Source organism: Amblyomma mixtum, chromosome 3 (assembly GCF_055824585.1).
Source record: "Amblyomma mixtum isolate Tamu chromosome 3, ASM5582458v1, whole genome shotgun sequence".
NCBI lineage: Eukaryota > Metazoa > Arthropoda > Arachnida > Ixodida > Ixodidae > Amblyomma > Amblyomma mixtum.
The window spans coordinates 331969681-332041769 of NC_143014.1; the positions used below are offsets into that span (position 1 = coordinate 331969681).

The 72089-nt window shown below is 46.8% G+C and overlaps 1 long non-coding RNA gene and 1 pseudogene across 1 annotated transcript; one reads left to right on the top strand and one right to left on the bottom strand.

Moving 5' to 3' along the window:
- Positions 1 to 8890: 8890 nt before the first annotated feature.
- LOC149355963 (uncharacterized) lies at positions 8891 to 18025 on the top strand (annotated as a pseudogene).
- LOC149355964 (uncharacterized) lies at positions 13012 to 26600 on the bottom strand. Its single transcript, XR_016291592.1, has 3 exons — positions 26488 to 26600; positions 26360 to 26404; positions 13012 to 14219 (listed from the first exon to the last, which is right to left on the bottom strand). It is a non-coding gene; the product is annotated as an uncharacterized LOC149355964 (long non-coding RNA).
- Between the last annotated feature and the right edge of the window lie 45489 nt (positions 26601 to 72089).

Below are 72089 nucleotides of genomic sequence, written 5' to 3' on the forward strand. Positions count from 1 at the left end.
TCTAAAAAATTTCTAAAAATAAAAGTAGTCAAAATGTTTGCTTGCACATGAATTAGCATATCAGCGTTCACGCTGCAAATAAATTGTTTTGGTAATGCGCGTGCGCTGTAATCGGCATTAAAATAATTATACCGACCACTTATCTCAGTGGTGGTGGTTCACCAAAATTAGAGCATTTTTTTTCTTTTAGCCATAAGCGAATAGCTGGAGGGGCATTTCATGCGTTTTCGTTTTTCTCTTCAGCCTCACGTATCGCCTTACGGACACTTTATTTTATGTTAAATTAAACATTACTTTAATTATCATTCAGTGAAGAACGTTACTAAATCACAACTATTTGGCCAACAAAGTTACGTGCACCGAACTGCTCAGCCGTCCAACAAAATTAAGCATTTTGCGAAAATGACCATACCAAAAAGAAAGTATTTACCTCGAATTCGACGTCTTAAATCATCTTGTCATTTACCTGCGACACATATTTCACCGTTACGGCAACGGCGTTTTCTTCAACAATTTGTTCCACCGAGTGGACCTGATCGACTAGCAGTTCCCCTTTTTTCAAGTTTGCGCTGCGAAAAAAAATTTCATTGTCCACTATTTCTTTGAACCTACATCTTAGAGTGCACTGTCGCGACAGGAAGATATGCGAACAGCGCGGTTCCTACGTGCTCCGCTGATAGAATTTATTTTCGTCATGCATACGCTTGGCTCGCACCACAAGTACGCTAGACATTCGTGATACAATATTATATTAATATAACGTTTTTTTGTTTTTTTTGCCACCCAGACACAAGGGCATTTAAGATAAATTCCAACTGCATAGCGCGTGGGCGCCGCGCTGCTCGCATTTATTTCTATCGTCCCTGTACGTTTTGCTCAAGGCAGGAATACATGAAGCGTTTTTGCGGCGGCAAGTATCTGGCACTGGCACGATTACGGAACCAATTTCCAGTTACATTGACACATTAATCAGACATATTACAACAAAACACCCATCCTACATACGCGACACAAACCATTTTCTTCGTGAAATAGCAGGTCTTAAACTTCCGGAAGGAGTCTTTCTGGTAACATTTAATGTAGTCTCTCTCTACACTAACATCCCTCATTCCGATGGCATCACATCTCTCACCGAAGCGTACAAGCAAGACAGAAGGGAAGGGGGGGGGGACCCTGCTCCACGTGTTCTGGAAATACTTGCGAAAATCCTACTCGAATACAGCAACTTTGAATTCAACAATCAACAATATTTACAAATTAACGGCACAGCCATGGGAACAAAGATGGCCCCCATCTACGCCAACATCTTCATGCATAGTATTGAATCTAAATTATTTTAAGACTCTCTTATTAGACAGTTTTAGCTGTGCGTCCGCAAAAGCTGTGCGTACGCTACGGGCGCACCTTACGCGCAGTGCCACCCGTCCTGGCAACGACAGTTTTAGTTGGGAGTGGCTAGCGTAGCGCCCGGGAAGCGTTGGGTACAGTGGCGTCATCTAGTGACAGCAAGTCAAAGCTTCTGAACTACGTGCTGAGGAAACTTTTTCCTCTTTTATTAATGGCAGTGGTGCTTGTATTCGAAGGCTTTGTTTCTTTTTTAATGTAAATCAATTGAATAAATTGAAAATATAAAATCTAGCGCAAAGTTGGAGAAGTACTTAATCGGAGGTCGTTGCTATGACCACAGTGTACGCCGTAGATAGTTAGGCTTAACACCAAGAAATTCTTGGATTTATCTAAAAAGCGATGATTATTTGTCACATATATCGTTACGGAGGGGTGAGAATGCACAAAATAAAAGTGAATACAACCGTTTAGAGCGAGCTATCGCGTCCAAAAATGCAGCGGCGATGCAGTATTCGGTCCGAAGCGGGCGTGCAGGGCGCCGCCATGTTGCCAACGTTAACCACGCAAGCCACGCAAAGTCCGTTGGCTTGAGTACGTACGCAAGACGCACGGATCGCGCTTGCGTTCTACGCATGCGCACTACGGTCCCCGCAAGCTCCTTGCTTACGCTAAGCCCTTGCGGACGCACAGCTAAAACTGTCTATTAAGCCCATCCTACGCAAACGCCATTTGGATGACACTTTTTTAAAATTTGGACTGACACAGATCAAGAACTCCTACATTTTATTGAACAATTCAACCTTGTCCATCCCAATATATCGTTCACTCACACGTACTCCCAAAGCAGAATTAATTTCCTAGATGTCGAGATTTCGATAAAGGAAGGCTCACTTACCACTAGCGTATATAGAAAACCGACGGGCCGTCAACAATACTTACACTTTCAAAGTTGTCGTCCTCGTCACTCTAAAACAAGTATCCCATACTCTCAGGCACATACGATTTAAAAGAATCTGTTCACAAGGTCAAGAGTTCATGAGGCATTCCAACCGCATGCGAGAATTCCTCACCAAGCAACGATATCCCCCCGCCATTGTCGACGATGCAATTCAAAGGGCATCTAAACTCAAACGAGAGGAAATACTAGAGGAGCGTCGACGCAGCGAAGAAACAGACCGCGGGGCAAACTTGGTACTTACCTTCACAAGTAACCCCCCCCCCCCCCCCCCGGAACGCAAAAAAAAATCCTTAAAAAACATTTCAACGTTCTCGAACAAAGCGAGCGCCTCGCCAAAATTTTCAACTCCACCACCCCTCACGTAGTCTAGAGACGACCGAAAAACATTCGAAACATTCTCGTACACTCAAAAACATCTAACCACCTGGGGTTGGGGGGCCGACCCTGCGCAAAAAGTGGATGTCAGGTCTGCAAACATATTGCCACGTATCATTGTAGTGTTTGTTCGTTCACGCTCAAGGCTGCAGGAAAGGGTTGTTATCACTTTTGTTCGTGACGCGAGAAGCGACCGGACTAATCTCGATTGTTCACAGCCATGAACAGCTGCATCTACTTGTTTCTAGATTACTCTAGATGATCCCGACCTGTTATCTCGAAGTTTCCTTGCCGGCTTTAAATTGAACGATGCCGCGAGCGGCGGGCATTCGTAGTTCGACGATTGACAAGCACGCTTGTTGCTTACGCCGCCACCGAGTGATTCAGTTATTTTGCGGGCGCAAGTCAGCCCAAATAAAGAGCTTCGTTTGCAAGTCTTTCTGGTGTCTTCCTGACCGCTGGACTGCCGTCACTACAACGTGACATCTGGTGGAGGTGCTGGGTAGCCTTCCAGGTACCGGACAACCCCTGCAAGTCGTGACGCCAGCCCTTTGAGTTATTCGCCGGAAGACCTGACTCCAGTCTACCACGCAGCCTCTTGGAGCCTCCAGCCATGACTTACGCCACAGCAGTGCGCCGTCCTGCACCTCGACGACGGCACCTAAGCCCCTATCGCCATTAGCCAGCTGCGCTGAAGCGCCGCCCTCTCGCCCCAACTCGCCCGTCCTACGAGCGTCGCACACGGCCTAGGAAATGCGACGAGTGGAGAACACCCGACCAGCGCCGCCAACTATGCTTCCACTGCGGAGAAGCCGGTGACATTCTCCGGTACTGCCCATACAGGAGAATGGGCATCCGAGGATTTTCTTACGACGCCCCACGACCCCGACCTGGCCTGCGACCAGCCGCAATCGAAGAGTTCTTGCGTCGGGAAGAATACTCATCGCCGAGCCGCCCATCTCGTTCTCCGTCGCCATCATCACCGCGCTATGTATCTCCTAGCCGAGGCTACGCAGTGCGCGGACGCTCCCCCGGCCCCTGAAGGTTAAACTGAATAAAGCAGCCTCCGGAGGTGAGGTTGCTTCTGAGCGCAAGAACCAAGACCGTCCATCGACGAAAACACAAGACTATGCCTCAACTACGACGACGACCCCTACGACGACGGCCCCTACGACGACTGCCCCTACGACGACGGCCCCTACGACGACGGCCCCTACGACGACGGCCCCTACGACGACGGCCCCTACGACGACGGCCCCTACGACGACGGCCCCTACGACGACGGCCCTTACGACGACGACCCCTACGACGACGACCCCTACGACGACGACCCCTACGACGACGACGACACAGCCAGACTTCAAAGCTTTTACCGCTGCCCTTAAACCTTATTACGAACGCTAAAGGACTCGAAGTTCGCATTCTCCGCGTTTATTTTCATTTTAAAGCATCGAGACGATGCTTCTTTGCGAGGGGGGTAATGCCACGTATCATTGTAGTGTTTGTTCGTTCACGCTCAAGGCTGCAGGAAAGGGTTGTTATCACTTTTGTTCGTGACGCGAGAAGCGACCGGACTAATCTCGATTGTTCACAGCCATGAACAGCTGCATCTACTTGTTTCTAGATTACTCTAGATGATCCCGACCTGTTATCTCGAAGTTTCCTTGCCGGCTTTAAATTGAACGATGCCGCGAGCGGCGGGCATTCGTAGTTCGACGATTGACAAGCACGCTTGTTGCTTACGCCGCCACCGAGTGATTCAGTTATTTTGCGGGCGCAAGTCAGCCCAAATAAAGAGCTTCGTTTGCAAGTCTTTCTGGTGTCTTCCTGACCGCTGGACTGCCGTCACTACAACGTGACAATATACAAACAACAACATGTGCAATAAGCACAGCCTCAGGCTTTAAATGGAAAATCAATGACAAATTTAATTGTGATTCGTCCAACGCTATCTATCTCCTAGAATGCAGTTTGTGCAGTACGCAATACATTGGGCAGACGGCTAACCCTCTACGAATCCACTTTAATAACCACCGCGCTCATCCCCTATCTCTACCAAACCTTCCCTTGTGAAAACACATTAATGAGAAAAAACACCCATTTGACTTGGTTCAACACCCGGGAACGAGAGCAACGCGATTCATACTTTATTTATGAGTTTGGAACAATTACCCATGTCATTAACGAGAGCCTGGGCGTTTTGTCTTCCATCCGCCCCTTGCAAAACTCGGCCATTCCTCCCCATTCGAACCCTTTTAAAGATCCCCCCCCCCCTACACTTACACAGATGTCTTCATTCCTCATCGCACCCTTCCCTTTCCCTGCTCGACCATCTTGACGAGCGCGGCGCGATCAAAGAACCCCCGCTTCCCGCCATTCATAGTGGCGCCACGCGACTTTTCTTCCCCAAAGGCGCGCGCGTTTCCGGCTTTTCTGTTCTTGTGGGTGTGTGCATGTGTGCGCGGTTATGGCCCACGTGTGTCTAGTTAAAGGGACTATGAAACAAACTAATTGATTATGTAAAGATAGGCAATCCATCACTCGTCACTCCAGCGCAAGAATTTTTGAGCTAGCATCAATAACAACGAAGTTATAGACCAGATTTTTTTACCCTCGCACGCAGGCTGCGGACGCGCGCCTACTCTCGACGCCAGTCGCCATCTGTCGGCGCGCGCGGCCCGAGGGACTGCGGGTCGCGCCGGCGCCGCGCATTGAACGCATGTTTACGTGTTCGCTTCTGCCGTTTTGTGCTCCATCAGCTAACGTATGAGGGTGTGTGCTGTGCGTCACTACTCACATTTGCCCTCTTCCAGACAGTGTTGCGGTTATCTTGTGCGCAGTTACTCGTTAACGTGACATCCGAGGGTAGTCGACCAGGTAGTGTACGGACTGGAAACCGGCACTTCGAAGCAGATTTCTGCGCTGTCGTGTCGTTTGTTGTCGCCTTTTACGTGCGATATCATCTATGATAATATTATGCATCAGAATGTAGATCTATTGACTTGACTCAGTGGAGTAGTAACTGGATAGGCGAGCTGCAGACTGAAGGTTGTCCCGACGGAGCGCGTGTTTTCGATCACCAGTACGTGTTCAGCATCCTTGCACTGAGCTTGCTCTTGTTCCCATTAAGAACATTTCATGCACAGGATTGTAAGCACGACCGCTACCGATTTCAGCTGCTTTTTCCGCACGCATGTCAGAGGTATCTGGGGGGTAAAGGTTTATCTATAGTATCTTTCTGCTGTTGGTATCTACCTTAGCTTGGTTTGGTTTATTAAGGTTTTACGTCCCAAAGCGACTCAGGCTATGAGGGACGCCGTAGTGAAGGGCTCCGGAAATTTCGACCACCTGGGGTTCTTTAACGTGCACTGACATCGCACAGTACACGGGCCTCTAGAATTTCGCCTCCTTCGAAATTCGGCCGCCGCGGCCGGGATCGAACCCGCGTCTTTTGGGCCAGAGCAGAGAGCCGTAACCACTGAGCCACCGCAGCGGTGCGGTATCTACATTATTCATAGGAAAATATGCGCGATTTCATTGCATTTTCCACACTTAGCCAAACGCCTACGCAACGCTCTCACACGCGGCGAGAGCTCCTGAATAAAATAACGCGACTTCGGACCTCAGAATTAGTGAAAGCTGGATTAGCTGCTCATATCTATTCAAGCTTTTATAAATTAAGCGAAAGTACGTTTTTATGCACCAGGTTGCATAAACCATGACAAAATTTGTTTTCTGTTGGCGCTGCGACTCAGTTGAGCTCACAGCGGTAATTTGTTGATAAACTGGCGCGGCGACAAGAAAGCCGTTTGTGGAAGGGGGGGGGGGCTTTATGGCCGGCAGGAAGGAATAAGAGTGCATGGGAATTGGAACTGCATACTAGCCGCACACCTAATTCTTGATATTGAATAAAAAGTTTCTTTGCGGTGGAGCACCAAGACGGAATTCGATTAAGCACGAGCGCGTTCTAAGCGCCGGCACAATTAATCTGAATGTCGAACTAAATGTCATTAAAACGCGTCAATATTATCGCTTTGATAACGTAAATACTTCCTGCAACACAGCCACGCAGCGGAAGTATGCTCGACAATGTTTTTTTAGCGCCCGAAGCGCGGCTATATGCAGGCGCGGCCGCGAAACTGCCGCAGCCCCGCAGTCGCGTCTTTCCGTTCGCCCGAAAGTGCAGCAGCGGAAGTTCCGGTAACGTCACTTCAAACATAAATAGTAAGAAAACAAAAGTTACATCCTATATGTTTGTTAAAACGTATTGGAATTATATGTAAACCAAAAAAGCTTCGTTCAAAAAATGTTTTTGCTGCAATAAAACTTGCTCCCAGCAATCGACTTTCTACATCGGCTGCGTTTGTCGCGCCGCCTTTACTGCGTTGAAAAATAAAAGAAAAGCAGCAAGGAACTCGCGTGCGTTGTGGTGTGATTCACAAGGTTGGACTTTCTGTTGACAAAAAAGGTACTTTTACTATTCCTAGGGCATTTTCAGAATAAAGGTGGAAACAGCAGGCAGTGTTTGCAAACATCATAGGGGGCGTTCTAGAGTTGCCTACGGAACAGCGTGGTCTACTCTGTTGTCTGCTGCGGTACGCGTTTCGCTTTCGACCGCGCCATTTGTGAACTTTTCGTGTAAAGCTGTGTAGGTTGTCTAATTTGAATGATCGCATTAGCGAGTAAATCTGGCATACGCGGCAGCACTGGCAGCACGTCGGACTTTGAGAAGTTTGTGCAACACCCTGCAGGCGGATGCCCCTGTTGGGAGCATGCCCGCATTCGCCACATTCATCGTGACGTTTTAAAAAAAAGATAGCTTCTAAATGACGTTAGATACTCTGTAAAACTTTCCTCCAAAGCACTCGCCAACTGCTAACGAACGAGCGCCGTGATAGGTAGGGTGTGAAATGATAAAAATATACCTGCAAGTTTTGTTTAAATGCGTCGCACTCCCGCCCGGTACCTCCTGCCTAAGCTGACTGCCGGGTACCGCTGTTTTAAAAATACATGCCAATGAAAATGAAGTTTCATATTTTCACGTTCATGTGCTCTCGGGAGCGCTGTAAACATTTCTGAAAGCAGTACGTACCTTGTAGCATGTCTTCGATGCACTCGTGCAGGCAGGGCTCATGCATCACCCATAACATTATTTTTCTGTGTCAATATAATCACATAATCGCTCAGGTATAGCCCACCTGACAAATAATTTCCAACCATACTAGAAATTTAGCACAAGTAACCGCTGTGTTTTGCGTTGCAACAAGTCAACCACTGTGTTCCTATACATATGCACAAAACGAAATTTTTTTTTAGGCAGAGGAGGAGGATTTATTGACGGGAAAGGCAGAGAGGTTGGCCGGAAAAATGAATATCTGGCCTGCTACTCAAAATGAATGAATGAATGAATGAATGAATGAATGAATGAATGAATGAATGAATGAATGAATGAATGCATGCTCCTCCCGATGAAGACCTTAGCTTCGGTTGGCAATGCCTCCGGGATGTTTCTGCTTCGACAACGGGCACTGTCGTTTTGCGAAGCGACATTCCCAGCGAAGAAAGGGCCTCGGAGTGGGTGAAATGTTACAGTGCTGCTGCGAACACATCATGCATCATCTGCAGCGCCCAAAAGGAGGGAAAATGTCAAAAGTAGGTCTGCATTGTTTACTCCGCGCTTTCTGCAGTTTGGCAACACATTAAAAAAAATCTCTTTAGTAGTTCATGAAAATCCTCTAAGATAACAAACTGCCAGGCAATTTAATTATTGCTCTCTGCAAATTATTTTAGTCAACGTTAACTGTCCAATCCAAACCTGAACAGTTAGCTAGAATCTAAATGTGCTACCTAGAAAATTGAAGAAAGTGGTGTGTTATAGAATGAGCATGTGTCCTTTGCAGAATGGTGTGTCACAAAGTTTGGAGGTGCCACCTCCATCACCTCAACAAGAACAAAAAATCCTCCAAGTGAACAACAAACTGCAAGGCAATGATCGACATAAAGATAAAAAAAGTCAACTATAACACGCAGGAGAATGACGCATATCTGCGAAGAGACCCCCCGCTGTGTGCAGTGATCAAGTTGCACACTCTGCACAATCATGCAACAGCAAGTGCAGCTGCTCTTCGCCTTCTGCGATGCAGTGAAGGCACAAAACAACTTTTCCATCAGTACTTTGCCGATGGACTTACCCCGGCTGACGCGATACGCCTTCACGAAGCATCTCTGTGTGTTGAAGGTGACACTGGAAGCCTGCTGAAACTTACCAGTGGTGCACTTAACCCAAACAAAAGGGCTGCTTACCATATGTACAAGAGCTGGCGACAGGAGCATTACGGCACAGTTTCCGAACCACTGGGGAGGCTGCAGGAGAAGATTCCTGAGTATGCTGAACAAGGTAAGCGAAAACAGGAGGAGGTCCTGATAATAGATATCTCAGTGTGAGTGATACAAACTTTTGTGCAACATGTTAAAGGAAACCCCCTTTTTTTTTCCTTGGATGCCACTTGCCAGTGGGAATAAAATGCTGCTGCTTCGGGAAGTTTACTTCTGACCCTCCACAACGGTTCCTTTCTGTATATCACCCTGTGGCTAACAAGCAGCCATGTCAGTATGAAGGCTAAACCAATTTTGTAAGAGTTTCCAGTCCAGTTGCTTTGCTCAGTGACCACACCACAGCACGGGAGCATCCATGCATATTGTTGCTAAACTAGCAATACAGCAGGACCTCTTGTCTCTCATCACTAAAAGCAGGCTGAGTTGTGATGTCCTCCAGCAGTCTCTTATTCTGTGCCACTTCAACACAAACTGGCGCACTCAGCACAAGTGCAGAGCTGAATTGAGAATCAATAATTATGGACACAACATTAGACCATATGAGACCAGGAGAGAATGTCGTCACTTTTGCCAGGTTGTGTTATTGCAAGCAGACACATACTTAAAGCTAAATGCATTATTACTGCCCTGGAAGAAGTGAAACAAGTTCAAATATGTGTCTCATTAGCCTACTGAATGTACTGATGAGGGTGGACAATAAACAGCAACAATGTAGTAAGCATGATCGCTTTCTCGATTGCGACACATAGATACTGCATAGCAATACCCCAGCTGGGAATTAAAAGCACCTATTAATAAATAGGAGAAAAATTTTCCAGCTCTCACCTTGTTTATACAAAGATGCCAAAAATGTTGCCTACCATAGTGCACCTTTAGCAATCTATTTAATGCCAAAAATTTATTCAGGCCTATAATGTCAGAAGATAGCTTTCTTTAACACAACAAGTTAGTGACAAATATTTGTTCTGTGCCCTACAAAAGCAATATGCCCTAAACTTTTTCAGCCAATTATTAGAAAACTACAATGTAGCACATCCACCTAGCAGGCAGTGAGCATAAATATGTGAACAAGCATATCTGGCTTGCATGGCTGAAGGCCCAACTGAAAACAAGTCCTTTCATAAAATGCTAGGATGACCTAATACAGCATGAAAATTTTGTCAGTGAAGTGGCCAGAAAGTTTTAATGCATGAGGAATGTTTTTGATGCCAAAAATGCAGTCTTGATTATAGGTGATACAGCCATCACCTGAACAGAGGCCACGGAAATGGTAACTTTAAAAAATATTTGCGCTGGAAAGGAATATTGCATGGCCACCAAACTTAGAGAACATACAATACAAGCATGTTTTTGGTAAAAAAAAAAATAGGAGTTAACAGTGCAGTATTTTTGGAGCACTTTGATAAAAACTTGCAATGGTGCTGATGACAATGTGTTGAGAGTTCTTTTAGTTTTATTTGCACATTTAGCTGTCTTATTTTCCTGGTAAGATGAAAGTGGACAGCTAGTAGCGGTACAAAAAGTTAGATTATTCAGGCACCTAACCCTCTGTTCTATAGAACAAAAAATCTCACCTGACAATACCCATCTCTCATTTTATTGTCCTTCCTACCACACAAAAATATTTTGTTTTCATTGAAAATATGCTCTTTGTCCACATGACAGTAATCCATTGATGCAGGAAAACTTCAATTTTCTCTCTGTCTCAAAAAGGTGATAATTTGTTTTGCAACACAAACTATGCTTTCATGTTATGCCATACTAAACCATCAAAACCCGCTTTTTATGCAGGAGTTGATGTGAAGGTGCACTCAGAGGGAGGGGCAGGAAGCTGGGCAGTTCTCCTGGTAACTCCAATCACGAGGCGTGCCCAGCTGCTTGAATAATCCTCTGAAGTCATCTTCGTTGATTCCACGGCGTCATGTGACTCAACAAGAAGCAGCGTGACAGTTATGCTGACAGAGACATCAGCTGGTGCTGTACCCATAGCAGTCATTGTGCACAGCAGCCAGACTACTGAGGGCTACTCAGCTGGCTTCGAGCTCCCGAAGCACAACTTCCCCTTTTGCTTTGGAGGCTGCGAGGTGGGCACAGGAAAATTGCAAATCATACTTACTGCATGTTGTTTGAAAGAATGCCAGGTAATTGCAGATTACATGAGTTAGGCAACATTGGTTCAGAATATGGGTCTGCTCCAGCCTGTACTTTCTGCAAGCTCCAAGAGGCACTTCTTAACAATATTAGCATTGGCTACAAGCCACGCCTACAACTTTTAAGCTTCAACTGTTTGCTGCAAGAGGAGGTGTGACACTCTGCAAACCTCAAAATCTTGGACTTTTCATCTTGTTTGATAAAAAAAAATCTGAGTTAATGCAAGCCCATACCAATGCTGCCTAAACTCCTGCTTGCCCAACCTGTCAGGTCAGTAGCAGTCCATTTCATTTAAAATTTGAGCCATAAATGAACAAGCTGTAGAGCTGAAGTGTCTGACATGTGAACTACACTGTGTAAATGTCACCTCTACATTTAAATATCAAGCTGGATATAGATTATGCATGCACAGAGTTAGGACCCTTTCAGTAATGCCATCAAAACCGAAGTGAAAAATATCATCATAGCAACACAGGGTAATGTAGCAAGGTTATCTGGTTATCAACTTATCCGGCACCCGCATATATCTGTCATGGGAATGACTTAGCTGTTGCACAGCTGTCAGTATGTGGCTATTTCTTGTCTGCAGGCACCAGAGACTTTCATGACTGACAACAGTGCTGCTGAGAAAGCAGCAATTCTTGACAACTGGCCAGAAGCCAGGCAGCTCCTATGCCACTTTCATGTGGCACAGGCTGAGTGGCGGTGGCTGACGCTTGCCAAGCATGGTGTCAGCCCAAGTGAAACGAAGTCATTGATGGCCATTTTTCAAATGGTATGGAATTTATTCATAATCAGTGATCTAAAATTTGAATGCATATTGAAACAGCAGTGAGTGAATGATTCAGAAGAAAAAGTTTTATGGTTTTATGGGGGTTTAATGTCCCAAAGTGACTCAGACTATAAGGGACGCCACAGTGAAAGGCTCTGAAAATTTCGGCCACCTGGGGTTCTTTAACATGCACTGACATTGCACAGTACACAGGCCTCTGGAATTTCGCCTCCATCTAAATTCGGCCACCGCGGCCGGGATCGAACCCACATCTGATGGTTGGGTCAGCAGCCAAGCACCGTAACCGGTGAGCCACTGCGGTGGCAAGGCCAGGTACTGTGCCACTGATACTACCTCACAGGACGATGTCTCACAAGTCGCATAGTGCATGCATGCTGTGCAGGCCTATGGTATTTGGTTGAAGAATGGGTGCTATAGCATGTCCAGTGCATGACGACACAGCCAATGCATTGACCACTTGTGTTTCAGTTTGTAGGCATCATACACACACTAAGTAATTGCAAAAAGTACAGCCAAACACAGCAGAGCTTTTGCCTCTCAATTCAGCATATGAAAGATGCAATAAAAAAATTGTGGGGCTACTTATGCAGCACAGTAGCGGCAGCATAAGTATCAGCGACAAGCAAGCATAATAAAGACCATTTGCAACTGTGGCGAGAGACAATAATACTGTTCAGGTAAGGAGCTGTACTACATAACCTCATGATCGTAGATAGCGGTATACAGTCGAGCCCACTTATAATGAACTTGACGGTCATGTGGATTGGGTTCGTTAAATCCAAAGTTTGTAGTCAGTGGACTTGCCCCATTACAGCTCAAAAATACAGCCAGAGAAAAGTGAAAGTTATTTCTTTAAAAGGTCTGCTGTGCATGCCTGTTTCTTCGAAGCAGACCCTATCAAACCGCTTTCTAAGCTCTCCAGAACGGTCATGTGCTCGTGGCCAAGCCCTAAGCAGCAGACGAGCTGTTTCAATGACGTGGTAATACCGTTAGTAAATGAGGCACTCACGGCAACTGGTGAAAGCCCTCGTCTCCAATCCTTCCTCAAAAACGTTGTCAGGGTGCAGCGACAAAGCTACTGCAGCGCATGAGCACTCATAATGTACAGTATACACGACCCTTCTGTAAAGCTCTCAAGTAACGCATAGAGCTCCAAATAAAGCTATAGCTTGCCGTGACTACTAGGGTCTTGAAGCAATCTTTCCACCAGAATACAGTCGAATAGGCCTATAAACTAGATGGAAAATAGCACCTTACCAAAAAACAATGGCTGCTACTTTCAATCATACGGTGCACACTGTTCGAGAGCTCTAAACAAGGGTGACACAAGCTATCTGCTGTCTACGAATTGCCTGGACGCGGCAGCCGCGCAGAGAGCAGAGACCCGATTGGACAAGTGATGAATCACGTGACTGGGTGGGCCGGCAAGGCATACCTCGTGACTGGTATTCAAGCTTCTCAAATCGCTGTCATTGACTAGGCACCGGCCATGTGCAGCAGTTTGCTTCCAACACTGCCCCTGTCTAGAGCTTACCATGCTTCTGTTTCCACTTTAAATGCTTTACCCAACAGGTGTGCACGCAAGCACTGACCCAACACCCTGTAGCCTGTTGGAGCACACCTGGCCGGTAGTTTAAGTTTCAAATCCACTTTTTTTTTATTTATTTATTTCGGGGGAGGAAGGGGGAGGGAGAGACAGCTACATTTTCTTTGGGAGATCACAGTAGCGGGGAGGCTGCGGGAGTGAGCTTACAGCGCCTCCTTGTTAGTTATAAAAGAGTTATATAGCCAAGGTCGTTCGTTTTATCGAAGATGCAATGTCATAGCCCTAATAGATTTTTTGACGGTAGCTCTACCTCATTTGTAATAACTGTTAGTTATAACTGCAGTCGTTATAAGTGGGCTAGATTGTATTCATGATTTGGGAATTAATGGAAAACTTGAACAGATGGCTGGCATCAAATTATCCATAAAAACCAGCAAATCTGGAAAAGGGAGCCTTGAAGTGATTCAGCAGGCCTGTTAGGGTTATGTCTCCGGGTGCTGCAAAATGGCACAGTAGCAGGTGGAACTGATTCTTCGTCCTTCTGGTGTCAGCTTTTTTATTTACACAATCCCACCGATGCCAAGGAAAGTCCTGAACATGCACTTGACTTTACACCTGTCTCACCATTCACGGCAAGTATGGACTCTGCCCAGAGAAGATGGCTGCTTTCTCTCAGGGTCATAAGTGTAACACCAGGTAGCCCCAGCAGTGACCTGGAACAAAAAGTTTGTACATTTATGACAATCCTGTGTAGCTCCATGCAGATGTCAATGCACTCCCTCCCAGTTCTGAAGAGTGGTCAGAATCTGGATCACAAATATGGCAATAAAATGACCCATAACAAAAGTTAAAACCTGCTGCCGTGCTTGTAACCAATTCAAGAAGTTGAATTTTGGTAACAGCGTTTCATAGAGGTCTTGCAATCCTGCATGAATGCTTGCTCAATCATTGCCAAGGCCTTCATGAAACTTTTCCTAATGTGTGCCCAAAATTAACGCACCTGCTCATTCTTCCTGGGATCTGTAGCCCAAATTGACAAACTCAACGTACGTTTGAATAATTGTAGCAATTTTGTTCTTGTTCATAATTGAGTGAAGTTTTTACTATTCCGTTGAAGCTATACTAGTGTTTCCTCCTGCTGCTGGACTGCAATACAGCAACCGCTCTTGAGATGGCAGCACCAGTGATGAAAATTTTGGACAGTGACTAATAATAAAGCTAAGCTCTTAGACTGCATGTAAATGTTTGGAATGCACTTCTTATAACTTGGCTCATAACTGAAATATGAAGTTTTTTATGTACTACGCTAGTGTTTAAGTGCTTTTGATCGGCGCTATTCCTTTTTTTTCTTCTTGCAACCCTGCAGATCATGCACGCTGATAGTAGAGGCATTGGAGGCCACCAAGCAAGGCCTTCGCTCTCAAAAGCACGAGGGCTTCATCACCCTCACTGAAGCGCTACTGGAGAAGGAAGAAGGAATGGGTGCTGCTCTTCCAACTGTCAGCAAAGACACGAGGCCACAACACCAACAACTATTCAGAGGCCTCGATTAGGGTCCTAAAAGACATCATCCGGCCTGCATAAAGCATCTAATGTTGTGGCCCTAGCCGAGTTCCTCTCTGTTGTGTGGGAGAAGTATTTCTTGCACAGAATACTTGACCATGCCCACTCACTGGGCACATGCTGCAATATGAGAGGCTTCTGAAGAAACTGCCAGAAGGTACCGAAAACAACATCAGGTGTGACGGAGATGGGCATTATGTCGTCCCAAGTGGCAGTCCAGAGAGCAAGTTTTACACGGTGTACTCTGACATCGGCCTGTGCACCTGCAGCTCTGGACAGCACGGTGCATTTTGTAAACACTCGTGCACAAAGTGTTTGGTGGGATCTTCCCAAATGTACCTCTGCTGACTAGAGAAGGTCGCTACAACCTTGGAAAGCTTGCGCTCGGAGACAACTGCCCCGGCATTGATTTCTTCGAAGGCCTCCATGAGAAGACACAAGCGCTCCAAAATTCTGAGTGCGGCGAGGCTCCCACCGATGTTCTTGGAACACTCCCTCTACCTCAATAGCTGCAACTACCCAGTGCAGCCCTCCAGAAAGTAGGGAAACCTCCAGTGCTCAACCACTGAACCAGGTTTGCTATGGCGCTATACATTTGCAAGACAAATTACGGCAACTCTATGTTAGCCGGAGTCATTATAAACCATAGTCATTGATGACAAGTGACTACCATATTTTCTGGTGTATAAGACGCACCCGCCATATACGCAAGCTGTCATTGAAAAAGTTCGTATATAAGATGCACCAGTGTATAAGGCGCACCCCAGTTTACCCAGTTAGGCTAGTGAGGCTTAATAAACCCGCTTGCGTGACCATCGCAATATGCACCGTACCTGTGAGAAATTCTTAAGCAACGCTAAGTGATTGAAAAAGGCAACACTCACGCCATACCCGCCCACGTTTTAGCAAAAAAGAAAGAAAAAACGAATGAGCTCCCCATGAGTACATCTTGTCTTGGCTTGTCTTGACAATGGCGAGAAGTGCGATTGTCGCCATCTTTTGGCATTTCTCATTACTTTTGCTTGGGGCCTCCGAAACAGCCGCACGTTTGTGCTCCCGAAGACGTCATCCCTGCTGTTTCATGATAAAGTTCACCTAAAAAAAGTTGCGCAAGGCAGTTCCGGTATTAAAGCATTAACCGTGTTACAACCGCGTTACTGGTAGTGATATTTTTTCGGTGAAAAAAGCTTGAGCATGAACCCGAGTAATCCCTGAACTCGGAAGAAAAAAACGAGAAATTCGCATATAAGACGCACCCTTGTATAGGACGCACCAGCAAGATTTTTGAAAAAAAAGCCGTATCTTATATACCGGAAAATACGGTACATTTTTTGTGGTGGAGAATTTAAAATTCTGTGAAATCATAAAGAAAAATGTGCAACATTTTGCAGGAAACATAACACACAAAATAAATACATGTTTATTTCTAAAAAAACCCTTGTACTTCAAATGTACCTTCAGTAAAATAGCATGTGCTGGTTGTAGTTCACCATCAGGTAATACTTGGTATTCCCTCCACTTGAAGAATGGTGCTTGTTTGACAAAATGTCTCCCAGTGACTACTGATTTATCTCTCTAAGTCTGCCATGGTGCACAATCTTACACATGCTGTTGTGGCCATGCATGCAAGCCAGGCACAGCCATGCATTAGTCTGGCCTCGGACTTCCCTCACTCATTAATGTAAAGCCTGGTACCATAGAAGATAAAAACCCAAGAATGGATGTTGAGCATTGTTCGAAACTAGAAACTTTTTGTCACTACCATTAATGCTTCTTTCGAAAGATGATAGTATCATGACTTTTCCTATACAGGACTGTGAACACGTTGCCACTACAGCCGCCAAGCTCGACACGTTCACTTGCTTATGTATATGCAGAGGTCTAGCATGTCACAGCATCACCAAAACTGTGTAACAATAGGCTGGCTTTCATGGGAATTAAAAAAAAAACAATCACATTTTTATCATTCTCTCGCTCCGATTGGTGTCTGCAATAACAAAAAACTAAATTGTGGTTACTAACAAGAATTCTGCGGAAATTCTTAATTACGAAATTTTCCCCCCCAAAGCAAGCGGACCTAACAACAGTTCATGCATATTTTAGCCCATGGAGGAAGTAAATTTAAATTTAGTGGAGAGGCCCAGATGCCACTGTTTGTGAAGCCACCCCATGATCAGACGATGTGCTTGCACCACCTGCATGGCTCATCATCCTCCTCTCACATGCCTCTCTGTTGCCCACAGCAGCAACAGCCTACACACGCCGAATGGCACGCTGCCTCTTAGCAACCATGATTCTGTTGCTACTGGCACCATAAAGAAGGTTTATGAATAATATGTTACTTCTACCACATATGCATCACAAAACTTCGCTCATTTTTCGATGGAAGAAAGCTTAACGAACCGTGTCATGCCAGTATCTTTGACAAGTATCAGAATCACACAGCTCAGCTTCCTCTTTGCATGCAACAGATTATAACAATCAGCCCATGGGTAGGCAAACAGCAGCCTTTAAGCAAAAAACTGTTAGTTTAGTTTGTGTGTGTTTCAGGAACTGGAGGAAGACCCTTTTGAAGCCCTCATAGACGCCTTTCGGCACCTAAAGGCTGAAGTTAACAACAACCAGACATGCATGAAGCACACAGCCAGACTTGCGAAAAAACTGAAAAGCCTTCCAAACAAGCAGAACTTTGTCACAGCACTAATAAACATGTCAGCTGCAGTCTGCAGGGTTTCAAGGTGCCGAGGCAAGATAAGTGTGCAGCCAACAAGCATCGCAAGGAGACGACCTGGCCTGCACAAAGGCTCGAAACGTGTCCCACCAGGCAGGCCATCAAAGAAGGCCAAGCGCAGTTATTCGCTGTGTCGCAGTGTGGCAGACAATGTCCCAGCTGCAAAGTGACTGTCGACTGCTACGTCTACGTCAGTCTGAGTGTGCCTGTGCGTGTGTCACATATATTAGGAAATTGGAAATAGAAGTATGAACTAAAATCTGGAGAAGAAGAAGGGGATGACGATAAGCATAAGCAAGAATAAAGAAGCTGAAGAAGAGGTACTCGGTGAGGTGGGAAGAGTTGATTGGTGGAGAAGATTTGATTTGATTTATTGGGGTTTAAGCGACTCAAGCTACGCCGTAGTGAAGGGCTGCGGAAATTTCGACCACCTGGGGTTCTTGAACGTGCACTGACATCGCACAGCACACGGGCCTCTATAATTTTGCCTCCATTGAGATTCGACCGCCGCAGCCGTGATCGAAACCGCATCTTTCAGGTCAGCAGCCGAGCGCCATAACCACTGAGACACCGCGGCGGGTATTGGTGGAGAAGAGAGCACGATGACGACAAAGGCAAGGATGACGTGTACCAACGACGAGGCTATAAAAGCGCGAGGGATACGTGGCACAGGAGGGAAGAACAGAGAAGTGGAGGCTCCGGCGGGTCAGGAACACCTTAGCTGGAAGAGAGCAACACCGTCTACTGCTCCGGTGATCTCGACTTCTATGGCATCGCACCGTAGACTACCTGCCATTCCTAAGCTCGTTCCGGGGGTCAACGGCTGATGGAACCACTTGCTACGGCCAGGGGTGCCTCCAGCACTGTTGCCACCCATCCGGGTGGTGCCCTCCATGCCAACATCTCCAGCAACGCCTCCACGAGCACTTGGACCAGGAGCTCGTACGACGCCGCTAACGCCGCCACCAGCGACGCCAGCCTGAGCACTTCGAACGCCGCCTCGACGCCAGCTAACTAGATGCCACTTACTGGACCCATGCAACGCATCAGCAGCACCGAACCGTGAGCACATACGCCAAACACTAGTAGACTGGCTGTTCCAGGGTCATGTATAGTGGTAGTCTTTATGTTTTGTGTTAGCTTTGTTAGTTAGTTTTGTGTGTTAGGGTTTGTGTCGCGTAGTGTGTATTAAATGTGCGTCTGTGTAGGTACACCTGTCGCCTAGTCCATTCTTTCGGCCTGAGCGTTCTCGGGGAGATCCGTGATAGTGTGCCCATGGCAGAATCGTGTATACTGAAACTATACGACACAATATATATACGAGCGGGAAACAACAAAAACAACCTGCAGCGCGAGCTATATCTGGATCACGGATTAATCAACTCATCAAGCACATCCACAGTAGCAAGCAACAGTGCCCTACCGTACGCTTGTGCCCAGAGACGAAGGTACTGGTACGCCCCACTGTGAACGAAGCTCCCAACATCCAACTTTTAGATTAGCTTATTTAAGGCCAGTGCTTGCACTCCTTCGTCTCCATCCTATCCGCGACTAAACGACTGCCACAGCTAGTGCTTCAACATCGTATTTGTGGCGTGCAAGTTCTGACTGTCGCACTTAGTTGGCACCCATTGTTGAAGAGGCACCGTATATTTTAAGTGTTTAACATCATAAGGGACGCTGCCCAGTTTGCAGGAAATATAATGCTTTAGATTTTCACACGGCTGTGTTGGGTTTTCTGACAGGTTACCTTTTCGCTGGTTGGTTATCGCCGCAGCCGCCAGACGCGTACACTTGAGTTGGACATGAACTGTGGTTTGAGGAAGCTGTCGTGGCGTCCCGGCGATGACGCTCACATGTCGTTCGAAGCGAAAAACTACGCTTCGTTCCGGGCATCTCTTGTGGCGGGGCTCTTCGCTGCATGGAGGATGGAGTCCGCTGTGTGGGGCACATCGAGCCTACGTAGCTCGACTCGCTGATCGCAGTCACCGAGGGTCAAACCGTGGTAAGCGTAAGTGTTTCATTAACTTACATAGAGTAACTTTGAAACAATAAAGACGGAAATAAATTAATTTTGCAGCGAACTTAAACCGGCACTGCAGAGGCTGCAGAGCGCCAATACGATTATACGATCGGATCGGATTGGATTGAATACAACGTCTGACTTGATGGCAATCACGATGTTGCTGCCGCGCCAATTTCGTGATCGATGGAAAACTGGCACTAATCGTAACCTATTTGTTCTACAATTTTGCGAACTATTTTATTTTATACTTATTTTACAAGATGCACTACTTTGCGTGCATTTTTGAAAAAATTGTTCCAAATCTGCTTGTGTTATTACTCCGCCAAATTGGGCAGACCTTGCTTTGTTGGTTGGCCTGTTGGTGGAAGATGGCTGCCTCCAGGGTGCAAGATGCATTTCTTAAAAATTTTTATGCGCATTGCTCAATGGCACATTGCTTGGCTGCATCTTCGCAGTGTTTCAGCAGCGATTTCTAGCAGTTCCCTTTGTAATATGACGAGGCATTTCTTCTTAATGTGTGAAGTAAGCCCCCGCAAATGCTTTCAGGCGCTTCATCGCATAGATTTTGTGTATTTCTGGAGGCATTGCGATTTCAGCGATACAGTCCGCCGCTGCTGGTCTGTATTTTTTACCCTCCAGTAGCAAACCTGTTGTGTGCTCTACTTCTGGTATTTGGTGACTTCTCATCACGACCTACTCTTCTCTGTATCCCTCATTAGATATCCACCGCAAAACACTACCGTCGTGATGTGGCGGCACGTAGTGGAAGCTGTGACGCCAAATAAGGTTTAGTGGACCATTGTCGAGGTGGATTAAATTTTGGTGTTGTTACATTGTCAGGACATGCTCAAGTGCCTAGCACGTGCATTGTGGTGAGATATTGGTACCGACTTCAAATTGGAGAACCGCAAAATGCTTTGGTCACCTTGTGCTGAAGAACGTGCTATTTGGCTGGGTCGGATTTTTGCTGTGCTGTGGGCACGCAGTATGCAATACAAACCTCTTCTGGTTGTTTATCGCCAATTTATAAGCGTGTATGCTTTGACATCTTTGCCACTCAGTAAACAAGTTGAAATGAGTTACCTGTCTGTGTTGCATATGTGCCTTCCCACTGTAGTTTTTCCTAACACTGGCACACTATGCATTCGACCAAATAAATGTTAGTGTACCAACCTCAAGAATGCGCACTTAACGAGAATCAAGTGTGTGTTAACTAAACACACACTTGATTCTCGTGAAGTGCACATTCTTCATGAACAGTATTATTATTTCGTGACTAAACTATGAACACTACAGATAGCAAAAACTTTCCTTGTTAAAGGGCATATGGGGTACTCATGCAAGCTGTCATCCAAAAAGCTGTGGCTATCCCATCTTTCAGCACAAGTTATAGGAAACACACAAAACTGCAATATTTCATCATTGCGAGCTCAAAATAAAATTTTGGCTCATAACAGCACGAACAGCTCATGACAAATGCAATAACAGGAGGACTGACATGTCCAGATGTGAGTTGCAGGTAGTGTAAGGTCTGCTGAGGGGTGTGTTCAGAGTTCACTTTGAAGCTAAGTAGTTGCATTATATTTCAATTCCTAACAGGCAACCTGTGATGAAGCCTACTGCGTTGGTTGCAGTGCCGCAACACAGCCTAGCGAGGGGGGCAAGCATTTTGTAGCTGCACCTGTGGTGCTTTTCCATGCCACCTGCTCGCTTTTATAGGCATGAGCATGTGTGCTCTGTTGAAGCCACATGTAATGTATGCCAGCTGACTGCGCTAAGATGAGAGCATCTAGGCAAGGGATGTTTTCAGCCAAACATACATATCTAATCATTCATAATGTGGTTGCTGCCAAAGCAGCTGACAGCAGCAGGCTTTAGATGCACATTTAAACAATCTTCATTTTTCATGAGATGTGTCACCTTACAGGGAGGGCGTCAAAACTCGTCTGCCACCCATAAAAATTTGTTGAAAGCAAATGCACGTTGGTGACACAGGTGCGGTCCGATTCCACAAGGTGCCAACTATGCCTGCAAAGTGGCAAGAACCACTATCTGTTGCCTGCGCCTGTCTTTAACATGAACTGCACTAGCACCGCTGAAGGTTTGTTTCCAACCTGTGAAGCAGCTCAAGGAGGCGAGGTGCACGTGCACAGAGCGGCCATGTGAAACAGCTGGATTGCAGTGCTGCCTGGGCACTGCAGGTTGCCCATGAACACAACGATGACGAGTGTTAAATCCTGAATGCACCCATTTCACCGAAGCGGTGGCCTTGTGGTAAAGCATCCGCATCACATTCGGGAGTTGCGGGGTTCGATCCCCAGTGCCGCCGGGTACCCACCGGTTTCTTTGATGGGTACAAGATTTCCCCTGGCCTGGTGCTCAGCGCATGTGGGCTGAGATGCGTGGAAAAAGGGTCTAGGCCACAGCTGCCTTGACGGATCAGAGATATGTTCCCCCGTCAAGCAACCCTAAATCCGCCTCATGTGGTAGAAGCCCGACTTGTGGCCCTTTTCTCATGAATGTGACGAAGTTCTCTGCCTTTGACAAAGTTTGCTTTGTACCTGTCTTCAAGCCCACAGTGACGGGATCTGAAGGCGCAGGCTCCTTTCCCAAGCAATGCAACCCTAGGAAGCCGAGCACCAGGCCGGGGCATGACTTGCACCCATTTTGAGAAAACTGGTGGGTACCCAGCCGGCAGCAGGGGTTGAACCTACCACCTCCCAAAGCTGAGGCGGGTGCTCTGCCATGAGGCCACGGCCGCATCAACCACAAAATAATGCTAGCTAAACTCAAGCACTGGGGTTTCTGCGGGCAGTTTCTTGGCATAATTCAGTCTTACTTGTGTTCTCGATTGCAACAAGTAAAAATAAACAATGACTTATCTGATACTAGGCACATCGTTTCAGATGTACTGCAAGGTAGTATCTTGGGGCCATTGCTGTTTATTCTCTATGTTAACGACATTGTCTGTATTAGTAGACTTCCAATTTTCGTCATTTATGCTGACGACACCACTTTATTCTTTAGAGCTGCACAGTTGCCATATCTCGAAAAACAAGGCACAAAATGTTTGCAGTTGCTCCTAGAATGGTCTGAAAATAATTTATTAAATATAAACACTGCCAAAACGAAGGCTGTGCTTTTCAGGCCTTGTAATAAGTTGACAAATATGCCACCACTCTATTTAAGGATCGGTTAGTCACTTTATAGAAACAGTCCCGGCGGTAAAAAGCTTTGGTGCTATTTTTAATGAAAGCTTGAACTGGAATGATCACATTGATGTGGTGGTGAACAAGCTTTCAAATGTTGTCGGTATTTTGTGTCGACTGAAATCTTTCATGCCGAAGATTAAGAAAATGTTGTACAGTGCGTTGTTTTCTTCTGTTGTAAATTATTGCTTTTTGGTATGGGGTGCCACGTCTTTTACGAATATTAACCGCTTGTATCTCCTTCAAAAGAAAGCTTTTCGAAATGTAATGAATGCTCCTCGGCTAGAACACTCCGAACCGATTTTCAATGAACTTAGACTTATACGTTTGCCACAGCTGTTTGAAACTTTACTTCTACGGCAGTATAAAGCCCGTGTTGATAAAACTAATTGTCCAACGCTAAAGCTATCAGCCTTGCAATGCGGAGAACAAAAATACCCTACGTGAGCGACATTAAAATGGTATGTACCAAGGATACCAACAAATTATGGTTGTCAAATGTTGAGCTGCACTCTCCCATGGCATTTAAGTAAGGAGTCCAAAATGATTAACACCTAATACCAGATTTGTTATTTCTGTTTCTTTTGTTTTCCAAAAGTGCCATGTTATGTACGACTGCAATGCCTCTGTAGGGTGTGTCGGTTTCATCAAGCTTTTCCATTGGCTTTTTGTTGGCACACCCAACATCGTCATGATGTTAAATAAAATAATTCTGATTTCAAGTGTTTGTCAATGCAACTTTCAAGTCACCTCCAAAAGTAAATTATTGAGGTCGCTTAATTATTTTCATAAAGCAGTTAAAAGTATAAGAATAATTGCAGTATAGGTATTTGGAAGAAATTCCTCACCAATATTAATTACGATGATTTTTATGCATCAACGCAGCATCATGAAGAGTGCTTCACTGTTTCACGCTTTGTGCTCAGCGTTAGTATGCAATGACACACTACTTCATAGTGGTGCAAGTAGCTTCTTTATACAGTCATTGCTATATGGACATCAAATGCTCTCCTCGCTACTTTTGCTCTTCTGTGTTCACCTTCTCTGTCATTGGTCTCCTTGCCATGTCCGCTTCGTTTAACTAATTGAATGAAACCTTAAACGTGAATGGCCCTGTGTGGTAATGCAGCGGCAAAACCATTCTGTTGCACGAACCAGGATATAGGTTTGATTCCTGGTCTCACGTACATATTTGCATACATTTTTGCCCCCATCCTTTTTTGATATCTCTGTTCTCTGTGTTTCAGCAAATATTCCCTATCCCTTTTATTTCCGCTGGTCACAGCCCAGCCATAGCTTAAGATAGCACATATAGCAATTGCTGCTGCAGGCATACATATTTTCCTACACTTTAACAACAACAGACTTGACTCCATTTTAGGGTGTTACATTAGGGACTGGGATTGACAAGATATAGGACATTGCGGCAGGCACAAAAGTGTGATGGGCAGAATATGGCGGCAATATGGTATGGCTATGATAGTGGTACGGATTTCTCTTGCACACTAAGTATGAAAATCCCAGTCTGCACATAATTTTAAAGCACACCGAACAACTCCAGGTGAGAACATTGAGAGCAGCATAAACTGCACTGACTCTCTAAGCTTGCTGAAAGCACTCCACTCCAAAAAATTCAGTAAAATTGTTATTAGAAGATACCAAGCACCATACAGCAACAGCCACAACACATGGAAAACAATAAAATTATGCTGGGTCCCGAGCCAAGTCAGCATATGCAGTAGCAAAAGAGCTGAAGGGAGTGCTGCATGAGCACATGACGAGAAACTAGAAAAAGTAAATATTCCGCATAGATTGCTTGAAGCTGATGGATAGTAAGCTACAAAAGAAATAGCGGACCACTTCAGATAATGCAATCAACAATAAGGTACACCTGGTAAAGCAGAACCTCGGGCAAATCAAAGTCACGTCGAAACCAAAGAATGCTTTATTGAACTTATGCCACCTCACATCAGACGTATGCGTCTTACACATAACTTCAGGCCACCGTGGTGGCTCAGTGGCTATGGTGCTTGGCTGCTGACCCGAAAGACGCAGTTTCCATACTGGTCGCAGCGGTCGCATTTCGATGGAGGCTAAATTCTAGAGGCCCGTGTACTGTGCTATGTCAGTGCACGTTAAAGAACCCCAGGTGGTCCAAATTATTCCCGAGACCTCCACTACGGCGTCCCTCATAGCGTGAGTCGCTTTGGGATGTTAAACCCCACGAACCACAACCCACATAACTTCATGCTAATAAAACAAGGAAAACCTGTTTGTGAATTAAATGCAAAATTGGTTACGGTAAGACATTTTTTATGCAGAAAGCCCAAAGAAGTAAAAAAAAAAGCATTTTACAATTTCTACATAAAAATATCTGTTTGAATCTTAATTTACTGTTAGCAAAGATTGCCACAGCAGATTTACAGTGAGTAAAGTTCCTAAAAGAAGGAAATATCATAAAGAAACTGCAGCACATTAAAAGCTAATGGTCTCTGACTGCAGCAACCACTTTTCAACCCTGTGCTTGGCACATGGATAGCCTTAGTTTCTAATGCTCCATAAATCCAAAAACACACATGCTTAACACGAATCCAAGGTGCTGCGCTGCACCATGCCTCATTGCCTGCTCTGCACTGGCATGTTTCACCCCATAATTTCAATATATGCCAGTCAGGCTCTGCATACATTTAGAGTGTATGTGTCTGTTAAGACATTTTTAATTAAAAAAACACATACTCTGTGTGTGTGTGTGTACGTGAATAAACAGCTCTTGTCAGAGCTGCCTGTCAATGAGAGGGCACCGGGGTGAAAGCAGTTCGCTTTTGAACTGCGCGTTGAATATTAGGGAAGTTCTTGCAGTTTTTTCAGCACACCGACAATGGTGCTGCAGAGTTTCGTTGCCATACATTGCAGATGTATGCGGTATTATTTGGTGGGTTTACAAGACTGTTAGGGAGTCACCACGAGCGTGTAGTATGCTTTTCAATAGAGAGTCTGCTATCATCTGTGTATGCACGCTTCATGAGGTGGAAAACTGAGTGTAGTACTCCCAGAACAGTGCCTTCACTTCACTGCTGTGTGCAGCTAGGGCATCAGCACTTTAAACTGGGCAATTGTGCTCGTGCTCGGTGCCTCAGCTCTTGACAGCATAAAGAGAATGAAGCTATGCAAACGAAAGTGTCATTCTTTTTTGGTGCTTTTGTTCATCTTCTTGGCCTCAACTTGCACTTACGGCGTCTCTCATAGCCTTAGTCGCTTTGGGACGTTAAACCCCATCAACAAACAAACAAACAAACAAACTTTAGTGTTGCGTCAGCTCGCCACCTTGTTCGAGTCAGCAAGGTGACATCGCTTTCACGGCACAGCAACCTGCCAGAGAGAAGCAAAACAAAAATTTAAGATCTCACTTACATTTTGTACCACCTCTATAAGAAAACTGTAGCTGTGCTCACCGTTGACGCCGGTTTTGTGGCCGCGATACTCGGCCGAAGAAATCTCGAGCCTTCGGGTACTCCGGACGTGCGCGCCGGGTTTCGACAAGCGCGCCCAGCCAAGGAGCGCCGGCGGCTGGCGTAGAGATGGCGCTACGCACGCAGGCGATTTATATAGTGCATTGCTCGGAGTAAGCGTTCATGAAGAAAAATATTTTAATAGCGAAGTGTTTTAGTTTATACACTACACTACATACTCGAAGAAACATAAGCGCGTAGTGCGTTTTGTTTTCTTACTATTTTTGTTTAGAGTGACGTAACCGGAACTTCCGCTGCTGCACTTTCGGGTGTTCGGAAAGACGCCCCGCAGTCCCCAAAGAAACGCCCGCACCGCGGCGCGCCAGTCGGTGCAAAATGGCCGCGCCCAGGAGAGGCTCAAAAATCTGGTCTATAGGCGATTAAAAATCACCCTCCTCCTCTCTCCCCTCAACTCGTACGCGCGGGGCACCATAAAAAAAATAAAGAAAACAGCTCCGGGACTGGGCTCCGCCCATGAAAACGTCATTCGCTGACGTTCGGCTTACAACTTCCGGTTGTCGCACTCCCGAGGAGCAGCGTGCGTCGGGAGCGTCTCTCCGGTCTCGGGCTTTCTTGGATTGCGGCGCGCGTCGGGTTTCTTTGCTAGTTGGCAGAATGGACCCGTACCTGTTCCCGGCTCACACAATGTTTTATTTTTTTGTGCGCTGGTTCGGCCGTCTCACCGATGCTGCCAAGTCATGGCGTGAAACACCGTGCATATACTGAGCCTAGCTGTCGAATGATGTTGGACACCCGGCTGCGGGATCGCAAAATCGCGCCGCCCGACTTAGAACACAAGGAACATACGGTATTACGGTCGTAAAACGGACGGGAGAGTGAAAGAAGGTCGGGACCGAGTGTGCATGTCGAAGCAGCAGCCGAATGTGAACCGCAGCAGTACGTAGCCGTCAGGCCAAGGCCCTCCGCGACAGCTAACGCTTCGAATTCGTCCTGTGCCCTTAGTAAATGCGGCACCTTTTTTTTAAGTTCTCGTAGATAAAATTGTCTTCCATCGCAGATCATATCGTGTAAACGTTCATACTGATCGCTGTTAGCTGGAAACTAACTTTCCCGGCGGGAAGAAACAGTGTCGGCAGCGACTTCGGTCGAAGCTTCAGGTGCTTGACATTCATGCCTGACTGTCGAACGAGCGCTGGGTTATAGTAGTAAGCGTCAGGTGCGAAGTGTCGACCGCAAACGCGGAGTCTTCGGCGGGCGTGCGACGCTGGCAGTCCGATGCGCTCCATCCAGGCTGCTCGCTCACGCACGTCTCTAGGAATAACATGCCTGAGTTATTCACCTCGCCAGTCACTGGGTTTGCAGCCGACGACACAGCAAGGCGTATTCATCTTGGGCGGTCGAAAAAGGCACTGCGAGTGGCTCCCGAACTCGCGACAGAAAGAGGCGGCAGAGGTAAATTAAAACCATATGCGCGAAGGCAATGCCCTCGCTCGCGCTTGCCCGAGGGGGTCGCGCGGCAGCTCGAGCGCACGAGACTAAAATCCGCCCGCAATAGGAATGTGAGGTTGTCCCTAGGTTTCCCTGTTGCATTGAACTGCATGTGTTTTGAAAGTACCTAAAAGAAGACACAGATGTCCCTAGTTGGGTGTAACCTGTCACCAGGATTTTTCTTTTGCCCTTTTTCCACTTTTGCCTTTGTCGTCACCGCAGCGCGAAGATCAACATGCCGGGCAGCGTGCGCGTTGGCGACAGCCAGGTGAAGTTTCTCGAGAGAGTCCGAATCCCGCTGCAGAATACGGTGAACGTCGTCACCTTTAGCTTCGGTGGAGCCACAACGGAGACGCTGCCAGATCTTGTCCGGGGAATTCACCTTCGGCCTCAGTTAGATTTCATTTGTGTTTACGTGGGCGGAAACGATTTGTTCGTTCGAAATAGCGATACAGTGTCAACGATCGTTGCACGCCTCGAGGTAAGCCACTTTTACTGATGTTCGTCATTGTGTGCCGCGTTTTATAGTCTGGAAGTGAAGCACTGGGTAGTGTGTGGGATCTGTTTTGTGTTTAAGGTCATGCTGCTTTGCTGTTCGAAATCGGCGACAGAGGATAAAATTGCTTAAAACAAAGTACACATTTTTTCCGCGATTGTACTTGGTTTACTAGTTGCAAGATGGGGCTAACCTTTCTCCTTCCGGAGCAGTTTATTTTTCATGTATGCTTGTGTTGTTTGGTGACCCTCAATGCGGGAGCTTGTTTTCGCAATGCTGTGGAAGTGCAGCTTAGTGTCGTAGTTGTCTTTGAAACTGTAGGTCTCGTTCTGTATAGAACTTTCAAATAAAGCTGGGAGCTGTCAGTCTGTGCATGTCATCGATGCTGGAAGTGCTGAAGAGGCAGATGTGGAAAACACGTGCTTGCACTTTGCATTCTTCTGCATTCCTGATGTAAAAATGGTCTTGCAAAAACAAAGCATTGTTGTTCACTGCTCATGATCCAATATTTTCTATGCAGGAGATTGTGGCAGAAGTGAAGCAGTACGCAAGCCACATTTTCGTCTACAAGATAGTGCCCCGAGGGGACGAACTGGGGCGTGAGAAGGAGGCTGACCGCCCTCACCTGAACAGGCTTCTGGTGCGGCGCCTTTCCAGGCTAGGTGCCACAATTCTCAACTTTGATGTAAGCGTGTTTTACATTCTAGAAATGTCCTGTACTACTTACTCATAGCTTGCACTGATGTCACTGAAAGAAATTCTAGGATATGCTTAAACCACTAGCTCCTGCAGTATGCATTCCACATCATTTCAGCACGGCAGCACGCTATATATCGGCAGTCCAAGCGCAGCAGTAGCTGTGGTAGGAAACACCCGACGAACAGAAATTTTCTCGCTGTGTGAGCGAACGAAGGCGCACTGAACAGAGCGATAGAGCTTGCGTGTGGTGCGCATTTAATGAGCCAACTTTGACCACAAAAACCGCTACCATCAAGTATGGGGTGCATTCTTCATAACAGGTAAATTTGCAACTTCAACTGTCGAGTATGTGACAATGGTGAAGCAAGGAAAGCGCCAGTGGTTAACCGGATGTTTTTTGTTGAAATGGTGACCACTCAAGTAGCTCTAGGAGACAAAGCTTGACTGGGCCTCATCGCTTCATGCTTTGTGCCAAGCATGAAAATTTCGCATAGTGCCAGCACACAGTGAGACAATACACAGTGAGAAGAGGCAAGCTGAGGCCCATGCAAAAACAGCATGCGAAGGCCAACGTAGCAGGGACGCTGATTTAGCCTTGCGTAGGGTGCCTTGATGCATCGTTCCATATCAAAGCAGGTAGATGACGACAATGAGCGATTGAACTAGTGGAAGCAGACGAAGACGACAACGAAGTTCTGGCTGTGTTCTCGGTGCCGCTCGGAGCTGCTCCCTTCGCTTGTGCAAATAACAATATATTCTTTCCCGCAACAATATCGAGGCACCCTAGCCATGCACTGATCTTTTTTCATCCCGCCCACAGCTGACAGCAGAAATACATGTTTTTGTGAACTGTCTATTTTTTGCAGCAAAAAAGAAACTAGCATTTACTGGCAGTGCAATATTAACACCTCGAGATGAGCTAACCCAGCTCAAATAGCCTAAGAGTAAAGAAAGTTTTCCACTGACATCTAAAGTAGAAGTTCGCCTTCCTTGAGCTTGCATTGCTGACAAGCTCTCACCTACGCACTAACATAGGAATTGTGTGATTACTTTGATTTGTGTACTTTCAATCGACAGCAGCAAATTAGCTGACAATGTGTGTATTTAATGTCCACAAACAGGCTAACGCCTGCGCTCTTCTCTGCTTCCAGTCATGAGGGGCCAATTTTCTTGCACTGTCGAACCTTTTCCTCGTATTGAACGTGCACTGACACGATCAGTTGCCATTTTTAGCCCTAGTGAAAGGACTGCGCATTCAGAAGAGAAGACATTTCCACGCACAGAGAGCAAAGGAGTTGGTTGCAGCACAAAACGCATCTGTTTATCCACATCTTGAAGCATGCGTGGCAGTCAAGTGGTTCGTAAACATGGCCGCCATAGCAGTGATATCAATGACGTGACATCATGACCAAGCTATGTATAGCCTAGGATGGTTCACGTTGTTCTCAAAGCAGTGTTGCAGATCTACCAATGCAGTGTACTGCCAGCAGACAGCAATGAAGCTGGACAGCTTGCATGACTTTTGCAGAGTTGTTCAACCATCTGATAGCCACTCGATTCTAGTCTCCATACATGTCATCGTTTTTACATACCTCTGCTTCTTCTCGGCAGTATTGCGTACGTAACCTCCATTTCCAGGAGCACCTCTGACTTTCACTTCCTTTGTGCACGCAGATATGAGGTGCATTCAGTGGTAAGCTGGAGCTGGATTTTTAAATTTCTTGTACAGAAGGTTTAATCAAGGTACTAAAATAATTACATTGCTAGTACTCAACACAGCCCTCTTTTAAGTTTTTTTTTGCCAGTTGTTGGCAAGTGCCTATATATTGTGAGGAAAAATTATTATTTCAAATCGGTTAGCGCAGTTCATGCATTCCTGAGTGAACTTTGTTGTTGTGGGACCTCATTACGTTCCACCTCATACATTACCTCATACATTTTAAAGCAGGACAAAGAACAAGCAAACTCGGTGGTGTGAGGTTGGTCGAATACAAATGATGTGGGATGCCCCAAAACTGCACTTTCTCAATACTAGTTGACGCAGTCTGTGAAGCAGTTTGTGGCGTAAAATAGTCGCGGCGGGGACTGTTGTTGGCAGCCAGTGCCATTTCCAGCTTATGAAAGCTCTATTCAGTCAAAGTTGCTGTTTTGTTATTAGAACACAGTAATCAGTCGATATAGGCATACTTCACTTTGACCTTGGTGTTCTTTTCAATTCTGTTCGCAGTTTTATGTCTGCAGCTGTATACATCAGCAGTCTTTATAAGCCATTGTATGGGTGGAAGATTGTGCCCTCTAGTTTTGTACCCATGCAGTTACTATTTGGAATATTTCTTTCAATGAACTTCCTCTTTTCATCTGCATGTGATGAAACTGCACCTGCTTTGTCTCTGGCTACTGATGCATGACAGGTGCGTGCCAGTGGCCTGAAAAACCTTGCCATTTTTCTGTATGCCTCTTTCCTTAAAAAATTACATAGCTCGTTCAAAATATATGTAAAGGTACTGGTGTTGAATGGTAATGGCCTGTACAACCCGCCTGATCAAAATTATGCCTATTTTCCTAGCACCTCTTCCTGACAGCTCAGCGAGAGCCAAACCTGGAGATGCTTGCTGTGGATTGGTACCATGTGTGCTGTGTTTGCGGCATACAAGCACTGGCTTTTGTTTAGAGCCGGGGAGTGGCCGCCCTCTTTGGTTCTGAGCATCGTGGCAGGACTGAGGAAGCTGCAGCCTGGTTTCAAGCACCGTTTTTTATTTTATGTTGGGCCAAGGGACACCACCGTGGAGGATGTGAAGGATTCAGATTTGGGTTCTAACAGTTCTTTGAACTGCTTCAGTGAAGTGTTAGAACAGCTCTTTGAACTGTTAACAGTTCATTGAATCCTAACCTGAACCTTGTAAGTGAACAACATGAACTGGTGGGCGAGTTGGTCTGACATATCTAGTTAAGCAGCGCTACGGCACAGAGCCAAAGGGGAGAAAGGGACGAACACAGCGCTGAACTGACAACAAATGTTTATTCCGGATGCTAACAGCATATATATACTCTTTTGCACCTTAGAAAAAAACAAAGAAACAGAGAAGAGCGGGAAGTATCAAACCCAGTCACTTTGCGCATGCAGCTGTATCGCGTGTACATCGATCATTTGAAATCAGGAAGTTGTGCTCTTTCATCGAGATGGCAACGGAAGGAGTGCTGATACAATTTGCACCCAGCTTCATGATCTCAGATGCCTCAATAATCTCTCGTGTAAGCTTATCCTTGTGTTTGGTAACTACTTGGCTGTTTTTGAATTCTGGGTAACACGAACAGTCACGACAGTGAATACCTATGTGGCGGGCCGCGTTCTTAACATTGTTTGCATGCTCTTTAAGTCTTTCATTTAGACACCGGCCAGTTTGGCTGATGTATGAACCACCACACGTCAACGGGACTGAATACACCACGTTGTCTTGGCATGCCAAGAACAGAGGGAACAGAGGAAATTTGCTCTACATGCGTAGAGCAAATTTCCTCTGTTCCCTCTGTTCTCCCCTTGAGTTCTTCAGCTGTCTTGAGGCCTTCCGGTTTCAAAACAAAATCCCTCTACGACATCTCCCAGCAAACGAAAAACCTCTCAGAGACGTCTAGCTAGATGTCTCAGAGAGGTTTTTGGTTTGCTGGGTCTGTGATGTTGGCACCCGAATCAGAATTGGCATGCACTTAGTACGCTTTTACCTGTGCCGTTGGCAAGTATGCCTTTTGAAAGTAGCTGAATCAACGACATCGAGAAACTGGTCACTTTTTCAGGGTCTCGACCTATGCCACATGGGGATTACACCCATGCACATCTTATATACATTTGCTTCCATGTCTGTAACTGCACTGCTTGTGCTGCATTTACATAGTGATGATTCTTTTATTGTACCGCAGAGGCGGCCTAGTGGTCTGAGCACCCACCTCGCATGCAGGAGATGCGGGGTTCCATCCCCATTGCCGCCGGTACCCACCGGTGATACAATGGGTTCAAGCTTCCCCTGGCCCAGTGCTCGGCTTAATCAGGGTGAAATTCTTGGGAATTGGTCTTTGACCCCACCTTGAGCAAACGAAAAATGCCTTGCGCCATGGCGCTCTTTGGCCGCAGATGCCCTTGCACCATAAAAATCCACTATCATCATTATCTTTTATTGTGTACGATAATTCAGCATCAAAATGACATGTTCATTGTGCCCAAAGGCCCTAGATTTTTGTGCTTTAATGAATTTGAAAGGTAGAGATGTGGAAAATGTCAGTGTGTGTAGTGGTGAAGAAATCATCGCTATGGTTTTGTTTTTTGAAGCCGTGGTCCTTGCTGACTTTTCCATCACTACAGATCTCCCAGTACTATTGCCAGGTACCTTTCATTTTAGTTTACTGCTAGTTACATGCTTTGTTGCAGTTTTTTTTACTCCTCTGCTCTGTGCTATGGTCTTACCATTTGTAATGATATCCATTCACCACATGTGCAAGGTCCTGGCAGTGTTTTGTTCTGATTTTCGTGCAATCCTCCTGGTGCCCCTGAGCTACTGACTGCTGTCAGCTGCTGGGGAACCGGGCTACATGGAGTTGGAAAATAAACAGTTCTGATTTTGAGATACTTTGTAGACTCCTCAGTGATCAGCCACTGCAGTGGTGTGCTAGCTGTGAGCAGCTACAGAAAAAGGCTGCTTTGTGTTCCTTAAAGCTGTTGTGAAAGGCATTACTTGTAAAAATGTGAAAAGTTAACATGGGCGCTGCTGTTAAATACATTACCAAAGGCGCATTGCTGTGCAACTTGCGACTGAAACTAGTGCATACTTCCAGAAATGTGTTAAAAGTGACTGCAGTACAATGCTGCTTATACAGCACTGTTCGTTGCTAATGGTTACCATTATTTTTACTCGTCTGTGCATTGCACTTCAGCCTGCAGCTGTAAAGTGCAATGAATGGCTGCACTGAGTAACAGGAACTTTATGAAGAGCGCAATTTTGCACTGCTGCAGTGCTGCGGGATCCTAATTTTGCAATACATGGCTGCATCATTCAGTAAGACATTTTTATTAAACCTGGTTGGACGGTCATACGGCCAAGACAGGACCTGGTGTAGTCCAGATACTAGCTTAATTTTGCCAATTATACCTTGTGGGAAGCCAGAAATGATGCATGATGCTGAAAATCAATTTATGTTGACATGTATTTTTATGCTATGTACGACATGGAATGCACTTTACAACCTTTCATACCCGTTCGGGCGCGGCGCGCACGTATAAGGAGTTTACGCTTTTAAACGTTCCGAGAAAAATTCGCACTTTGTTGAGAACAAATTCAAAACGTTGGCATATCATAATATCACTAAAAATCAGTATGATGCCCTGTGGCGCCACCTGTCGGTTTTGTAACAAAATGCGTTTGCACTCTGGCGCCATCTGTTGACTTTATAAGAAAACGCTTTTATAAACACCGTTTCCAAGATGGACGTCTCACTCTTTGGAGCGTAAGTGGCTGTCTGCATTATTTCTTAATTTATTCGAACTAGCTTCTTACCTGAGACGAGTATCGACTGTAGTTAATGCAAGATAAGGTGCCCTGCACGTCTGTGAACGCATTTCTTTTTGCGGCCGGAAAGATAAGTACGTTTTGGTCGGAACAGCGATCGCGCCTCGCTGTTGCCTTTTTTTTTGCAGCAGCAGACAGTTTCTTTTTTCGCAGTGAAAACGTTAGATTACCTTTTCACTACGTCCAGAGCAAGAGTGACAGGAGGAGGATAGCGATGCAGTTTACTAGGGCAGCGCCAGCTTCTGCCGAAAATAGCTGGCGGATCTGTCTGCATGGAGACTCCTGACGTTGAATCGGAATTTGACTGCCACTTTTCTTTCACAGCATAGCATGGTCTCCTGACATGCTTGTAGCTGTTTTCTTTCTCAGTAAATCATGGTAAGGCGAGTGCGTCGGTGGCCAATGCTCGTCACATGCCCCGCCCCAGTGCCGTAGGCGACTTCGATGGGGCATAAGTTGCACCCAAGTGGAAAGAAAAGTACGTGTATGTGCCCACGAAAGTTTTCGGAATGCCGAAATCACAAAAAGCCTCAATTTTCGCTCTACGTAGAGGCCCAGCCTGGCATTAAGAAGTGCATCGTGTTGTTCGCGAAGGAAAACACGTAGTTCATCCGTCAGTTCGTGGATGCATGCTGAAACTGTTCAGAAAATAAATTTTGTTGTAATTTGCGTGTCCCGAAAACTTGTGTCGGCACTTGTACTTTGCTCCCTGTGACATTGATTGCCACTGTGAGCTGGAAGGAGGGTCCTGCGTCGGCGACTTGTGCACTTTTGTCGCATTACTTTCAGGGAGCAGAGCTTTGCGCTACAAGTGTTTTTTCCTATTGTTGGTTTTTGTTTTGTTTCTTTAATATCTGTGCACGGAAATGTGTAAAGTGCTGCCAGAATCCCTGCCATACCTGTTTAAGCATGAGTTGTTTCTTCAAAATTGGAGCTTTTCGATGTACAGATTCAAATGCAGAAAGGGGCCCAAAGAACAGGAACTAGTTCCTCAAAAGTCAAACCTTTGCTGGCAGCTGTCAGACACCAGTGCTTGCTGCTTGTGCATTTGGAACGAAGCATTAATAACTGAATAATACAGCTGACAAAGTGCATTGCTTGAAAGCAATTTTCGAAAGGAAAGCCAAAAAAGCCAAAGGAAAACAGTTATTGTTGTCTGCTCCAACTGTGATGGCCTTGCTGTTGAAATCATTGGAAGGAAGCAAGCATAAATAGTGTATGTCTCCACTGTGGACTTGGCAGATCAGTCGTAGTGCAGCACACAGGAACTGTGTCGAAGCGAACACGTCGGATGCCACATGTATGGCTACTTCATTTGGTGAAATTTTTTCTTAGCAGAAAAAGGTTTGAGAGTTTGGCTGGTGGCACTATTTGTGGAAACCGCATGGTAGGGTGAGCAGTGAAAATAGAAACAAAAGTGAGAAAGGTAGGCTGTGGTAGCTACGCCGAGGCTTCCTACGTAAAGAAGCATTGCTATTATAGCGTTTGGTTTCAGTTCACATTAAACCCACCCTAGATGAACATAACAGTTGCTCTAGTTTCCAAGATAACGAGGTCATTGCAATGGCCTCAGCCCATGTGGGCACTGGAAATGTCTTTAAGGCCACGCAGATCCACATTGATATAGTTTGTTTTTTAATAGCCCATGTGTCACTTTGGGACATTAATTTCCAAAATTTACAGTTTCTTTGAGTTCTAGGTGGCAGCATACTTGGTATGGTATGCTGCAGTGCGGTGTATGAGTTCGGCATCCTGAATTGACGCACGGACTCTGACTGAGGTTTAGATTTTTCTGTGTGAAAAAAAAATACTAATGAATTTGTACTAAATTCAGTTTTAACCAAATCCGTGCCACAGCTAGCTGGCTATTGAGTAGGAGTCATACTCGGTGGAAGGAGAAAATGAAAATACTGAAAGCGGGGAGCATGGTGAGACGGTGGTACCCTTGTACCTTTGAATTAGGTAGTGCAGTGGTGCTTTTTGCAGCATTGTCCCGCTGCCCCCAAGCAAACTGGTGGGTTTCATCATATCGCCATATGTCGTCTGCTAGTGTAGCGCTGTTTGCCGAGTGTCATTGCCTGCTTAGGGCAGATACTTCGTTGAGCAGATTTTTGAACTGCATATGAGGACACTGACATGAAACTATGAATAAATGTCACCAAAGAGTGTCATGTTCTGGCTGCTGTTACAGTTCAGTGGCGGTTCCATATGGCTGCGATCAGCACACACACCATGCGGTGTCTCGCCCTTTCACTCAGCCCAGTGCAACAGCCCAACAGCAGCATCACAACCCAGTTTTTAGAAGTAAACTTCCAGTTGCTAAGTTGGTTGATATGCATACTGAAAAAATTGCGCAGAAAAAATGAGGACAAAGCAAAGACATGACAAGGACGAGCGCTGTCATAGGTTAGCGCTCGTCCTTGTCGTGTCTTTGCTTTGTCCTTGTTCTTTCTGCGCAATTTTTTCAGTATGAATCACAGTTACTTTCCTAGAAAGGAGTTACTTTCCTAAAAAGGGAGTAATTACTCATTCGCATCCGCCCAAGTGCAGGCATATGGCTACAGAGGAAAGCTGTACAGCTTCCTCAGAAACTTCGTAGGTAAAGAAAAATTCATCCTGGTCCGGGGTTCGAACCCGGGGCCACTGCTTCATCAGAGCAGTTACTCTATTAACCGAGCTAACCAAGACTAGAGCAAATTGATCAATAACTCGTGTTGGTGAAATGTTTAGGGGTCATCGCTGGTCAAGTGTTTGACCAACAATGTTCCCATTTCAAGTTATTGATCAATTCGCTCTTGCGCTACCATATGCTAACTTCGACATAATGGGTAGCGCACAAGGGAGACGCACACAGAAGGAATCCAGACAGGACAAACGCTAGTGTCCTGTCTAGTGGCGTTAGTGACAGGATTTTTTCCGTGCGTGCTAGCCATTATGTCGAATTATAGCAACCAACTAGCCCAGTTAAGAGCCTTGGCATATGCTAACCTTCTCGGTTAGCTCAACTGGTAGAGTGACTGCTCCGGTGAAGCGGTGGTCCCGGGTTCGAACCCCGGATCAGGACGAATTTTTCTTTAACTACGAAGTTTCTGAGAAAGATGCCTTCCTTTGTACCCGTATGCCTGCACTTGGGTGGATGCAAATGAGTAACTCCTCCCTTATTACAAATATACTCCACCTTGGGGTTTCCCTGCACATTTGACCAACAGTTACTTTTCCTAATGCAGAAAGCATCTCTGCAAGGACAGGTGTAATAAGATGCATTGGACATTTAGCATCCAACACAATGTGTGCGCTTAGGTCAATGCCTAACTTAACTTGAATAATCAAATACTCATTTTGAGAACTTTGGGACAGACAAAGAAGTCACCATCATCATTGGCATTATTGCAAGCTTCTATGACTCGTGTTGTAGTTGCTTCTTGTGTTCACTTAAAAAGATGATTTCCTGTCACAGCTGTCTTGGCCACACTCTCTCGGATGTTCATGGAGGAGCAGGACGACGGTCAGGGATTGGCCCGTCCATACAGGCCAAATTTGCTTTATCATCAGTGTCATTCTATGCGTGTGCCAAGGTGTAATCTCAGGGTAAAACACATTGATTTTGTGCTGCGCACTTCACACTGGCCTGCTGGCTCAAATGAACATTGTAAATAGTTTCTAGAGATGCTGTCAAGTGTCAGTGTGAAAAAGGTCGTCTTGTTTCCTGCAGTCATTAGGGATTAGGCGCCCAGCTGATTGAACAGGTTGCAAGCATTATTACAATTCCTCACCAGGAGGCGAGCCAAAAAACCTGCATCTTGCTTTCAACAGGACAGCTTGCTCATGAAGGTTGTGCAAGCTATCTGGATATTGGGCTGGGCTAGAATTGTGTCTTTGTGCAGAGTTTTGTGGGCAAGCCGGACTTAAGGTGTGCTTTTCAAGTTCTGCAGGCAAACAAACCTCAAGGTTGTGCGCAGAGGCACGACAGTTTCTTTGCACACGCAGCTTTGTGAGCAGGCTAAACTTTAGTTTCGGCAATATACATGAATTCGGGCTTTGTGGCTTCTCTGCATGCAACAGCAAGGCGAAGTAATTTTGTCAAGGTGATATTTTGCTTAACCTGATGGTTTTTCCAGCTGTGTGCATACAAATATACTGGGTGTTTCAGCGAACACTTTCAAGAATTTTCAAAAATAGGCTTTTTGGGGTGAAAATATAGCTTTTTTGGCATAGTATTACTAGTGTTGGTGGTTTGGTTTATGGGGTTTAACGTCCCAAAGCGACTCAGGCTATGAGAGATGCCGTAGTGAAGGGCTCTGTAAATTTCAACCACCTGCGGTTCTTTTACATGCACTGACATCGCACAGTACACGGGCCTGTAGAATTTTGCCTCCATCGAAATTCGACCGCCGCGGCTGGGATCAAACCCGCATCTTTTGGGGCAGCAGCCGAGCACCATAACCGCTGAGCCACCACGGCGGCTAGTGTTGATGGACGCCAGAAAACCTCTGAATGTCTTAATTAGCAAGCTCATTAACTAATATTTAATAATTACTAGTAGAGTTAGACAGTTAGTTGCAGTTATTGAAGCCTGCTCTGTAATCGCCACACAAGTTTTAAGAATTTCGAAAATGCGATTACCCTCGCCGCTGTGGCTCGACAAAATTTGGCTGCATCGCAAAAAAAACCTAATACATGTGCTTTCAAAAGTATGCAGGCAAAGCAACCCCTCTAGTGTACGTAACTAGTCGAAAAAAAGCCAAATTTTGTCGAGCCACAGTGCCGAGGGTAATTGTTTTCGAAATTCTAAAAATATATGGCTATTACTAACGACCAACTACAAATCGCTAATTGCTACTAGGTACATAGCTCTACTAGTTAAAAAGTCTATTAAAAATTAGAACCAGCCTACTAGTTAAGATGATTCACCCATTTTCTGATGTCCATCAATACTGATAATACTATGCCACAAAAGCCATAGTTTTCCCTCAAAAATAAAATTTTGAAAATGTTCACTGAAACACCCGGTACATGCAGCTAACATAAGTTTGTTGCAAAGAGGCACTTTTCACTACACCCTAGAGGCAGCACAGGCTGCGGGAGGGCTGGGCTTTGGCCACATGTACTTCGCCTGACCAAGTTTCACTGGAAGCCTGCTTGATCCCAAAACTGCACACAAGCTAAAAGAACCTGCATTGTGGAACTGTGGTTAGATTGGACGCCCTGCAGACATCCGATTCACTTCCACAACACACGGGCACTTTTGCACTGCAGCTCTATTGAAATTGCCTACGCTAGCGTTCACTTCCTTTTCGTTCCTTGTGAAAGCAAACAGCCAGCATCTCATTCTCCGAGCAATGTGTCGACTATGCCTTCATTGGAATAAAGTTTGTGACAGAATTTCTCGTCTTGTTCAAACATGATGAGGTGCCGAGCTCTATATCACGGTAACTTCCTCTCTGCACCCACAAAAGCAATAACGACCTCGATACGAGACCAACATCAAACCCTCTAGTGCGTGCTCTGCATGGCCCCTTCTTTGGAAACATTCTGTGTTCAAGGTGCTCGCAAACAGTGCTGTGCATGTGAGGAATCTCATGTTGGAGCTCATTCATCAAAACACAAAATATCTGAAAATTCTTTATTCAACAGCATTTGCACATGCTCAAATGAGCTACAGCAAAGTCGCGAGCAGCTTCCGGCAGACGAGCAAGGCCTGCATTGATTTTAAAAAACCAACACGAGCATAAAGGTGCACTGGGGGGGGGGGGGTATTATGTTTTCTTTGAATGAATATTTTCAAATGCAGAGAACATAGCCACAAATTAAGCCCGCGGAAGTAAAATACGCATGGACTATATTTGGTTTTGAGAGACTCGACCTCGTCAATCTGCGATGGCCAATGAAAATACTATCATCTGTTAAGATACCCAAAGTAATTTTCACTACTGTTTTTGGACATTGTGTGAGTAGTAATCTGATAAAACTGGTACATATTTGTTGTTCAGAGAATATATCACTGAAGTAAATCCGAAGCAATTTGACAATGTTTCCTCATCTGCAGCTACAGTAGTGATGTGCCCGGCCGTCTGTTACAGCTGTACGTAGTCCAAACAGCAGCCCACACATTTTCCAAGATTACTCTGCATGCATATTACTCAGCCAATGGCACAGCGGAGCTGAAACACAATTGGCTGAAAGCCACTCCACACGCTTTTTACCATACCAACCATGTTGGCTGACTCCTCCTACTCTCCATGGTGACTTAAAAAAAAAATGTGGGATCCAGGGCATTTGTTAGAATGTTCACAGCATGTACACTGAGACAACAAGAAATCCTGTTTAGTGCACCTTCAAGGCATCGCATGCAAGAACCATAGTCCTAAACTGTCAGCTGGATGTGTCTGCGCTGAAATGTTTTTATATTAGTAGCCTCAGCCCAGTGCCATGGTAACAAGAGGCATGGCACACTGGCCATCACTGGCATTGTGCACAGCTGCACTCATAGAGCTAGTAACCAATTTTAAATATTTTCAAAACAAACATCAACGTTCTGACATAACTGGACCCTCAGCCATACTGCTGTGGTATGGCACGCAGGGTTTCACGCCCGAAAGTTGCACAGTGGCAACAAGGAACGCCCTAGTGGAGGGCTGTGGATTAATTTAGACTGAATGTACGTGTTCCTTGACATGCACTGACATCTCACAACACACAGGAGTTTTTACACCTTTATCGAACTGTGGCCAGGATTTGACTGCACCACCTTGCAGTCAGCAGCCAGAGCCATTACGGCGGGCCCTTTAACTGTATTTTAGTTAGCATCACTGACCGGTGCTGACCAGCAACCTTCTCCGAGTATGCATAAGGAATCAAGAGATAGGAACAAGAGAAAAAAAAATAAAAAAACATGCAGAAGTTCACATTGTAGATCATGGCATGTCTGCAAAACTGATATCAAAGGAAGGAGCATGCTGGATGGGGAAAGAAAAAACGCTGCTCCCCAAGCGGTGCACATGCCATCACAAGGCAGTTCAGGACCATGCACAATTTTAAAAAGTAAATATGCGCTGCTGCACACACTAACTACTGGCAGTACTTCAGGATGGAACACTAGCATAAACATGAGCAAAGAATTCTAGTGCTACAATGCAGGCAGTTTGCAGGTTTCCTCAAGAGCAACGGTGCAATATCCAAGCGTTGTGATAAAACTGCGGGCAGGCAAAATGTAGGTGGACCAGAAGTGCGATGATGTTCACGCTGAAACCTGTAAACAGAGAATATAATACGTGAGAATGCATACCGAAACAAATTCTGCCAAGGATACATGCCTCAGAATGCATGTGCCCCATTTAAGGTTTTGGCATGCCAACATTTCAAGATGTGGTTTGCTTCAGGCAACCACAGAAACTGCACTAAGAAAGGCAAACCACAGATGCATACAAAAAAAAAAATTGCAGGGACACCCGATTACCACGTGTGTTAGCAATTCAATAGCGTTAGACGCCGCTGGTGCCTTTACCACAAGTGACCTTGCTTCCCTCTAGCCAAGTGGCGAATCTTACGACTGACATTTTTTTTTCCCCAGTCAGGCTTTTAATACTCTTGCATTAAAAAATAAAACCTCAGAAACAACAAATAAAGAAATGCTGCATAAACTCTACTATAGTAAAGTCTGCACTTTTATTTCGCAATTTTGGCAAGGTGCAGCCCTCACACGAAAGCGACACTTATTGTTCAATCTCCCAACCATATTATGGGAAAACTACTTTACTGTACTATAGACCTTTTTCAGGTGCACGTGGCCATCTTTCGACAGCAGCACCATCTTGCGTCTGGCCGATTTCTTCGCCATGTTGGCTTGGGTGGCCGCCACTGCAATACACGCAGCGAGTACTCGCCGCACTGTTCAGCCTTATCCCAGTGTTGATTTTTGCACGATTTTTGACCTGCAAAGTATTGCACTGTATGCACTGAGCAACTGTGAACAAAATGCCCCATGCTTCGGCGAGCGGCGACGCGGATGTTTCCCATCAAGTTGTGCTGAAAAATCGACATTGGAGGTGCACTTCTACGCAAGTGTGCGCAATTCATTTAACGGCTTTCTGGTATCAATAATCGAGACATTTATTAATGTGAGCATGAAACTTGCTGAGCGCTTCTATGTAGCAGTTATAATTATAAAAGAAAAACCGCTCCGTTTCGAGCTAACAGCAGTGTTGCTGTCAAGCGCTCAAGCGGTCTGCTCTGCGTTGCGGCGGTGACACGAACAGGTTGCGACTGCGTTCGACCGCGTCTTTCACTACATTTTCCCTCCGCACTGTCCTAAAAAACAGTACTTTCTGCAGTGCTACATGGAGAAGGCACCGCTGGAGTGCATAAGCGCAGAGTTCTGTTGCAGCTTTTGGCTTTGCATAAATTTCTTGATTACTTCATACTAACGGTAAAATAACTGGTGAAGTGTGCAGCTGTAGGGTGGTCCACTCTTAGCGTGAACATGCGAGTGTGTGGCAGCGCTCTTCGGAGTGCCAGTGCATCCGACGGCGTCCCGCGTTGAAGCAAAGTGTTGGAGGAACAGAGGAAATTGGATTTGGAGCTTCGCGCCGTGTGATATTTCGCTAAACACGGAAAAAGATGTAGTAGAGAGGCATCTGGCCTTCAAACGCGATGTAATTTATACACTCGAAGCTGGTGCACCTGCTGTGACAGTTTCTGAGGGGCACATCTGCTTGGTCCGTCTCGGGTGCGGCTGCTGATTAATGCCGATAGAGCGAGAAAGCGCGTGCGTGTGGTCGGGTGGGCACTGCGTGCCTGCTGATTACATGTCCCTAAAAGGCACATTTTTTTTTTAAACAATCGGCACTTTGCATTATGGCATCAGTTGAAAATAGTATTTGGTCGATGAGGTGTCACGATGCAAGGTAGACACGTCAAAGCTGCGGCCTTCAGTTTTTTAAGTCCTGCTGGTTTATCGGATATTTACTGCAAGCAAACAGCTGTGGCATTTGTGCAATGCATCATGGCTTTTAAGTACTGTCAAGTAGCTATGTTTACAGTGCCGTTAATAATCAGTCACCAGTGTCGGCAGTTATAACAGAAATGTTTCACGTAACCCGCAATTGCTGCTGCATCGTTTACCCAAATTATTGCTTATGTTTTGATTTTGCAAGGGTCACAGACGACACATACCGTAGCGACATCAGCAGTAGGTGCTCGCGTGTAAGGTATGTGTAGCTGAAACAGCCCGCAACTGCACTGCCGCTGAGGCTCTCTGTGTTCTTCACACTGCTCCGATTCAAGCCGCCTTCGCTTCCTGTAGTTGTTTGAACAGCAGACGACTGTGCAGTGGTTTCCCGAAGACCTAGTTTCAGCTTTAATCGCACGTACACCCAAATCGAGCTACTACAGCTAAGCAACCGCATACAGTAAACACGGAGAACCGCAGAGAACGCACGGGACGCACGGACACCACCTTTCCGAACCAGTGAGAGAGGAGGAAAGCAATATGGCAGTGTTCGGCGCATTGGGAGCGAGGCGAAAACTGAAAAAGGTCTATACAGCCTGATGCTATATCTGCTGTCCAGTCGCAGGCACCTTTATGCTTCGTCGGTACTGCTGTCACTGATGCTTGGGCCCAAATCCTTGCTACCATAGTAGATGAGGTCATTTCTGTTGTATTCATTGCATTTCAAATTCCTGTAATTTTAAAACATAATGTCTGGAGACGCCACACACTAAGAATTTAAAATCTACAAGCAGACAACTTAGCTGTCCAGTCGGCATCATTTCATGGCCGGTCGTTTCCATTGGCTCTGAGCACATGCATGCTTGAAGATGATAACAATGATAGCAGCAGACAGCTGTCATTACTGGTAGCTCCTTGGGTAGCGTGCCACACAAGGAAGGCTACACATGCGTGAAGTGCAGTTGCTTTTTGCAAATCTCCCCCCCCCCCCCCCGTAATTAGTGGCTCCCAAGCCGGGCATAGTGGCCCATAGACGAGTGCAGGGCCCTTAGTCAAGTGTATATGGTACATGCATAGAACAAGCAAGTGGCATGTTATAACATTCAGTCATATTCTTCTGAAACTTAAAGCACAGGAGGCACCTTGCCACAAAAATATTTGCACACACGCATGCACACAAAAAAAGAACAAGGATACAACAAATGCACGCCTGAAATTTCAATGAGCGTGATGTTCAGTGGGCACTGAAATCTCTGTAAGCAGCTCATAGCAGCAGTAACCCAATCTACTACGCCGTTTAAAGGAATGCCAAGGTATGCTTCTACACTTCACCATTTCACCGTTTTTAATATTTTGTTCACTGACACTTAGCATACCAAACACACTTCTTGCAGGCAAGGCACTATTAGTCTGATTTATTATTTCATTTTGCCAGCTGTAACAAATGTACACACAATGTTATATTTTTGTCACATTCATTTCTGTGTTACACCTGCTCACATACTTCAGTTCTTAGAAAACTAAGGATGACAGCTGCAGCAGAAATGCACGACATGGAAGAAAAGCTGCTGTATATTCTACTTGGGGGATGCGATGGTCATCGAAACCTTTTCGGCAACCCTATATATGACCTGGATCGCACTACAACCTCAATCTGTCTGCCTGTCTGAAAAATGACTAATGTGACAGAAGAAATGAAAAATGCACCCGGCAAGATATTTCTTACTCAGAATGTTCATTCCTTATGTGTCAATTGTCAGCTAGCTACTGGACTGCACATTTGCATGCTATAGCTACATAATGAATACTTCATGGCTTTTTTTTGTGCATTGAAGGGCGCAGACCAGGAAATAGTTTCTTTTTATCACATTTAAGCACTGAACAGATTCCTGTTCAAAACAGTCAAGGGGACAGTGGATGAGCAGTTCAAAGGTGGGAAGCACAAGCGTGCATGCATCCTGTACCTATTTGTCACACACAATGCAGTGTACTGTTTCCATAATTCGTTTCGTTTGTTACCGCTTATTCCACTTTGCTCTAGTAAACGCATAACTAGCAATCAGTAAAACGAGTACTAAGTGCTTAACATGCACGCTACTGTTTGACAGGTGCGTGGGGTCACAGGTATAGTCGGCAATTCAAGATAGCGGTTAGACCAGTTCACAAATTATGAGAGGTTGAGTGAGAGGTAAGCATGCAAACATGCCACGCGGCTGAAGTGGGGCATTGTCATATGCGTTCAAAGCCAACATGCGAGATTTCACAACATCCTGCAAGCATGGGGAAAAAGGCACATAGGACTGGATGCAATTAACACAATACGCGCCGCAAAAGAGGACAAAAAATCTTTCATGCACAGCTAATTATGGTGAACAACTGCAGACTGGGCGAGCTGGTATTCATAATTTCCCAACAGCGCTTCAGGGCGGAGGGAGAACGAGAGGGGACACAGACTGCGCTGACATGCGTCGTGTAGTGCTCACCTTCAGTCGTGCTGAACTGGTGCGTGCTGTACGTCGGCACAAAACCGTGCAGGCACTGGTAGTCCTGCATCAAATGGGACCGATTAGTAAAAGTTGCATTTCCACAAACGTCACACGAAAACGGCGTTGCAGCATTTTTCACAAAGGGTCCACACACGTTAGGATGCTTTCCTTTCAAACGGAAATTCTTAGCAGTATTAGAAGCATACCGCATTGGACAGAGCGGACAATTATGCGTACCTTTACGTGGTGAAGCTGTTCCATGACGCTCGTGGTCGCACAGATAAGCGGAGCACGTGAGCACCGTGAATGCGAAATGCAGCCGCCGTCCACCCATGGTCCACCGTTCTGCCGCGGCCGCCCCGGCCCCCGCGCCACCGGCACATGGGGACGATCCGAACTAGGGAAGTCTAGGGATTCAGCTCGGCTGAAGTGCAAAAATCGAAGCAACACTGTGCTCTCTGGGGGTTACTCGAGGTTATTGCGGGCGGTTTTTAGCCGCTACCCTCGAGCAGACGATTTTCACCGCTACTGGAAGTGTGCCCGTGACGTCGAAGCTGCCGCGGCTCTAGCGAATGACAGCGTGTGGTGGCCTGCCGACGTCATGGGACTAGTGACGTCTGTAAGCGGGCCGCGAATTTAAAAAAACACGATTTTTAAAAATTCATAATAAATTGCCGGCTCAGTTCCGAAGACTCATACTTGGTGTCAATGCTTCTAAGCATCACTTCTAACATTTACAAGCGGCTTGCTTTTAATTCTTTTCATGGTCCCTTTAAATTCCACTGCGCCCGCCTTGACTCATCGTGCCGAAGGAGTTACACATAGCTGAAGTCCTCCGCCCTTTGCACATTTGTTTCGCTGTATTTTTTGTTGACTCGTTTACGTCCACAACACGCGCATGCATCTAAAATCTCCATACACTTTACTCGCTGCTGCTGCCGTTGTGCTGCGACTGAGACCAGACAGCGCCATCTTGAATTCTCAAGGCCTGCGCGCTTTCCTTTCCCCCGCTCTGACGTCAGCCACTTTGCCCGCTGAGCCCTCCGCATTCCTCGGACACTGAGACGTCTCCTTGATTCCCTCAACCAGTCTTGCACCCTTCTGTAGTCGTGTAGCCAGAACTTTCAGCAGGCGCTGCTGCATTTTATTGCTGTTCCGTTCGTGAGTGCTGGCTTGGAAATTGCTTGTCATCGTGATATCTAAATCTTTGCGTGTCCGGCACCTGCTTTTGAAGCAATGGGTCGCTGCTGCGTGCCTAACTGCAACGGAAACTATGACAACGGGCCAAAAGTGCGTGTTTTTGTTCCCAAAAGACGCCCGTAGGATTACGTGGGAGCGTGCTGTTTGCCGCGACGACGTCGACATAAGGACTCTGCGAGATCCTAAGGTACGTTGTGTCTGCGCATCGAAGAAATCGTTGAACACTGATAATTTATCACAGTGCTAAAATATGGACAAGGTGCGGTTCTAAAATTCATGGGACGCGTTTTTTGCCCTAGACTGCTGGTATCAGTAAATATTATATATTTTTATATCTTTTTCTCTGATGTACCAGGCAGTGTTCTTGTGTGGTTGAATAGATAAAAATTTTCAAGTTCAATGCGGGCGTTCATGTCATGGTTAATTAAATATGCCTATGAAAACCATCGAATTTTGCAGAGAGCATATATACACTAAGGAGATACATTCTTACATCTTGATTCAGCGTTTCGACTATATTCAGTGTGCGTAGTGTTTTGGCTAAAGAATGCTCAGTATATTTAGATAATGGAAGCTATTCTATGCAATTGCGCTATGAATAAAGACGTGTGTGCCATGGGTACGCAGTGTAGCGTACAAGTAGCTGCATGGAACTTGGTTCAAACTTGAAATAAAAAAGTGAACGAAAAGGGCAATATTTTGGTTCCTGAAGGACTTTTTCCTCCACTGCTTTTCAGATATTCGAGCTACATTTCAAACCTTAAAATAGAATCTTTAAAATACCTTAAACTAGAACTTAAAGATGGCCGCCAGTTTACTACCAATGTTGCCAGACTGCGTGCGTCCGAAAGTGTCGACGAGTTTGGCGACCACAGTGTTGCAGTCAGCGACTGCGCGGCGTCCACCCCCACTTCCTCCTCATATACCGTGCTGTTCGCTACGTAATGTGCGCGCCCGCCTCACGGCCCCCTTTCAGATACCGCGTTGGGCGCGCTCGCTCTCTCGGATCCCCTTCGAGCGCGCCCGACTCACGGCCGTGTCCGGCTGGCGTTGCATAATTCTAGAACGCTTCCGACCGCCTTGAGAGCTCAGAATTTCGGCTGAACTGCTCTGCCGCGACTGAAACACTGCCTCCGGCTGGCGTTGCATAATTCTAGAACGCTTCCGACCGCCTTGGGAGCTCAGAATTTCGGCTCAACTGCTCTGCCACCTTGGGAGCTCAGAATTTCGGCTGAACTGCTCTGCCGCGACTGAAACACTGCCTCCGGCTGGCGTTGCATAATTCTAGAACGCTTCCGACCGCCTTGGGAGCTCAGAATTTCGGCTCAACTGCTCTGCCACGACTGAAACACTGCCTATTCGCGGCCGCTATAGTCGGCATGCACACGTGTCCGGCTGGCGTTGCATAATTCTAGAACGCTTCCGACCGCCATGGGAGCTCAGAATTTCGCCTCAACTGCTCTGGAACGACTGAAACACTGCCTATTCGCGGCCGCTATAGACCAGAATACGGCGGGTAAATTGAAATCCACCATTTTGAGAGAGCTGCGGCGCCATCTATGGGGCGCGCGGCAAAACGGCGGCACTGGACTGCCACGCGAGGCGGCCGCGGGTATGGGTACCGCTCGCGCTCTTACGTTTCATAGAAGATTTTGTGACTGGTTCCTAGAACAATCATATAAGGTGAATTTCAGCCTCATGCCAAGGTCGCTCTGCACATCTGGAGATGGCGGAGACAAACACTGCGTCCACAATTGCAGCGGACATGAATTGATGTCATGTCCATGGCTTGTGCAGTCTCACTGTTGTTTTCCTCTTGTGGGCTGTGCTCAGCGGCCTTCTGGTGTCGCCTCTTAACAAGGTAGCTTGCCTGCCTCAACAGCTTCCGCCTTCCCTCGACAACCTGTGTTGACAATATAAAAGGTTACACAATTTTCTTATCTCAAATCTTACTCAGAACAGCAGGACATAATTTAGATATACACAGAAGACGGAAACAAACAATATTTACATTTACACAAATAAGGATGCATTAATGTATTGGAATCATTCCCATATATAGTTTGGCTTTTTTGTTTATTTCTTATGTAACAAGCCAACTTAAAATAATTAAAATACTGACACTTCTACTTGCAGTTACACTGAACACAATAACAGAAATGAGATAGTGACAACAGTGAGACACAACTTCCTTCTAGCACCCCGCGCTGCATCCAATGGTGGCTATGTTCCGTGTGTCTGTCCCTTGTCCCATTGGGCATTTAAGCAATTTCCAGATCAAAGGTATAATTTGCTTATGAAGCCTTATTTAGAATACATTTTAATCAAATGGCAGCCTCCCCACATTAAGGCAACTTTACTGTTGAAACAAATGACTCCAATTTGAAAATGACAAAAAAATATCTGAGACCCTTTCTTTGAAACAGAAATATCCGTTCACATTAGCTCATATCTATTATGGTTAGAGCATTCAGCCAATTTTGTTCTCTAATTAGCAATATCGATTTCCACACTTCTGCATCGGCTGTCTTCTATACAACATAATTAGCTCCCTTTCAGAATTACCACACTGGCGATTCTTTCATGCAGCATAACCATTTGAAAGTTCTCTACGTTTTGCAAAGCACTTCTCTGATGTAACATTATTAGGTGACTCCTCTGTACAGTGCACCAACGCATCAACTTTCACTACATAGCAAAACCTCGCTGTGCCGTTCAAAACCACTTATTATCAACGTGTGTACGTGTCATTCTTTGTGCAGCGATTAATGTAAATGGAGCTCTGGCAAGCTCTACATTTGTAGGTTATCTGAGTATTGTAGCAACTAGCAAAAGCACTAACCTTATAGAAATAACTTAGCCTGAGTCATCACTCCGACCATTATTATGTTAAACGATAGAAAAACCATGTTGCGCAGCAGGATTCCTTATCCCACAAATCAAATTTGCTCAAGCGAGCATCGCCGCGCTGCGCTACGTACAGTGCAGGCCGGCGCCGCTCAGTGCGCACGCAGCAAGCTGGTGTAAACTGAACGTAGCGTTTACCTTCTGAGCGTAGCCGAGGTGAAGCATAGGCACAGGGTTCAGCTCCGTTGGCCGCTGGTCGATAAAATGGTCCGAGCAGACCTGCATATGCCATTACGCAGTTACCAGGTGCCGCGACTTCGTAAGCATAGCGCGGTGGCTGCGGCAACGAGGCAGTCGCACCGGCATTTTAACGAAAATCAACTTACTCTTGCATTTGCGCTGGGAACATAGTCCTTTCTATGAACCTTTAAAATTTTCACCAGCGCTGCGACTAGGAACAAGAACAGAGAAGGCAGACAAGGACAAGCGCTACTAACAACTGAAAGTTTATTTGAAAAAACACAGATTATATGCACACAACTGACAACCCAAAGCGCCTGCGCTTCCCGCAAAAGCAAAAGAAAGTTAAGAATCTAGATACAAAATTTCACATTCATGTAAGTTTACAGATGGTGTGCTAACGCACGTGTCGCTGTTCTTGTGAATGTATACGTATACGTGTATGTATACGTGTCCGGCTGGCGTTGCATAATTCTAGAACGCTTCCGACCGACTTGGTAGCTCAGATTTCACCTCGGTATGACGTCACAGACGCGTGACTACCGCCGGGACCACGCTGAAGGCTCAAAACCTTGCGTAGTATTGATTTCGCAAAAAAAAAACAGCTACGACTCCCTCTGTCGTCTCCGCGCCTCCTCGACGCGCTCAGAAAGCCTTGGTAGCGCGCATGCGAAGTCCAGAACCGTCTCTTAGCGACGAACAGCGAGAAGTTACTCTTTGTTCTCGCCCCCAGCACCTATGAAGCTCGGCTACCCTTTCACCTTGAGAGCTTCCTGAAATAGAGTGCCGAAAGTGAAGGACGCGTTCTTTTTCTCGATGGCGCGCGCTGAACACGCCTGCATGCGTGGTCTCTGTTGCTCATTCCACGCATGCCTGCCGACTATAGCGGCCGCGAATAGGCAGTGTTTCAGTCGTTCCAGAGCAGTTGAGCCGAAATTCTGAGTTCCCAAGGCGGTCGGAAGCGTTCTAGAAATATGCAACGCCAGCCGGAGGCAGTGTTTCAGTCGTGGCAGAGCAGTTGAGCCGAAATTCTGAGTTCCCAAGGCGGTCGGAAGCGTTCTAGAATTATGCAACGCAGGCCGGACACGTGTGCATGCCGACTATAGCGGCCGCGAATAGGTAGTGTTTCAGTCGTTCCAGAGCAGTTGAGGCGAAATTCTGAGCTCCCAAGGCGGTCGGAAGCGTTCTAGAATTATGCAACGCCAGCCGGACACTTGTGCATGCCGACAATAGCGGCCGCGAATAGGCAGTGTTTCAGTCGTGGCAGAGCAGTTGAGCCGAAATTCTGAGCTCCCAAGGCGGTCGGAAGCGTTCTAGAATTATGCAACGCCAGCCGGACACTTGTGCATGCCGACAATAGCGGCCGCGAATAGGCAGTGTTTCAGTCGTGGCAGAGCAGTTGAGCCGAAATTCTGAGCTCCCAAGGCGGTCGGAAGCGTTCTAGAATTATGCAACGCCAGCCGGACACTTGTGCATGCCGACAATAGCGGCTGCGAATAGGCAGTGTTTCAGTCGTGGCAGAGCAGTTGAGCCGAAATTTTGAGCTCCCAAGGCGGTCGGAAGCGTTCTAGAATTATGCAACGCCAGCCGGACACTTGTGCATGCCGACAATAGCGGCCGCGAATAGGCAGTGTTTCAGTCGTGGCAGAGCAGTTGAGCCGAAATTCTGAGCTCCCAAGGCGGTCGGAAGCGTTCTAGAATTATGCAACGCCAGCCGGACACTTGTGCATGCCGACAATAGCGGCCGCGAATAGGCAGTGTTTCAGTCGTGGTAGAGCAGTTGAGCCGAAATTCTGAGCTCCCATGGCGGTCGGAAGCGTTCTAGAATTATGCAACGCCAGCCGGACACTTGCGCATGCCGAGAATAGCGGCCGCGAATAGGCAGTGTTTCAGTCGTGGCAGAGCAGTTGAGCCGAAATTCTGAGCTCCCAAGGCGGTCGGAAGCGTTCTAGAATTATGCAACGCCAGCCGGACACTTGTGCATGCCGACAATAGCGGCCACGAATAGGCAGTGTTTCAGTCGTGGCAGAGCAGTTGAGCCGAAATTCTGAGCTCCCAAGGCGGTCGGAAGCGTTCTAGAATTATGCAACGCCAGCCGGACACTTGTGCATGCCGACAATAGCGGCCGCGAATAGGCAGTGTTTCAGTCGTGGCAGAGCAGTTGAGCCGAAATTCTGAGCTCTCAAGGCGGTCGGAAGCGTTCTAGAATTATGCAACGCCAGCCGGACACTTGTGCATGCCGACAATAGCGGCCGCGAATAGGCAGTGTTTCAGTCGTGGCAGAGCGGTTGAGCCGAAATTCTGAGCTCCCAAGGCGGTCGGAAGCGTTCTATAATTATGCAACGCCAGCCGGACACGTATGCATGCCGACAATAGTGGCCGCGAATAGGCAGTGTTTCAGTCGTGGCAGAGCAGTTGAGCCGAAATTCTGAGCTCCCAAGGCGGTCGGAAGCGTTCTAGAATTATGCAACGCCAGCCGGACACGGCCGTGAGTCGGGCGCGCCCATTACGTAGGGAACAGCACGGTATATGAGGAGGAAGGTGGAGAAGAGGAAGTGGGGGTGGACGCCGCGTGGTCGCTGACAGCAACACTGTGGTCGCCAAACTCGTCGACACTTTCGGCATGGAGGAAAGAAAACTAGGAGAGAGTGCGCTCAGCCTCTGCAAGCCACCCTCCTCTGACGCCGCTGCCGAGGGCCCTTTTGCGCACTGACTCTTGGGAAATAGGCCCTCCACAGTTATCAGACCGACAATCAGCGGTGCTTTTTAGTGAACGTCTGTGCTCCGATGTAGCAGAAGCGCAGCGCCTGTGTTGCAGCTTTGGCGGAATGCGTACCGAGCTCGAGGTTGTCTGAAGGCTCCGCGTCTGAACTCTTCTGTTGATTACACTATTGAGTTTTTGGGTGCACTGCAGAAAACTGCAGGTAAGCTTTTCATCAAAGGGTGCGGCCGCGATCTCGTCACTGTTCAACTGTGGTTCATAAAGAGAATGGAGAGGAATTCCTTTCGTCGTGATACACACATACGGAGTGTTTATTTCAGCGCATGCTATAAGCGGAGAACTCGAGATTAGGCGAAGAAAACGAGCCTCTAAAAAAGGGCGCAGTGGCTTCCAGGGCGCTCACGGCGGACGGTCGTGTTTAACGAGCGCTCCGGAGCGCTGCGCAAGATTCTATTTCTCGGGCAGCGGTCTTCGGCCCGCCCATGGGCTCGCCGTTCTCTGCTATTCCCGAGACACAAGTCGAGCCGAATGCGCTCGCGCACATACGCGGTTTCGACGTGAAATGCAGGGGTGAAGTATTTCTCTCTCTCGCTGTCGAGAGAGAGTGACGGCGAATTTACGTCTGTCCCTGCGCGGGGTCTCCCGGCCACTACGCACAGTCACTTACAAAAAGAAGTAAACTCTTACATAGCCGCGCGCACGTAGCGTCCTGTCTCGGACTAATCGCGCGCGCGGCACACTGCACTAGCGGCCGGGGTGGGGCGCCGTGCCGAGGTAGCACCCACGGAGCGTTCGTGTCACGCGTGCACTACCTGGCGAAGAGCAAGCTGGAAGTCAAGCCCGCCTGCTCGATGAACGCACAGAGGCTCACCATTGTTCTGTCACGGATGCGCGCACTGCCGCGCGGCCGCAGGAGCGCTTCGAGATTGTCCGGGATGATTCCCAGCGCCCTGTAGGCCGCGAGCATATCGAGACGCGGCATTCCAGAAGCGGCACAGCGAAGGAGCATGTGCTCCAATGTCTCCACTGCGCCGCAGTCAGCGCACGCGTCGCTCGGGGATGGTGGCCGCTGCGGCGAGCGAGCAGTTTGCGCTCACCACGGAGCCGTCAGTGAACACAACATGGAACACAAGCAGATTGTCGTGCAGTTGCTCGGAGAGCGAGAGAGCGGAACCGAAACCGAAATCCGGCTAAGAGCTACCGCTGCCTTGTCCCGTGAGGGCCTATTTCCCATGATGCTTTCCATTATATTTTTTATGACTAGGCTTCAAGGTTATGACGTCATGCTCCCTCCTAGTTTTTTTCTTCCTCCATGACTTTCGGACGCACGCAGTCTGGCAACATTGGCAGTAAACTGGCGGCCATCTTTAAGTTACGCTAGCCGGATCCATGCCGTTTATTTTAGGGAAGTTTCATATCTAGATATGCTACGTGAAGCATACGAGGTCTGTTAGAAAAGTATCCGACTTTATTTTTTTTTTGCCAACACCTGGTGGATATGAAACAAGCGCGCTAGCATCAGCCGACCTTGAATCTTCGTGCGCATGCACGAATTTTTTCCCGTCTGCCGATAGCGTCAGTCGCTGGAACATAGCGTTTGAGAGAGGCAGTGCGCAGTGCTCTCGTCGGTTTTTTATTGCAAGGAAAATCGCAGAGCTACTGCAGCAGCGCTACTGCATCAAATTTTGCCAGAAACTGGGCGACAACCAAGTGAAAACCATTCAGAATATTCAGACGGCTTTCGGTGGCGATGCTATGAGCAGCACACAGATTAAGCAGTGGTACAACTGGTTTAATTAAAGGGCCACTGACCAGGGTCCGGACACTTTTGAAAAACAAGCCCCCTGCATAGATGAGGCATCGAAGATAACCTCTGCAAAATACTAGAGCCATGCGCGCCCCGAAAAGCTGCGAAAATTCAAATCAAAGCCCGCTCGTTCTTTCCTTCAACAAAAACGGCCCCGCCCCACTACTCTGAACCCCGTTGACGTCATGGGGGGTTACTTTCGCTAAAGGCACTCCATTGGTGCATCGTTCTGACTGAAGGGAGAAGGTTGGGCGTAGCCTTGGCGTCACGTCGTCTGCACAACACTTTCCGCAGCGCCTTCTGTTCTGGCTCATGCCTACAAACCTGCATGAAGAAACAAAAAGAAAAAAAAAACTGCGGAGGGAGCGTGCGGCGACAGCCTTGAACCCTAGCCATAAAAAGTAAAAGAAATAGTAAAACTGAGGGAGTTGAGGTCACAGGCCCTTTAAAGATGGCCGCACATCGGTGGGGAGCGAGCCACGCTCCGCTCGGCCATCAATATGCCGAAAGGACCAGGTCATTGCCGAAGTGAACGCTGTGGTAATGCGGGACCGTCGTGTGACTATCCGAAAAATTGCGGAAGAGGTGAACACCAGCAATTTTTCTGCATATTCCATTATCACCGAAGATTTAGCCATGCAGAGAGTTGCGGCGAAATTCGTGCCGAAGCTGCTCACGGAGGAGCAAAAACAGCCTCGTATTGAAGTCTCACATGAAACGCTGTATTCCACAAAAAGTGACCCCGACTTCATCAACATCATAATCACTGGTGACGAGTCTTGGGTGTACGGGTACGACCCGGAAACCAAATCCCAGTCGTCACAGTGGAAGCATTCCACGTCACCAATACCAAAGAAGGCCTGTAAAATGCGCAGCAACGTCGAAGTGGTTCTGACTGCTTTCTTTGACTCCCGCTGTGTGGCACACCACGAGTACGCACGCCACAGGGTCAAACAATGACCAAAGAGTTCTACAGGGATGTCCTCCGTCGCCTACGTGATGCTGTGCGGCGCAAGAGACCGGAGCTGAGGTCAACAGAAAATTGGCGCATCCATCACGACAATGCTCCTGCACATTCCTCGCACTTGATTCAGACTTTTTTGACGAAAAACCAGACTCCTGTAGTTCAGAAGATTCCTTACTCTTCTGATATGGCCCCTGCGACTTTTGGCTGTTTCCCAAAATCAAGGGGCCATTGAAAAGAGCGCGATTTCAGACAAGAGAGGACATCACGGCTGCAACGACAGCTGTGCTAAACTTCCTTCCGAAAGGGGCCTTTTCGGAATACTTCCAACAATGACAGCACCGCTGGGAGAAGTGTGCGGAGTCCCAAGGAGACTACTTTGAAGATGATTAGGTTTCCAACGCTCCAGTTATGCAAGTTTTTTTTCTTCGGCCAAAGGTCGGATACTTTTCTAACAGACCTCGTATACAGTAAAAAGTTTCCAGCAATGCCTTTCTTAAGTACGATGAAAACATAGCTATCCAAAACCTTAAAATAGAATCGTGTGGGCTGGCGCACAAACGGAAAAAGTTTTGCCATTTGTAAATACGTAATAATTTGTAAATATGTGAATAAAGTCTTGTGACCACTGTTCCTTTCGATCTCTGGCGTTTCTTTTACGAAAGTTTCAAATCTAGATATGCTACGCGAAACATATACCGCAAAAGTTTCCAGCAATCCTTTTATAAAGTCCGATGAAAACACATCCATTCAACGCATACCTTCATTTTAGCCCAATGCAAATTAATAGCAGGCGACAAAATTTTACCCCGCATCAGTACCGCCCGCACTCCGCGCGTGCCCCTGCACGGGAGGAGACACAGGCAGTGGCGGCTGGGTCAAGTTGGGTGACGTCACGGAGGGAGCGCGCAGACCAGACCACCGACCCTTCTTCCCTCCCGCCTTTTTTTTATAGCAAAACATGTTGCGGGGCTAGTTGGTTATGCATTTTCTTTCGTTCAAATTTAAGCAGCGCTAACTTTTAGGACGAATACACAGAGGACATGACAGGAAGGGCGCTGACTCCAACTATGTTTATTGAACACGTTTTTTGTAGGGCATACAAGAAAAGACGGTCCTTGCAAGGACCAAAACGATGAGAACTGTGAGGCGCCGCTTGACAAAATGAAAATTCTTGCCAGGAGCAAAGATAGATTAGCTCGGGAATTATCCGAAGCATTTTTCATCAAGGCAAAAGGCGACATGTGTGTCAGCACCACTTCTGTCTCTCTGCATGCCAGCGAATTCAGATTGCTTAAAAATAAGTGACGAAATGCGGGCCGCCCACATTAATCTACCTTTGCTGTAATCTTTGTCATCTTGGCCTTTCCTTTTGTGGTCTGTTGCAGATGCGCATGCGCTCACCGTCGTCTTTTCTTGTATGCCCTACAAAAAAAAAATGTGTTCAATAAACATAGTTGGTGTCAGCGCCTGTCCTGTCATGTCCTCTGTGTATCTTTTTTCTCCCCATCTTTCTTTTCTCCCTGCGAACGAGGGTGGCGGGCGACAACGCCTCTTCTCCCTCCCTTCCAGTTCCGTTTTTTTTAATTTTCAGTTTTTATTGTATTTTCAGTTTTTGTATTTATTCTTTTTTTGAGCCGTTCTTCTCTCCCGCATCGTTTGCTGACGTTTCGGACAGGCTCTGTCCGAAAGGTCGACTAGCAATAAATGTTTACCTATAAATGAAGCGTTTCTCAATAGAGAGTTTTAGAATAGTGTCGTGGCGGATAGGGTGACCCTATCCGCATGCGCTTAGCGTTAGGGGAACGGGTTCACGTTTTCTGGCTGTAGAATAGGGTCGCGGATGGTCGCTTTGTGTTGCTTGAAGGCAGCGCCATAACGGCGGGAAAGAGAAGCTTTAAAAACAAATAAGTTAATATATATTCTGTATTTTTTAACTGTGTAAATAAAACGGCAGGCAAACTGTTGCAGTTACCAATTACCGCTTAGGAAATGCGAAAAATGATGCAAACATTTTTTTTATAATGCGGAAAGGTTCAATCTGAGACAAGACTATCCACACAGGAAGAGTGGTAGTAGTAATGGTTTTTTTAATATTTTGCATTGAATATGGAAGGTAAAAATTTTTTCTGCCCCGGCATCTGCTATCGCTGCTGGAAGCACCTGAGCTGGGGCAGCGGAAATAAAGGATAGCAGGCAGTGTGTAGAAGTGAAAAGAAAGAGGGGAGGGGATAGTAGAAAGGACAGGGGGAGGAGTACACTGACAATAAATCTATTGACATATATACATGATAAATATAAATATATACAGGTCGCACGCGCTTGAAGGTCTGGTAAAAAATTACAAACCTGTTTGTGGAGATCAGTAGTTCGAACCTCCCGCGCTTTCTGACGTCAGTCGACGCGTACTCGCTAAGCTTAGCAGCTCAGTAAACACGGAAGCAATCTGAAAATTCGGCGTGTTTTATCGTTAAAATTTTGTTGTTCAGGCAACTTCAGCCAAAGCGAAACCCTCGTGCGCCTTAAGTTTGATGTGAGCGTGAGCCACAGAGTAGCGGCAACGACGAATCGGTGATGAAGCGAGAGGGCCCGCTTCGGCGGGCGCCGCCATGTTGTCCCAACCTAAAGCGGCTTAGGGGCGCACGCTATTTCGCCGATTTAGCGTTAGCGTCGCCCGCTCACCCAAACACCCAAGGGCCGATAGCGTTTTGCGCATGCGCAGTAGCATCCCGCTATTCCCCTATGACCCAAAGCGATAGGGTGACCCATACTAAAACTCGCTAATTTCGCAGTTTACCTCTAGCAACCAAGTAAATTTCTTTTTTTGTGATATATATATAGCCTTGCCAGCGGCTGATTTCGTTCACTCAAGCCACGGTTGAGAGCAGCACAATCGTGGCGCGCGAATGCGCTAGTCATGTGATTTTTTTTTTGTATTTCGCGGGCTTTGTTTAGAGCTCGGAAAAAAGATACATGTGAGGTTTTCTTTACGGCAAACAAATGGAATAGGGGTTTCTCAAGGTTCTCTCCAACTTTGCTATTCGCGTTTTCTGCCTCAAGTCAATAATTACGAATTTAGAAAAATTTTCCTAATTGCTAATTAATTAATTGCAAAACAAAAAATTGCCTATGATGCGCAAGCCGGCTGGTAGATGTATGTAAGTGGTTTCCCTGGCCTACCTCAAATATTTTATTTTCTAAGCCTTGGCTAAAGTTAGCGTGGACACCCTGTACATACATAAATACACACACACATACATACATACACACACATACAGACATACATACACACATACACACATACATACACACACACATGCACACACATACATACATACACGCACGCAAACACACACACAAACACATACATACATACACGCACACACACACACACATACATGCACACACACACATACATACATACATACATACATACATACATGCACACATACACACACATACATACATACACATACATACATACACACACATACATACACATACATACATACATACATACATACATACATACATACATACATACATACATACGCACGTTCCAAGAATAAAATCATGCACTTTAACTTCCCTACTAACTCTCCATATATTTATATATACAGATAAGTTGTTAGTGTCTTTCATCCATCCCTTTGCTTTGCAGTCGCAAGTGCTTCGCGGTAGTCGTCCTGTAGCCTTGTAGCCTTGGCTGTGCAATGAAGTCGGGTGACCCAAGAGATGTGTCGCCACAAACGAATGTGAAAAGTCGGCCGAAGGCGTCGCTAAGGCCGAAGAACAGCGGGCGACGATTGGCCGCATCAGGCAGCGAAAACAAGCTAGGGACGCTGAGCGCGCGCCGAGAAGCGGGGAATGCAGCCAGGGAGATAATGCTAACTGCGTAGCTCGACGAACACAAACAGGAGAAGGTGGCGGTACCTCCAGCAGCCAAGGGCCCGGTGTTTTGCCGAGTGCGGCTTTGCCATCGTGCATGAGCGGTCCTGAAATGTATTGTGCCTTTCCTGATATGCAGTTAACGCTTACACCTACTTTCGACGACACTATAGACCAACCAGTTTTTTTATGCGAAGCATACTACTTTAGCTACCACTTCAGCCCTTCACCCTGGTTATGCGCCTCCAAATCACGTGATACATGACGTCACACCACGTGACACGATGACGTCACGACAGTGGAGAAACGGGGGCCCACCTCGCGCCGTCGCTGTGGTTGTGCGCCTCCAAATCACGTGATACATGACGTCACACCACGTGACACGATGACGTCACGACAGTGGAGAAACGGGGGCCCACCTCGCGCCGTCGCTGTGGTTGTGCGCCTCCAAATTACGCGACACGATGATGCTCCAAGTTAAGCCTCAGCCATTTTTTTCTAATGGCGCCACCAATTGCTTGAGACATGCGGGCACTAGAAAGCGATCGCATATATCTACTCACTTGTACTTGTATAGGAATCCTGTGCCTCACCTTGTGTGCGGGCTTAAACCAGTTCAACACCGGACCTTTCTCGAAGGCTAAGATACCCGTAGCGCGGTTTTGCCTTCCACTGCGCACAATGCTATTCGAGTGTTGATGGGCGTCAAAACCGTGAGTTTTATAAGTCAGTGAGGGACAGTTATATCAATCATGTTTATCGATTTGTATGTGCTTTTTCAGATGCTATCAGTCTCCATCCTTTCGTTCTACCCTGCTGTCCATAATCCCCAGTGCAGCGCAGCTAGCCGTCCAGACGGACATGTCACGCGAACCTTCCTATCTTCCTTCTCGGTTATTTCCCTCCCCTCTTCAGAGGCTTGTGGTAGCCAATATAGGCTGATATCTAACCTTAGTACATTCAAAGCAACTTTTTTATTGTTTTTCGATCACAAAATCTGCTACTGGCACACCCGACGCCTACTCAAACTGCCTGAGCCCCGCCGTAACTGTTGCTTGCACAAACGACACGAAAATAAGAGGCGGAATACAAAGCGCGAGGCGGAATATCAGCACCTGCGATATTCCTGGAGCAGGAAAATTTGTCAGTCTCGGCAGCTGGAAGTATCTCTGACGAGGTTCCGCTGCCGTATCCCTTAACATAAGAGTAGCGCAAAACTAGGACGACGGACAAAAGGGGAGAGAACACACACCCACAACACAGGCGCTAACTTCCGACTGACGAAGAAAGCCAAATCTAACCAAGTGAACGGAACCTGAGCAAAAGTAGCGCATGCGCTGACCTAAGAGAAAAAAATAAATAAAAAAGATGCTATAAAAAAGGGAGATCACTGATGTTTTATACCCAAGAAGACCTGCTCTCGTTTAGACAAGAAAATGGACGGTGTACTAACACAGTTATCTTGTAAGGCAGCAATCTGTGCAGCTTCCACAATTTTGCGAGTTAGCTTATCTCTACTCTTGGCAACGACTGAGCATTTATCCAAAAAAGGCACGCACTTGCAATCTTTGCAATGCGAAGCTAGATTGCTGCCGGTATATGTCTTCATGTTGTTATTGTGCTCCCGAAGCCTATCGTTCAGGCACCAACCAAATTGTCCGAGAGCTGGCCTTCTTGGGTTCAAAACATCCGTGATCTCCCATTTTTTATCGCATCTTTTCTATTTATTTTTTCTCTTAGGTCAGCGCATGCACTACTTTTGCTCAGGTTCCGTTCACTTGGTTAGTTTTGGCTTTCGTCGTCAGGCGGAAGTTAGCGCCTGTGTTGTGGGTGTGTGTTCTCTCCCCTTTTGTTCGTCGTCCTGGTTTTGCGGTAATCTTATGTTGTTGATCATTACCGACTTGCCCAAATTTCCACCCTGCTGAGCCGTATCCCCCGTCTAAATTTCTATCTGCACAGGTCTGGTTTGGCGTTATCTCCCCTACGTTCATTTTGCCGTGAGCCTGAATCTATCGATCATTTTAGGCTCCATTGTCGTCGTTTCACCTCTTTGAGAAGAAGGCTGCTAGAGTTGCCCTTACAGCATCTTGGCCTTAGTTTGAGCATCCCACTCTTGCTATCATTTGGCGCCACCACGCTTGGGTTCAGCCACAGGTCTGTTTGTGACGCTGTCCAAAATTTCTTGCTGGGATCTCATCGACTGCCTTGCTAAAGCTTACAGTATTTTCTTTTCTATGCTTTATTATATTTCTAATTAATCTCTTCTTTTTTTCCCTTTCTCTCCCTCTCTCTCCTATCCAAACTCATACCTTTATTTTCACTCCCTACCCTCCTTGTGGCAGACTCCCCCGGTGTTGCTCTCCCGTGTGCTTTCCTTTAGCCTTTAGTATGTATAGGTGAATAGCAACCTTTACCTCCCGATTCTTGGCCGATCCTCCGGTGTGGGTATGTGCCATCGTTTCAAAAGCTAACAACAACAACAACAGCGCGACCGCTCGCGCATATGCGCTCTGCCTTGCTCCTACGACATTCGATGATTCGACCGTAGACACTGCTCCGAGCGTTCCTTCTTTCGCAAGGAGTAGCCATGCACTGTGTCGTTTCGACAACCGCTCCCTTTCCATTCGCAACGTTAGGTGCCCCGCTACGACATCTGGCTCCGTTGTGTTGGCATGGAGTCGCCGAGCAAGTACTGGGCTGCTGCCTCGGGAACTGCGTGTACAGCGCGGTCTCTGGAAGGCTGTCCCGTGGGCGGCCACAGGTCCGACGCTGCGACAGCGAACGCGGAGAACGAAGATCTTGCGGCGGCCACGGCCACTGCGCTCCACTTCGTTGGCCACCGAGGCAGCGAGCATCGCAGAATGTCCAGCCCGGCAGAGCCGTCAGCAGTCCTCCCAGCAGTCGCCAGAGTTTGTTGACATCGAATGGTTTTCTGGTAAGTTTTGTGCAGAGCTTAGGACCGAGAAATGAAGTAATTTTTATTTTAGCATAGTATTAGGTCAAGATTGCACTTATTATTGCCTGCAATAGAGCCAGCTTTTAGAGCAGCCCCCTCTAGCTTTCCTCCTCCTCCACCTAAAAATCTTACGCCTAGAAATTTCTACACTTGCTTGTAACTATTCTTCATGGTGCACAGTTGCGGGTGTTGTTCCGTCTGCGTTCACTTCAACTCGAGTTTATCGCCCCTGCCTCGAGCTAATGCATTTTTCTCTCAGCAACGCTAGCTGCGGCAGCCACTTTAATTGAGTCTCGGATATATTTTATCGCGGAAAGCTTCGCGACAAACAAAATGGGTACAGCAGGCTTAAATACCTAGTGCCGGTTACGTATTTGAGGATAATGAGATAATCGTTAATGCACTGTCGCGGAGCTTGGAGTTTGATTCGTCTTTTGGGGCCGTATGTATTTCTAGTAGCACTGTCGAAAGGAATTGCTTCATACATAACCAAAAGAAACTTGTCGCTAAGTAATGAAAGTGGGTGAATTGCTCTTCTACATTCACGGAAAAGTGGCAGCTACCGTGGTTCTCTGAAGGTGGCTGACCGCTGTAGAGATTTAAACGTTAAGCTTCAGCCGCTCTGTTGCTCAAAAGAAATGATGATGCTTACCTTGGAAGTAGAAATTTGTCAATCTAATGCTTACTCTATACAACCTCTGGCCGGAGATAGAGTAGAATACACCTTGACGCCGCGAATCTAAATCACTGATGGACGCGAAATCAAATGGTGCCGCCAGTATACATTATTCAGGGGTGTTGTATGCACTAAATTCTTGGCTGAGGCTTGTAAAGTTCAGCTCAAAGAACACTGTGCACAACATTGTGCACGGAACTATTTTGAAGACTGTATTTCTGGAGTAGGCTCAGCTCAGCGCAATCCTGCCCTTTGGTCGGAGCGAGACAGGTCACGCCTACCTCTTGGCACCCACTGAGAGAGTCATCTGGTCACTTTTCTTGCAGCGGAGTGAAGGAACAGGGTGTGCAACATTTTTTAAATACATCTCTTTCTGCACCCAGCCTAATGCGACATAGAACGCTGCAGACCTTAAGTCCGATGGCAGGAGTGCCGATCGTGCAGTTTGCCTCGTACACCTGCGAAAATTGAGATGAGTGAGGTCGACGTATAAAAATATGGGAAGCATATATAGCCTGTGAATGCTTTTAATGAATCGCACGAGAAAGCTATAGAACAGCCCGAGGACACCGAGCAGTACCAGTCAAAGATGCAGGGCAGAGAACAGCAGGGGTGACATCGAAAGTTGGGAGGATGAAAAGGTCGAAATTTTCGAGCATATCTTTTAGAGTAAAAAGGCTAAGTTGGGAGCGGGAGATAAGTTCCTGAGAAGATTACATGCCGTCGAAAAACATTATGATAGGGATAGTAACAGCAGCAGTGATATTTCTTAACTACTAGGTGGTGAACGGCACAACCGTTCTGCAAAGCCCTGAATAGTGATTGAAGCTTAAGGAATGGAGTCGCCCCTGAGCAATGATAAGGAATGGATGCTTATCTTCACTCCAACTGTCAATGTGCCGCAGTGCCTTCTTTCTATTCGTATTGCTTAATCGAAAGAAAAATTCATTGTGTGTAAGATGTGGCTTCTACGAGGGATGCACGAAAACTGCTTTATTCTACACATTGCGCGTGCCTTCGTACACTTTTGCACTTCATCGTGCGTGGCGCCGATGCACCGCCAGACAGCAAGGATAGACTGTTGTGATTGTTTTTGCACACATGTTCAAGCAGCGGCAGAATTTTTCCTGGCGCGGTCTGGGTCCCACCGACAGACCGTCATTGATCTTATCTCCGAAACATTTAACGAGTAGTAAAGTTCGCCGGCTAGCGAAGTGACGAAAGATATATTGCACTTCCTTGATCAGTACGTGAGACACTTACTGCGTCGTTTCGTTTCCTCAAAAACAACTCATTTTTTTTTTACCAGCAGTCTTACCGAAAACAAAACAATAACAAGCGCGCGCACCGTGTCTTCAACTATGTAAACAATTTTGAGCGTTTTTAACGCGGGTATTTACAATGCCGTCAATAGGAGTGCCTTTTTTCTTTGCAAGCGCTGGGAAAAACGGCATCTTCTTACGTTTCTATTGCAGCCCACAGCCCAGGCCAGGCTAATCGGTGTACGGGAAACCAGGGTTTTGTATTGCGCCTCCCTGATGTACACCCGGATCACACCGGTTCCGGGAGAAACATTGGCTGAGCCTTTCGGCACCGCCAACACCACCACTGCCGGCGAGCTGCAGGTTCACCGACACGGAGGACGGGTCGGAGGCAGCTGGCTGATCCTCTGCGGCACTCTCGGCTGTGCTGCTGCTTCTGCTTTCACCCACGCTGCTGTGTGAGTGGCACCTCATACGCGCCAGCACACTGCTCTTCATGACGATGTTGTACTTGCACTCGCAGACAATTAGTAAGTAACAGTTATAGCTCACCAGGGAGAACCCTCCACAACTCCATACAGCACGCGCAGCCTGGCAAACCCCAGCCGGGGTTTGTGCGCCGGAAGCGCACTATCGCAAGCGGACTTTCTGGCCGTTCCCCAAGAGCAGCAGACGCGCGCAGCGCATGCGCGGCAGGCGCAGCCAGAATATGCCCACTTAAAAGTATGTCCCATTTTCTTCGACTAGAAATGCCCCGGTGAGGGCGCGAAGCTATTTTTCTCCAGCTCAGAGGCATGTCCAACAATTTCTGACATAAATTTTGAAAATTGGAAAGGTAATGGTCCATTTTTGGATATGTAGCAAAACCTTTTTGAAGTGTTTCCATCCATCGCACCGAACAGTCAAGACTGCCATAGAAAACCAATGGGGAACGCTTTTGATGATAGCAGAAACGTTAATAGAAAAAAAATGCAAGACTTCCATTGGGTGCTCTGCGGATATATTGTTTTTATAGGGAAATATTACATTAAATGAAAAAATACAGATAATGTTTGCTACATTCCAGTCGGAGCGAAAGCACCGATTTGTGCTACATATAGAAGATCACGGTGAGGAGGCAGTGCCGCGGGACGGAGCACACGGAAGTTGATGAAGAGGACGCTCTGGTGCTGCAGTTTAACACGAGGCGTGTTGGATGCGGCGAATGCCTAGTGGTCTCGCTGAGCGGCCCTTAAATGAGATCTGTTCTCGCTGCTGCGGGCTAGGCTCCCAGTCATGGATATTGTGAGACAGGCGACAGAGCGCAGGATGGAGCGAGCTTTAATGGCACCCGCAAGTATGGCGACCAACCCTTCGAAGAAGAAGATGATCGATGATGATGGATATGTACAGATGAAGACGAAGGTCGCATGTTGTGCTTTGAGCGATGATGATGGATATGTACAGATGAAGACGAAGGTCGCATGTTGTGCTTACACTTTCTCCCCTCGCGTACGAAAGCGACCGGCCCGGGCGCAGATTAGTGCACAGTAGGGCGACGGGCAAAGGGTTTGAGGCGGGAAACATGAACAATCTCGGCACCTCGGCAACGACGATCATTAACAGGATGAACAGGGGCAACGCGATAGTTCACCGGGGACGTTTGTTCGAGTACAGTATACGGACCAATATAACGGCTCAAAAATTTTTCACACAATCCCGGGGTACGCACTGGTGTCCACAGCAGTACCTCATCACCAGGCTGAAAAAATATGGCACGGTGGGAGAGATCATAGGTGTTTTTCCGGGAGGCTTGGGAGGCGTCGGTATTCAGGCGGGCAATGGCACGGCAGTAGGTAAGACGAGAAGTAAACTGTTCGTGAGAGAGTCTGGAAGAGGTTGAGGGGGCGGAGAAGAAAGACGCTTCGAGGGTGAAGGTAGGTTGACGTCCATACACAAGGAAGAATGGGGAGAAGTTGGTGGTTCTTTGCACGGCACTATTGTATGCAAAGGTAACGAAGGGAAGCATGGTGTCCCAGTTGGTGTGGTCGGGCTGGATGTAGGTGGCTAGCATATCGGACAGCGTGCGATGAAAGCGCTCTGTGAGCCCATTGGTCTGAGGGTGATAAGCTGAAGAGGTTTTGTGCACGGTTCTGGAGGCGTGAAGAACTTCGGCAAGGATGCTGGAGAGGAAGGACTTGCCGCGGTCACTAATAAGGACACGAGGAGCTCCATGGCGCAGAAGGATGGCGTTCAGGAAGAAGTGGGCGATCTCTGAAGCAGAGCCGGAAGGAACAGGGGCCGTTTCAGCGTATCTAGTTAAGTGGTCGATGGCAGTGACGATCCAACGGTTGCCCGTTGGTGTTAATGGTAAGGGACCGTAGAGGTCAATCCCAATTAACGACTTCAAAAGGGGAGAAAGGACAGGGGAGAGGCTGTAGAAGGCCCACAGGGGCAGACGTGCTCCGTTTACGACGTTGGCAAGAGATGCAAGACGCAATATATTTTCCAACAGCGGTTGAGAGGCCAGGCCAAAAGAAACGGCGCTTGATGCGGTCATAAGTTTTCTGAAAGCCTAAGTGGCCAGCCGGGGGGTCATCATGAAAGGCCTGCAAAACTTCTCGGCGAAGAGAACGGGGTACGACAGGCACCCATGAGTCACCGAAGGGGCTGTAATTGTGCCAAAGAAGGATGTTGTCGACTAGCTTGAAAGAGTTAAGTTGGCGACGTAAGCGTGCATTCGGTGGCCGAGTAGCACCGCTCAGACGGTCGATAAGGGTCCGGCAGTAAGGGTCGGCCCGCTGCGCTGAGGCGAGATCGCCAAGACTGGGAGCTGGCATCAAGTCAATGGGTGCGGCGGTCAAGGTTGAAATAGCCGTCGAAGGGGTAGTGTGGCAGTTTGAGGATGCGGAGGACACGGGTTGCGGATGCGGAGGTTGGGTTTGGGCGAGGGGACAACGAGATAGCGCATCGGCGTCCTGGTGTTTCTTGCCCGATTTATAGGTGACGGTAAAGTCATATTCCTGGAGACGGAGAATCCAGCGGCCGAGGCGGCCGGACAAGTTTTTCTGCGAGGACAACCAGCACAGGGCATGATGGTCAGTGACAACTGTGAACTGGCGGCCGTACAAATAAGGGCGAAATTTCTGAATGGCCCAGACAACAGCGAGGCACTCTTGCTCAGTTATCGTGTAGTTCTGCTCCGCTGCAGTCAGTGTACGACTGGCGTAGGCGATGACTTGCTCGCACGAAGAGTGCTGCCGCTGCAGAAGAACTGCACCAATGCCGTGTCCACTGGCGTCTGTGTGTAAAATCGTTGGAGCATTGTCGTCGAAATGTGCCAGTATCGGATCAGATGTGAGAGCCTTCTTTAAGGTAGTAAAAGCGACCTCACAGGCCTCTGACCAAACAAACGGCTGGTCAGCGCAGAGGAGCTTATGCAAAGGGGCCGCAATAGAGGCAAAGTTGCGTATGAAGCGCCGGAAGTATGACGCTAGCCCCAGAAAACTGCGCAGGTCTTTGACGCGCGATGGGCGAGGAAAATGCAAAACTGCAGCCACTTTGTCGGGATCAGGCTTTACACCCTTCTGGCTAACGACGTGACCGAGTACCTTGATAGAAGTGGAAGCAAAGCAACATTTCTTGGTGTTTAACTGTAGGCCGGCCTCAGAAAGTGCGCTTAATACTTTATCGAGACGAACAAGGTGTTCAGAAAAAGTCGAAGAAAAAATGACTATGTCGTCGAGGTAGCATAGACACGTTTTCCACTTCAGGCCTCGGAGAACGGTGTCGATCATGCGCTCGAACGTGGCCGGAGCATTGCATAGGCCGAACGGCATAACGTTGAATTCGTATAATCCGTCGGGAGTGGCGAAAGCAGTTTTTTCCTTGTCGGCCTCATGCAATGGTATTTGCCAGTATCCGGATCTTAGGTCGAGACTAGAGAAAAATTGTGCACCTTGGAGACAGTCGAGGGCGTCATCAATCCGAGGCAGCGGATAAACATCTTTTCTAGTGATCTTGTTAAGGGCGCGATAGTCAACACAAAAGCGTACTGAGCCATCCTTCTTTTGAACGAGCACAACAGGCGAAGACCAAGGACTCGAAGAAGGGCGTATGATGTGGCGCTTGAGCATGTCGGCTACGTTATCTTGAATAACCTTGCGCTCACTAGAAGACACACGATACGGGCGACGGCGAATGATGCCCGAACCATCTGTGTAGATGCGATGCTTAGCGGCGGTGGTTTGGCTCAAGGTTGTTGCCTGGGTATCGAAGGAAGCGGCATGCTTGGTCAAGACGGCAAGCAATTCATCTTTTTGAGTCGGGGTGAGACCGGGGCTGATAGCAGCTGAAATAGATGCAGAGGCAGAGGCAGGGGTCGAAAGAGCGAAGCTTGATGGGGCAGAGGAAAGAACGGCCACAGGTTGAGTGGTATCCACAGAAGCGATGGCTGTGCCTTGACGCAGAAGAATGGGTTCCGGCGTAGTGTTGAAGGCAGTCAGTAGTGAAGACCCATTGGTGAAGCGGAGCAGGGACGCGACGAGAAAGATGCCCCTTGAGAGAAGACGGGGGCTTGGTGTGACGAAAACGTCCCCAGCGTTGACGTGGGCAGAAGCAACAGAGAGGACATCTTCGCAGCCGGGGTAAAGTACATGATCAGCGGTGGTAACCAGATGATGAGAAGGCAGGACAGAAACGGCTTGGCAGCGGCGACAGCAACGGAGCTGTGTAACTGAAGACGTGCATCCCTAACTCGCTTTGCAGATTACTTTTGGCCCGCCGATATCGCCGCCGATCATCCAGCCTATCACCACGTGGACCTGCCTTCAACAGTACGTCACGACTGCGTCACCTGGTTTCCACATCCGGCCGCAAGGTGCATCAGGGCTTAAAAGACGACGCCATCATCGAACACCTTCACTTGGCAGCGGCGACAGCAACGGAGCTGTGTAACTGAAGACGTGCATCCCTTCCTCGCTTTGCAGATTACTTTTGGCCCGCCGATATCGCCGCCGATCATCCAGCCTATCACCACGTGGACCTGCCTTCAACAGTACGTCACGACTGCGTCACCTGGTTTCCACATCCGGCCGCAAGGTGCATCAGGGCTTAAAAGACGACGCCATCATCGAACACCTTCACTTGGCAGCGGCGACAGCAACGGAGCTGTGTAACTGAAGACGTGCATCCCTTCCTCGCTTTGCAGGTTGGCAGTGAATTTTTGTTGCTTCCACACTTTTTCTTACGCCTATCGCTGTTTGCTGCTGCCAAAGTGCCTCATACTGTGTTGCATTGTGTGTTGCATTGCCCGCTACAATGGGACCTGAAGTAGTTAAGCTATTGAAAGAAATACGGCAAGATTTCAAAGAAATGCGCGCGGCTATGGAAAGAGAATTTAGAAAGGAGTACAGAGAAGTAAAGACCAGCCTTGAATTCATTAACCAGTGCTTTGAAGACATGACCAATAAGGTCAAAGCCGTTGAGAAAGAAAATGCTGAAATAAAGGCAGAAAACCTGTCTCTCAGCTCGGAATGTGCATTGCTGAAAACAAGAGTTCTTGAAAGTGAGGAAAAGATAATCCAACTCGAGCAGTATTCAAGAAATAAAAACCTAGAAATCAAAGGGGTACCATTTTCTCAGAATGAAAACCTGCCCAACATCATTCAAGAAATAGCCACAAAGATAGGAGAACCTATCGAAAACAGTGACGTTGAGGTGTGCCATCGCGTCCCGACGAAGGACCCAAATCAGTCCAATATTATAATTCAGTTTCGCTGCCGAGCAAAGCGTGATGCTGTGCTAGAAAAAGCGCGCAAAGAGCACGTCTTGGTGAGTGATCTTGGCTTCACCGAAAGTGACCCCGTCTACATCAACGAACACTTGTGTCCAGAGCTGAAGAAGCTTTTGGGAATGACTGCCGCCAAAAAGAAAGAAAAAAGCTGGCGTTACGTCTGGACGAGGGGTGGAAAGATATTTGCCAGAAAAACAGAAACCTCGAGGACGCTGCTAGTAAAGCATGTCGATGACTTGAAAAAGATGCAGTAGGCTTATCCTGGTCTTTTGCATAGTAAAAAAAAATGACACACAATGGAGGGCGAATACTTTACGCCACATGATGTGGGCAAGGTATTCCATAACAGTGATAAACTTTCTTTCGTTCACATTAACGCTCAGTCAGCATGCAATAAAGAAGACCAGATTTGTGCACTTATCGCTAGCTTTGGTTATGAACCTGATGTTGTAATGATGACCGAAACTTGGTACAGAGATGACGCTCACGTGCTTCGAACGAGTGGCTACACCAGCTATTATTTGAACCGGCCTTCTAAAAGAGGAGGCGGTGTGATGATAATGGCAAAAAATTCCATACGCTGCACTTTTGTCGAATCTTATTCCTCCATAACGGATGATTTTGAGTTACTTACTGTTCAATCTGCTAACGCTATTTTCTGTGTGATGTATCGACCCCCGGCAGGATGCATCACAAATTTTTTCACATTTCTTGACAGGTTTCTCTGCTGGGTAAATGAAAATTCCTATATGTTAGTACTGGCAGGAGATTTGAATATAGATTTACTTAAGATGTCAGCACAACAAACGAAACTGTGCCAATTGCTTGAAATGAATGGTTTTACACACTTAATACACACTCCTACGCGCATTCAAAGTGATGTATCAACACTGTTAGACATTTTTGTTACTAACATTGATGATCCAGATCTGCTGTCAGGAGGCATATGGGCACATATCAGCGATCATCTTCCCATATTTCTGGTTATTAAGCTGCACACCCACAAACCAAAATTTGCACCTATAGAACCGATAACTATCCGCAACATAGATACAGTCAGTTTGGAATCATTTCGCCATGAAATGAACCTTGTCGACTGGACTGAAGTCCTATCGATTACAGATCCAGAAACAGCTTACGACTGCTTCCATGCAAAGTTCAAACATGTTTATGATAAATGTTTTCCTCTCACGACACGTACACCTACACGCAAAGGGAAAAAGCCATGGATAACAAAGAGATGCTTAAAAGAAATTCGTAAAAAGAACAAATTATACAAAAAATTCCTCATACACAAAGACAATGATGCACTACGGCAATTTAAAACACAAAGAAACAAAGTTAATAGCCTCATGCGGTATGAAAAAAAGCGGTATCTGCAGCAATTGTTCAATGACAGTGTTATTAAGAAATCAGAATTAACTTGGAAGCGTATAAATTTCATTTTGGGTCGGGGGCCAAATGACCAGTCTCGAATAAATGAAATAACTGTGGCAGGCGAAATCATTTCCGATACAAAATTAGCAAACTGCTTCAATGAACACTTTGTGTCCCTAACAAATAGCACTCATGATCAAA